The sequence below is a fragment of the Erithacus rubecula genome (assembly GCF_903797595.1).
Source record: "Erithacus rubecula genome assembly, chromosome: 22".
In the NCBI taxonomy this organism is placed as follows: domain Eukaryota; kingdom Metazoa; phylum Chordata; class Aves; order Passeriformes; family Muscicapidae; genus Erithacus; species Erithacus rubecula.
In genome coordinates this window covers 10,826,335-10,897,643 of record NC_136674.1, presented here as the reverse complement: position 1 = coordinate 10,897,643, position 71,309 = coordinate 10,826,335, and the positions used below count along the sequence as shown (strand labels likewise).

General features: G+C 47.0%; 2 protein-coding genes across 3 annotated transcripts; one reads left to right on the top strand and one right to left on the bottom strand.

Annotated features, from left to right (window-relative positions):
• Positions 1-34,455: 34,455 nt before the first annotated feature.
• On the top strand, positions 34,456-46,203 carry LOC306811263 (uncharacterized protein). 2 transcript variants are annotated; one of them, XM_079324786.1, is made up of 3 exons: positions 34,456-34,628; positions 44,504-44,582; positions 44,771-46,203. In XM_079324786.1, exons 2-3 carry the CDS (start codon positions 44,531-44,533, stop codon positions 45,601-45,603), a joined length of 885 nt encoding a protein of 294 aa, XP_079180912.1. In that variant the 5' UTR covers positions 34,456-34,628; positions 44,504-44,530; the 3' UTR covers positions 45,604-46,203. The 2 variants fall into 2 exon arrangements, with proteins under 2 accessions (XP_079180912.1, XP_079180911.1); XM_079324785.1 differs by lacking the exon at positions 34,456-34,628 and adding an exon at positions 43,586-43,824.
• Positions 46,204-49,641: 3,438 nt separating this feature from the next.
• On the bottom strand, positions 49,642-53,296 carry LOC306811262 (class II histocompatibility antigen, B-L beta chain-like). The gene is made up of 6 exons (XM_079324784.1): positions 52,578-53,296; positions 52,063-52,208; positions 51,409-51,678; positions 50,516-50,797; positions 49,877-49,983; positions 49,642-49,779 (listed from the first exon to the last, which is right to left on the bottom strand). Exons 1-6 carry the CDS (start codon positions 52,724-52,726, stop codon positions 49,771-49,773), a joined length of 963 nt encoding a protein of 320 aa, XP_079180910.1. The 5' UTR covers positions 52,727-53,296; the 3' UTR covers positions 49,642-49,770.
• Between the last annotated feature and the right edge of the window lie 18,013 nt (positions 53,297-71,309).

The following is a 71,309-nucleotide window of genomic DNA, read 5'->3' as shown; positions in this document are numbered from 1 at the left end:
CCTCCCTTTTCTTCTGCTTTTTCCTTCCTCTCCTCGTTCCTTCTTCATCCTTCTCCTTTTCTTCTCTTTCCTGTCTTTCCTTCCTCCATTTTTTCATGTTCCTTCCTCTTACTTCCTTTTCCTCATTCCTTCCTCTCCTTTCTTCTTCTTTCCCTTCTTCTTTCTTTGTTCCTTCTTCTCCTTCCTCCTCCTTTTTCATTCCTCCTCTTATTCCTTCTTCTGCCTTCCTCACTTCCTTTCTCTTCCTGTTCCTTCTTCTTCCTCTCTCTCCTCGATCCCTCCTCTCCTTGTTCCTTTGATTTGCTCATTCCTTCTTCTTCTGTCTCTTCCTTCCTCTCCTTGTTCCCTCCTCCCCCAGGGAACAAGCTGCACACAGAGACCAGAGAAGACAAATGCCCACATCAGAACCTTGTGGAAGAGGCCATTTTAAGCAGCTCCACAGCAGAGGAAGTCAACAAGGAGGAAAAGCCTCAGAGATCCCTTGTGAGGCATGGCTGCAAACCCAGCCCAGGCATCTATGAGGGGGAAAGACCCTCCCTGTGCTGGGAAGGCAGCCAGGGCTTCAGTCAGAGCTGGTGGTCCATGACCAGCTTCATGGCAGGGAGAAGCCCCACAAGTGCTTAGAGTGTGGGAAAAGCTTCAGCTGGAGCTCCCACCTGATCCGCCACCAGAAGATCCACACTGGGGAGCGTCCCTACACGTGTGAGGAATGTGGGAAGAGCTTCAGCCAGAGCTCTGACCTGGTGGTCCACCAGCGCCTTCACACAGGGGAATGCCCCTACAAGTGCTTGGAATGTGGGAAGAGCTTCAGCAAGAGGTCCAGCCTCACATACCACCAGCGCTTCCACACTGGGGAAAGGCTGCACATTTGCTTGGAGTGTGGGAAGGGCTTTATCCAGAGCTCCCACCTCATCAGCCACCGCCGGCTGCACACAGGGGAACGGCCATACAGCTGTTTGGAATGTGGGAAGAGCTTCAACCGCAGCTTCAGCCTTGTCATCCACCAGCGTGTCCACACTGGGGAACGGCCTTACGAGTGTCCCCAGTGTGGGAAGATGTTCCTGACCTGCTCCGATCTCCTCGTGCATCAGCGGATGCACACAGAGGAGAGGCCCTTCTACTGCACTGATTGTGGCAAGGGCTTCATCTGTAGCTCTGACTTAGTCAAGCACTGGCGCGTCCACACTGGGGAGAGGCCCTACAGGTGCTTGAAATGTGGGAAGAGCTTCACCCAGAGTTCTGCCTTGACCTCACACCAAAGGACCCACTGGTAAGAGAAGCCATACAAGTGCCCCAACTGCAGGAAGCGCATTGGAGGATCCATGCTGGGCAGAGGCCTGGTGAATGTGTTCCTGATGATCCACATTGGAAGACTCCTGGTTTGTAGTCTCCACATTCTCCTGGTTTCCCATAAGCACCTGGATGAACACAGGGGCAGAAACATCCAATGGGACACAGACTGATGTTGGAAATTCATTGGGAAGAAAGAATTTGTTGACTTTAGACCCCAAAAAAATTTCACCTGCTTCATCCAATTGTTTCTTCCTCTGGCATCAAGCAACATTGGGTAATCTTTAGGGTTTTTTCCAACCTAAATAATTCCACTATTCTACTTCTCTCTGGCCCACGGGTGTCTTGCACAGCCAAATGGTGATGGACTGGGGAAAAGAAATAAAATTTGGAACACAGTGGAATGGAGACCGCTCTAAAAAAGTCTCTTCCACCCACATAAGCCAACCCCATGGACACTCACATGATGCTGACATATAAATCTTTTTATTTTGGCCTTGATTTTCTTTTGATTCCTGTTTATCCCTTAAAAACACCCAAGGTTGGGGTAAAGAAATTGAATAAAAGCTCTAAATCCCCAGCATTTTACTGTGATCTTGGGGTTCAGGGGGATATTTGGAGAAACGTGGGAGAATTTTCTCCATTGCTTTACAGTCCAAATCCAAGACAGATCAATCTGTTATATCAAAATGGCTCAATCCCAACCTAAAATATCTCAGTCCCACCATATAAAGGCATGATTCCACCTCAAAATGTCTCAATTCCATGCCAGACTCCATGATCCCATAGTACCCTCAAAACCCCCAGGAGGAGTGGGATGGGGTGTGAAGGGGAATAGGAGAGGTGGGATGTGAATTGGAAGGGTTGGGATGGGGTTTGGGTTGGGGTGTGATGTGGATTGGGAGGAGTGGGATGCAGCTAGGAAGAGAGGAATGGGGTTTGGGAGGGGAGGGGTGGGATGGGATGGAGGAAACAGGACTTGGAAAGGGGATCTTCATATCCAGGAGGGGTGAGATTGGGATTGGGAGTGGTGGAATGTGGACTGGAATGAATTTTGGGAGGGGTGGGAAGGGATCTGGAATAAGATAGCAAAAGATAGGAGGTGTTAAGGATGGGGGGGACCATGTCCTTGAGGCTGTTTCATGGTATCCCCCAAATCTGTGGAAGTTTTGGGGTATCTGTCATTCCTGAAGAGATTTTGGGATATTTCCCATTCCTGAGGGGATTTTTGGACAACCTTATCCTGAGGGAACTTTTGGGGTATCCAAAATCCTGAGTGGGGGTTAGTGGGAGCGGGGGGAGACATGTGGCTCTGGCACTTGGAAGAGGGACTCATAGGGAGCAATACAGGGAGCCCATTTTGAGGAAGAGCCTGCTGCTTTTTGCTAGTTTTGGGGTGTTATAAACGGCTTTTGGGAATATACTGCTCATTTTTGGGGACTGAGCTGACTCCCCTCTATTTTCTCCGGTTGTGGTGGTGCCCTCTCATTATGGGGGGGATGATGTGACCCCATTTTGGAAGGATGCTGCTTTTTTTCCACTGATTTTCAGGGTTATAGATAGCTTGTGGCAGCCCCCTGCCCTCATTTTGGGGGTTGGGGTGACCCCGTGGTTCCTCTGACGGCTGAGGGGTTATAACCAGCTTTGGGGCTGTGGCACCGCCTGGCACTGGGGATGGCACAGCTGGGGCCCTACTGGTGGCACTGGTGCTGCTGGGAGCTCACCTGGCTGCAGATGCCATACTGGTATCTTCCTACCATGGATTCCTAGGAACTGGGAACACCAGGTCTGCTGTCAAAGTGGGTTACCAAAAATGTTAGGCAATAGCTTTTTACCCTGGATATAAAAATTGGATTTGTTACCAACCAAATCAGAGCAGGATAATAAGATAAAATAAATCTTGAAATAAGAACCATTGAAACATAGTTATACTGGAAGTGATTTGCAGAGATTGGAAGCTGTCTAGTATTTTATAAAGTCACCCAGTTACCATTCTCCACTGGGCAGCTTTGAGCTCCTCGTTCCTCAGGCTGTAGATGAGGGGTTTCAGTGCTGGAGGCACCACTGACTACAGAGCAGCCACCACCAGATCCAAAGATGGGGAGATGATGCAGTAGGGCTTCAGGTAAGAAAACATTGCATATTAAAGGGGAGAACATGGTCAGTGAGGGAGCTCATGAAAAATGCGTTGTGCCATCCCTGCTGAGAGGATCCTCAGCACAGCCCTGAAGATCTGCACAGAGGAGAAAATAATGAAAACAACAAAAAGAGCCCTTGAATGCAAGAAACCTGGCTTCTCTTAAGAAAGGATAAGAACAGGAGAGCTTGAGAATGTCAGTAATTTCAAAGAAGAACTGGCCCACTTCGCTGTGGGACACCAGGGCCAGCTCCTACCCAGGATGTGCGCTGCACAGGTCTTTGTCTTCTTCATTTCGGCAGAGGTTTGTCTCCTCACTGTCATGTCCTATGACAGCTCTGCATCCATGTGCAAACCCCTGCACTAGACTCTCCTGGGCAGCAGACCTTGTGCCCACATGGCAGCAGCTGCCTGGGCCAGTGACTTTCTCAATGCTCTGCTGCACATGGCCAATACATTTTCCCTGCCCCTGTGCCAGGGAAATGCTCTGACCAAGTTCTGTGAAATCCCACACATCCTCAACTTCTACTGCTCACACTCCATGTACCTCGGGGAACTTGTGCTTGTGATACTAGATTCTTTGTTAGATTTTTGCTGTATTGTTTTCATTATCACCTCTTTCATTCTCATGTGCAGATCTTCTGGGCTATGCTGAGGATCTCCTCTGACAGGGATGGCACAAAGCCTTTTCCATGTGGCTCCCTCTCCCAGTTCAGTTAATCAAGGCTAATGAGCATCTCTCAGATCAAAGTGCAGTGGGGACAGGGCTCACAACCACAATCCACCATATGATTAAAGTCAACTTCTCTTGCTCCCTAGAGCAGTCATGTGGTCACCTTTTGCCTCTGTGCCCATAAACAGATTTATTACATTTCATTTATAAACTGAAGGAAATATTTGATCAGTTACTTTTTGTTTTAAGACTTCGTTAAACATGATGGAACAATACAATAGGAAGTCTGTGTGGTGGTGTTTCCCTTCTGGATGGTATCCACAGCCTATGATATGGAACAATATTTAACAATAATCATAACGCCACAGAAATCAGCAAAATTACAATGCGGTACAACATTAGATCTAGAATTCCATCCCCTGGAGTTCTGTAGTTAGGGACAAAAGGAATCCAAGGCTTGTTATACCCCAACTGAAAAAGAGATCCTGGCAGTTTATGAAGGTAATTCAAGCTACCTTAAAAGTGACTGGCAGAGAAGCACAGCTGCTTCTGGCACCTCAACTGCCAGTGCTGGGCTAGATGTTTAAAGGTCAAGTGCCTACCACAAATCATACCACCAATGCTATCTGCAGTAAGTGGACCACTCTGATCACACAGCAAGCTTCAACAGAAAATCCAAATCACCCTGGGATCTTGGAAGTCATCACAAAGCGACCCAAAAGTGAAGGTTCTTTGGTTTATCATTGGATGAGATAGAAGAGCAAATCATATGTGCTGAGGAGGCCCCATCATATAAGCAGCTACTGGAGAGTGAGAGGCAACATGGTTCCTTTCCAGACAGATCCTGCTGGTTTGTTGGGAGCAGCAGGAAATGGGAAGCAGCCGTATGGAGCCCTATATGGTGAGTCATGGAAGCTGTGAAGGGACATATGCTGCAAGAAATATGTCTGTAACCACACTGGGGGTGGCTGGGACCGCACTGGGCATGGCAGGGACCATGGTGGGGTAACTGGGAGCATAGTGTAGGCAACTGAGAGCAATTAGGGGTGACCAGGTCAACACTAGGAGAGACTGGGACCATGCTATACCATGGGACAGGGGTGGTCCACAATACATGGAACTTGCTGCAAGCTCCAAGGGCAATGATGCTGAGAGACAGGGCATCACCTGAGGCAACTCGTCTCTGTCTTGTATGTTCACGAGCATTCTACATTCCTGAATTGTGGGTACTGAAGTGGATTGAAGTGACCTCTGGAGAAGCAGAAGTCAGCAGACAACCTCCGGGTGTCTGAGGGTATTGGTGGTCCCTGCGAGAGGCCACGGAGAGGATAAACAGATAAGGCTGCTGTACACTGGGGCTGGTGAAACAGGAAGTCAGAGGCCACTGATTACAGGTTGAAAATCAGACATGGAGGTTCCTGTGAGAACACAGGTTACGTTTCAAGAAGCAGGATGTTCACACTCTGAAGCCCATCCTCAGGGAATGGGGACCCTTTTCCCCATGGGATGCTCAAAGTTCTTTCTGGGAGCAGGGAGGTGTAAGGGCAGAGTGTGCTGACGGCAGGATAGCAGTAAGACTCCTGCCAAACACTGAACTGCACATCCTCCTCCTTCTGCTGCACTAAAATCAAAACTCAGCCTATTTTGCATCAGCCAGGAGGTATTCCCATCCTCCAGGCTCACAAATGCTTCCCGAGGTGTAGGCAAGCACAGGGAGGGAGGGAGGGTGGGAGACCAGCCACAGCTGATGGGGCATGACTGAGTGCAGCCACCCCAGAAGCAACATCCCCCATCTCCTAAGCCGAGTCACGGGTGCCAAAATCTGTATTATCCTGGATTTGCACAGGAGGGGCCTTCCTTCCTGCCATCTTTCTGGGACTAACCTTCTCCTTGTATCCTCTGCCAGAAGTCATGTTGGGGGTTGAGTGTTTTTCTGTTACTGTATCAATTGAAAGAATTTTTCCTATTATCATGCCAATGGAGCTGGCTGGGCTACACCCAGGATATCTGATGAGTCCAGACAAAGGGGTGGGTGGGGACAGCCCCCGAGGGGCCTCTGAGGCTTCCGGGAGGGCACTCGCGTTTCCGGCGAGCTCGGAGGAGGACGCCTGGGATCGTTCAGCCACGCGGCCGAGCACAAGAGAGCCAGACCCTCTGTGATCACCTGCCCTGCATCTGCCCCGTTCCAGCCTCCTGCCTTTGCGGACACAGCTGATCCCCCGGACACACACGGTGAGCGAGGAGCCGCCGCTGCAGCCCGTTCCCGCCCGGGACCGGCGTGGCCGCTGCCGCCCCTCCCCCCTCCCTCCTTCCTGCCTTCGTTCCCGCCTGCCCTTCAGCAAATCCGGGCTCTGGACTAAGCACAGAGACAGCGTGCTTGCATCTAAAGGGACTGACACCAAGTTACCTATTTCGTTCTGTTAGCAATTTTAACTGTTATTGTTTTCTGTTTGTATAGTTAGATATATTAGTAAAAGAGCTGCTATTCCCACCCCCCTTATCTCTGCCTCAGAGTCCTTGATTCAAACAAATCATAATACTTGGGGGATGTGGTAAAAAGTCTTAGCTGAAAACCATAAAACAACATTGCTAGAAGAGTTAAAAAGATTGTTGCTTACCTTATCGTTCTATCCACTCATTCGTTTGTTGGTTCTTTGATCAAGTTGTTATGTTCTTTTCCCCAGTTAAATGTAGTCCCTATGTAATTCAAACCCTGGTTTATTGTATTTCCCCTATCCCAGTTACTTCCTCCTTCCGCCCTTCCCCTTACCTCATTTCCGGCCTTACCATTTCCGCCTTTCCCTTACCTCATTTCCGGCCTGCTGCTGCCTGCCTATCAAGTTAGCCACACCCTATATGTAAATCTCCAGAAGTTTCCCAGTACCACCATTACTGGAAGTTGTTGTTGAAGAAAAGATTCACAAAAATAGTCAACCAACACCGAACCCAAGTTCACAGATCATCTCAACTAACAAGCCAAGTCACCTGCAATATGTCCTTTGTAACTGTTTAATCACCACAACCTTAAGGGCAGTTAAGAAGAATGACACCCCCAGACCAATGAGCCACTATTGAGATCTCGGACGTGTCCGTGAGGCTGAGACTCCCATCCCTACGTTCGTCGGGATCGGCAGGACCTCCTCCCGGCGTTGCCTGGCAGCAGCAGCAGCAGGCGTAGGGCCTACTCCCTGTGACCCCCCATTAATAAAGAGCTGTTTAATAAAGGCCTTGGCCCTGCTACATTCATTACAACTTGGGGGCTCGTCCGGGATAGGCCACGCCCAGAAGAGGACGTCGGAGGGGGAGGCACCACCCCGAAGAGGCCCTCTGGGACAGCTGGCCACCCCGGACCCGGAGCTGCGCGGAACCAGGACAACGCCTGGAGCACCGGTAAGTAGACCGGTGGCGGGCACGGGAGGCGAGCGAGTGTGGTGTGGATGAGACGGGGGCTGGCAGCTCAGACCCCCGAAGCGAGTGTGGACCCCTGAGTACCGCGGTTCCGGACTCCCGCGAGGGGGCCGGCCGGGAAAAGGGGGAAGCGAGTGAGGCCTACCAAGGCCTACAGTGTGAAAGAGGCGCCTCCTTGGGGCCTAGGCCCAAGCTTGGGGAAGAAGGAGAACCTTCGCTAGGACCCAGCTTTCTGTCGGTTGGGGAAGGAGGGGAACCTTCGCTAGGACCCAGCTTTCTCTTGCTTGGGGAAGAAGGAGAACCTTCGCTAGGACCCAGCTTTCTCTTGCTTGGGGAAGAAGGAGAACCTTCGCTAGGACCCAGGTTTCTGTCGGTTGGGAAAGAGGAGAGAACCTCACTAGGACCCACCACTGTGTTTATTTTCAAAGAAGGGGGGGGTGCAGGAAGGGGCAGCCGGCGCCCCGCTGGGACCGAGCCCCCCAGGGACGAGGGTTTAGGAAGGGGTATCCGGGCCCCGCTGGGACCTTGCCTGACTCCCACTGGTGGAACTGAGAAGAGTAGAGGGAGGGGGCGACCGGGGCCCCGTTAGAGACCGGCTCTATCTCAGTTTAACTGTGGGCCAGGAAGGAGCATAGGGAGGGGGATATAGGTAAACCCCAGTAGTGACCAGCTCTTTCCTTTGCCCTGTTTTAGTTGCCCGTCATTAAATTTGCTTTGAAGTAGGGGCACCGTATATTTTTTTTTTAAAGAAAGAAATTATACGTTAAGTTAGAAAGGGCCAAATTTTTTGTTGAGTGTGTCTTTAGTTGCCTGTCAGTTGTTTCCTTTCGAGTAGAGGCACAGTAAGTTTCTGTTAGGCCCGTTTGAAAAATCACTATGGGGTCTTGTATGAGTCAAAAGAGTAGAGCGAAAGAGAACAAAAATGTAAAGAACATCCCTCCTGATAGCCCTTTGGCGATAATGTTAAATAAGTGGGATACTTGTGAAGCTACTAAAAAGTTAGATAAAATAAAAATGATCCATTATTGTGTTGAAGTATGGCCAAAGTTAGATTTACCAGGAGCATGGCCATGGTTCGGTACCCAAGATCCATGGATGTGTACAATGCTGAATCAATATTTAAAGACTTGGGGAGGATCAAATGTGGAACAACTTGAATACGCAGCTTGTTGGAGAGGGAGTAGAGCAAAAGAAGAACCAATAAAGATATGTAAAGTAGTAGAGAAAAAGGGACAAAGGAACGAGGAAGAGAAAAATAAAAGTAAATGGGACCCCCTTGATTATCTTCCCCCTCTTCCCCCGCCTGTCAATAACCCCGATTACCCACTTCCTCCTCCTCCGACCGTCACTCCCCTTCAACCTCCTCTTCCTCCTCTTCCGTCCATTACTTCCTTCGAACCCCCTGCTGTTTCTCTACCCACCAATGCTTCCAATAACCTTCCTTCTGCTCCATCTGTCAATTCTCCTCCTACCTCCTCTCCACCCACCAACACCCCCACTTACTTTCCTTCTTCTGTTCCACTTACCCCTATTCCAAATCAGCTTTTTTTACCTATGTGCCCACTTCCCAACCTGCCTTCACCCCTAGTATCTCCACAAACCCCAATTCCTCCTGCCTTGGTTCAGGCCCCTCCACCAATAGGTGTCCCTTCACCTCCTTCCAATTGGGAACTGAGTCTATCTCCATCCAACAGTAGCTCTTCCTCCAGTAATCAACAGAACCCTGTACCGGCACAAGCAGAGGGACCATATTATAATACGAGGTCAAGGGCAGCAAAAGCAGAAAGGATGTTTCCACTCAGGGAAGTCCCTATGGGAGGAATAGAGGGCAGACTTGGGTTTGTAGACGCACCGTTGACGGCCTCAGAAGTGAGAGGATTTAAAAAAGAAATTGGGAATTTAGTGGAAGATCCCGTAGGCATTGCCGAACAGGTAGATCAGTTCTTAGGACCTAGCATTTATACTTGGAGAGAAATGAAGTCAGTTATAAATACACTATTCAACCCAGAGGAAGTTAGGATGATTAGAGAAGCCGGCCTACGCATATGGGAGAGGGAAAACCGGCAAGGACCACCGGGTGACTATAAACTACCTCTCACAGACCCGGGATGGAACCCAAACCAAGAAGAGGGGAGGCGGAATATGATTGACTATCGAGCTTTAATAGTTAGGGGAATAAGAGAGTCTGTTCCTCGCCAAAGTAACACCAAATTGGCCTTTGGAGCAGTACAAGAAAAAGATGAAACCCCATCCGCGTGGTTAAATCGGTTAAGGAAGAACTTTCAGCTGTACTCTAGTATAGATCCTGATAGTCCGGATGGCCAAGCAGTATTAAGAGTACATTTTGTCACCAAATCTTGGCCTGACATCCGAAGGAAATTAGAAAAGATGGAAGACTGGCAGGAAAAAGGGATAAATGAACTACTTAAAGAGGCTCTAAGGGTGTATCTGAGAAGGGAAGAGGAGAAAGCGAAATCGAACGCCCGAGTGGTGGTAGCGATAGCTAGAGAATGTATAAATGCAACTGGAAATAAGCTAGAGAAGCCATGTGGATCTAGAGAAGGAGAACCTAAGATTGCGCCAGGCGCAGGAGGTTCTAATGCCAACCCTTGGCAGAAGGTCGGAAAATTTCAGGGCAGATGTTATTACTGTGGTGAAGTGGGTCATCTCAAAAGGTACTGTAAAAAGATTGCCATCGATGAAGCAATTGAAAAAGAACAGGAAAATTTAGAAAAGATTCTGAGAGGGGAAGATTAGGGGTGTCAGGGGCTCTTCCCTTTAGGGGACCCAATGAAACATCTAGATGAGCCCTTGATAAACCTCAATGTTGGTCCCCAGAATTTAAGTTTTGAGTTCTTAGTTGACACGGGAGCTGATCGGTCCAGTTTGAAAGATCTTCCAGTAGGAGTCCATATTAGTAATCGAACGTGCGAAGTAATAGGAGCTGAAGGGACACCCTTCAAAGCACCAATAATTGAAGGAGTAGAGTTAAAAGGAAACGTTAAACAGTGTGTGGCAGAGATGATTTATTTACCACATTTAGAAAAGAATTTGTTAGGGAGAGATTTACAAGTTAAGTTAGGAATAGCAGTTATTCCAGAAAATGGGAGGATGGTTGTGCGTATTATGAAATTGACCGAAAAAGATATAAGTGAAATCAATCCCCAAGTATGGGCAGAAGAAGGGAAAACTGGCTTTTTAGACATCACGCCAATAAAAGTGCAAATGCAAGAAGGAACTACCCCAGTCAAGGTAAAACAGTACCCAATATCAGAAAAGGGTAGAGAAGGACTAGCCCCAATTATAGACCACCTTCTGGCGGAAGGTGTGTTAGAACCATGCATGTCCCCCCATAACACCCCAATTTTAGCAGTCAAAAAGGCAGAGGGAAAATATAGATTAGTCCAGGATTTGAGAGAAATTAATAAAAAAATCATCGCTAGACATCCTGTGGTGTCTAACCCTTACACTCTGTTGAGTAAAATTCCCAGGGAACATGCATGGTTCACCACCATAGATTTGAAAGATGCCTTTTGGGCGTGTCCGCTAGCAGAAGAATGCCGTGACTGGTTTGCATTCGAGTGGGAGTACCCAGGAGGGAAGAGAAAACAACAATTAAGGTGGACCCGTCTACCTCAAGGATTCACTGAGTCCCCCAATCTTTTCGGACAGGCTCTAGAAGAACTATTAGACCAGTTCACCCCTGAAAATGAGACACGAATCCTCCAATATGTAGATGATTTGTTAATATCTGGAAAAGAACAACAGCTAGTTAGAACAACTAGTATAAAACTCCTTAACTTTCTGGGAGAAAAGGGTCTAAAAGTATCCCGGAACAAATTGCAGTTCGTTGAACCAGAAGTGACATACCTTGGTCATATAATTGGAAATGGATACAAAAAGTTAAGCCCCGAAAGAATTTCGGGCATACTAGCCATTTCGACCCCAAAAACTAAACATGACATTCGAAAACTTTTAGGCTTGTTTGGATACTGTAAATTATGGTTAGACAAATATACTCAAAGTGTAAAATTTCTTTATGAAAAATTAGTAAACCCTGAACCCATAAATTGGACTGCACAAGACGAAAAACAATTAGAAGAATTAAAAGAGAAATTATCTTCGGCCCCAGTCTTAAGTTTACCAGATCTCACAAAGGAGTTTGAACTATTCACGAACACTGAAGGGGGAGTAGCTTACGGTGTACTAACTCAGGAATGGGGGGGTTGTCGAAAGCCAATAGCTTACCTCTCTAAATTATTAGATCCAGTAGCAAAAGGATGGCCACTATGTCTCCAAGCAATTGCGGCTGCAGTAATTTTGATAGAGGACGCACAAAAACTGACATTGCAGGGAAAACTTAAAGTATATACTCCACATGATATTAAGACTATCCTCAGTCAAGGGGCCCAGCAATGGCTAACAGAAGCCAGAATACTAAAATATGAAATTATATTAATGAATGCAAGTAATTTAGAATTGGCCACCTCTAAAAGTATTAATCCGGCTCAATTTCTCTCAGGGGAACCCTTGCCAGAGCTAGAGCACAATTGCCTGGAGCTTATAAATTTCCAAACCAAAGTAAGGGAAGATCTACAAAGTACACCGTTGCCATATGGAGAAGTATTGTTTACCGATGGTTCATCTAGAGTAGTAGATGGAAAAAGGGTATCTGGGTATGCAGTAGTAAAAAGAGCAGAAGGAAAAGAGCTAGAAGTGATAGAAAAGGGGAAGCTACCATCCAATTGGTCTGCACAATGTTGTGAGATCTATGCGTTAAAAAGAGGTCTAGACTCATTAGAAGGAAAACCAGGAACCATTTACACTGATTCAAAATATGCATTTGGAATAGTCCACACATTTGGAAAAATCTGGGCAGAACGCGGGTATTTAAACTCAAAGGGGAAAGATTTGGTACATAAAACCTTAATAAAATCCGTATTAGAATCCTTGCTCAAACCAACAGAAATTGCAGTTGTGCACATAAGAGGGCACCAAAAGGGAAATACCTTAGAAGAAAGAGGAAATCGGTATGCTGACAAAATAGCCAAAGAAGTCTCATTAAGTTCCGAAGGGCCTATAGAAGTCTTTAAATTAAATGAGATACCAGAGAAATCAGAAATTACAAAGCCCATTTTTAGTGAAGAAGAGTTAAAGATAATAAAAAAGTTAGAAATACATCAAGGAAATCAAGGAGAGTGGGTAATGAAAGATGGGCGCAAATTTTTAAACAAAAGTCTAGCCAGAAAGGTATTGGCAGAAATCCATGAACTGACCCACTGGGGTGTTCAAGGATTATGTGACCACTTCCTCAGAGAAAATTTTTGTATTGGGATATATAATCTGGCTAAATCAATAACTAAAGGGTGTTTAATCTGCCAAAAAGCTAATCAAAAAGTTATGCGAAAAATTGAATATGGGGGAAGGGAATTAGCATTAAGACCATTTCAAAGTGTTCAAATTGACTTCACCGAAATGCCCCCAGTTCAAAAATATAAACATTTATTAGTTATTGTGGACCATCTTACCCATTGGGTGGAGGCCTTCCCCACTATTAAAGAAACCTCAGAAGTGGTCATAAAAATAATCCTTGAACAAATTATTCCTAGATATGGATTAATTAATCACATCGATTCTGATAGAGGCCCACATTTTACGTCACATATATTACATCGAGTCATTGAAGCACTGGGAATGAAATGGAGGTTGCATACTCCATGGCATCCCCAAAGTTCCGGCCGAGTAGAAAGAATGAACAAAACCTTGAAAAAATGTATTAACAAAATTAATTGAAGAGACCCAAATGAATTGGCTCAAATGCCTACCTCTTGCCCTATTACGCATTAGGACCAGACCGCGTGCAGACATAGGAGTTTCACCCTATGAAATGATGTTTGGGCTTCCCTTTTTAATTACCCCTTTTAGCTCTGCAAACTATCTAGAAGGAGAAGCTGCCACCCAAGAGTATTTAAGAATCATTGGAAGAACAATAGAGCAACTAAAGAAAAAAGGATACCTGCCCCAAACCTCTCCCTTAGATTCAAATGCTCATCAGATCAACCCTGGGGACTGGGTTCTTGTTAAATCCTTAAGTCACACATCTCTATCTCCTAGGTATGAAGGCCCCTTCCTAGTCCTCCTAACTACACACACTGCTGTAAGAACAAAAGAAAAAGGTTGGACTCACATATCACAAATTAAAGGACCAATTCCACCTCCCCCTGGTGAATCGGACTCCACAGTATTTCAGCCAAAGGCACCTGAATGGACCATTACAAAAGGAACTACAGACCTCCAACTTAAGTTTAAGCGAAAAGAAAAAGACAGCTGAAAAGACTTAGACAGTTCCAATTTGAAAGCAAAGTGTTACTGTACGCAGTTTATGTTAACTCTAGTTGTTGTGATAACGTTGTTGTTGCACACCTGCAGTAGTCTTTCAAGTTCCCAGTAGTTCACTAAAGTTCTTGTTGTTACAAAATTGTTGTATCATACATCCTTCTCCGATTGTAAGTATCATTCAATCCTCCGTCGAAATCCTCAAATTAGAAGTTTGCCAAACCATAAAGACCAATTCCCCTACAGAACACTTTATAAAAACACCTAAATTAGTATAAAAAGGGGATGAGAGAACTCTGGGAAAGTAAAATCTTACCTAAGGGGACCCCCACCTCCAAGAGGCAAGCCCGGGTGAGACTGAAAGCAGTTCATACCGGACTCTTGAGAGGAGTGTTGCTGGCCTTGCTAACAAATAACCTGATAAGCAGCGAAGAGGTTAAATGCAGCAAGTGTTACCATCTGATATATGATGGGGAGACCCAAGAGTCCCTAATAAGAATTCACACCAACGTGAATCCCAGCTGTTTCAATCATTCCCAGATCTCCACTTGTCAAGAAAGTGGAAAAACGTATTGGATTGCTAAGAATACTGCCACTTTTCGGCAGCGGTTGCTCGGAGAATGTCCTATAGGGGAAGCCTGGTTTTGCTTTGAACATGAGAATAATCAAGGAGAATTAATAGATTTGATCAAAGAAAAACAATTAGTAATAAATACCAAAAAGGAAAACGAATTGGAAATACCTTTAGGGAAAAATTTATTCATAGATTTAGTTGAAAGAATTAGTAAAGAATTAAATATAACCAATTGCTGGGTATGCGGTAATACACAAATGTCTGAGATTTGGCCATGGGAAGGGATCAGTTTAAGCCCATTGGAAATTCTAAAATGGAAGCAAACTAACCAAACATCTCAATTACCTAAGCAAAAACGAAAGAAAGAACAATGGAATTTAAAATATAAACCTATTGGAGAAGAATGTATTAAAAGAGTTGGAAACCCATATAGAACATTTGTAGGAACTATGCCCTGCAAAAGGTACCTAACTATAAAAAAGTCAATTATAAGGTGGATACCTAAGGAGCCAAACAAATATTGGACAATACACCAAAAGGAAAAAGGATGTGTTTATCACGAAGGATATGATTTACATGAATGTGCTGGAAAGAAAATAAATCCCTTTTGGGGATTAGAGGAATTATCCAAGTATTGGTCATGTCCCACCGAAACCAACCAAACCTTTTGGACAGCACCCGAGTATCTATTCTGGATATGCGGAGACACTGCATATACCAATCTTCCAGGAGATTGGGCCGGGAGCTGTACAATTGGGATTATAAAACCTTCATTCTTCCTACTTCCCAAAAATTCGGGGTCTAAATTAGGAATTCCCTTGTACGATGATTTGAAAAGGGCTAACCGAAAGAAAAGGAGTATGATTAATTTAGGAAGTACTCAAAAATGGAAGGGACAAGTGTGGACACCTGAACGCATCATGGAAGTATATGGGCCAGCTACGTGGGCACAGGATGGGTCGTGGGGATACCGTACTCCCATTTATATGCTGAACCGAATCATCAGACTCCAAGCAGTATTAGAAATAATATCTAATCGAACAGCCCTCGCATTAGACCACATTACCGAACAGTTAACTCAGACCCGAGCAGTGGTCTATCAAATTCGGCTTGCAGTAGATTATTTATTGGCTGATGAAGGAGGTATTTGTGGAAAATTTAATACATCCGAATGCTGCCTGGAAATTGATGATAAAAGCGAAGTAATACGAAACATATCTAAAGAAATCCGAAAAATAGCATATGTAGGAAACCAACAATGGATCCCTCTAATGGACACTAGCTGGTGGGATGACTTCTGGTCCCTAAAAAATAAATGGTGGAAAAAAATAGTCTTTTTAGTTGCAAGTGCAGTCATAAGCTTTTTATTTTTACCATGCCTACTCCCATGCCTAATTAGGCTTATAAATACCACTATACAAACCAGTATAAGGAATATGACTGATCAAACGAGAGCTAAAATTTTGATGATCGGAACCCAAAACCCAGAACATGATTCAGCTAAAGAAATCTTAAACCAATTTCTAGAACTACAAAAATTATACCCCCAAGAAACCGAAAATTGTGATTTGATGCGGGTCAAAGACCCGATCAAAGAGAAAGAGGGGGGATTGTGGTAAAAAGTCTTAGCTGAAAACCATAAAACAACATTGCTAGAAGAGTTAAAAAGATTGTTGCTTACCTTATCGTTCTATCCACTCATTCGTTTGTTGGTTCTTTGATCAAGTTGTTATGTTCTTTTCCCCAGTTAAATGTAGTCCCTATGTAATTCAAACCCTGGTTTATTGTATTTCCCCTATCCCAGTTACTTCCTCCTTCCGCCCTTCCCCTTACCTCATTTCCGGCCTTACCATTTCCGCCTTTCCCTTACCTCATTTCCGGCCTGCTGCTGCCTGCCTATCAAGTTAGCCACACCCTATATGTAAATCTCCAGAAGTTTCCCAGTACCACCATTACTGGAAGTTGTTGTTGAAGAAAAGATTCACAAAAATAGTCAACCAACACCGAACCCAAGTTCACAGATCATCTCAACTAACAAGCCAAGTCACCTGCAATATGTCCTTTGTAACTGTTTAATCACCACAACCTTAAGGGCAGTTAAGAAGAATGACACCCCCAGACCAATGAGCCACTATTGAGATCTCGGACGTGTCCGTGAGGCTGAGACTCCCATCCCTACGTTCGTCGGGATCGGCAGGACCTCCTCCCGGCGTTGCCTGGCAGCAGCAGCAGCAGGCGTAGGGCCTACTCCCTGTGACCCCCCATTAATAAAGAGCTGTTTAATAAAGGCCTTGGCCCTGCTACATTCATTACAGGGGAGGGGAGTGGAACCAAAGTCTCTATTCCAAAGGGAAACTTCTGCCCTTACTGGCAGACACCTGTCCTTTCAAACCAGGACAAGTCATTAACTTCATTTACCATCTCTGGGTTCATTTGTTAAATCCCTTGCTGTCATGGTCCACCCAATTCAAGAGCGAGTCGCTACTGGTTCTTTTATGGATCTCAGAGCGCAAAAGACACAGCAGGGGACAAAACCAGTTTACTTCTACAGAAATGCACTTTATTTAGTGCCAACCAAAATGCGATAGTGGGACAGAGAGACAGAGAGAGAGTGAGAGAGAAAGGGGGGTCGGGATTATAGCTACCAAGACGGGCAGACGAATCCTCGTGGAGCCAGCCACTAGATGTGTGTTGCTGTCTGGGGAGATCTCAGGGGTCTCCTCTGAGAAAGTCACTTTTTGTTGTAATCCAATACCAGAGGTATAAGGAATGTCTTACCTGTCCCTCCTGAACCTATACTATTGGCAGACAGCCAGAAATCCCCTCCCTGACCCTTTCCTAGAAAAAGCCAAGACCTGAGATGCGCTTCCTCTTTTGCCCTGCTACCACCATGCAATAAAGAAAAGGCAAAGAGCCACTCTTTTGATCCTTGTGCTTGTCTCATATGCTAGACCTAGCTCCTTCTTATTGATACAATAGGAAGAAGTTACAGTTTGTAGCAGTTGGCGACTCAACTTTGGGGCTTGTATTAAGAACCCACAGATAGCTGGAATCCCAGTTTCAGGATTTTCCGCTTGTTCGTTCGATCAACTACCTCCGTGCTTGGTAGCTGTGTTTATACAGCCCCAGGCAGGAGGACAGAGCCGGTAGCTTGCTTTAGCGCCGAAGTAAGTCGGCTCGAAGACAGGCAGCTTTCACGAACCACACAACAGCCAGGTCTGCAGGACAGGTAAAGTCCCTCGTGGGAGGCATGAACCCCAGGGCCCCTAGGAGTGGGGAGGGGGGTTCCCCCATGCAGGCTGGTGGCGGGCGCGGTGCCAGGGCGGGCGAGCAGCCTGGAGCGCCTCCGCAGCAGCCGCGATTTCAGCGGGGCGGCTCCTCCCCAGTATCCGCGGAAACCGCAAGAAAAACCCGTTCGGAACGCAGCTGCTCACGGCTCAGGCATTGTGCAGTGACTGGGAAACCCCCCGAAAGCAGTGCAAGGCTGCAGGGTTCCCCCAGGCTCGGCACGGCCGGCGGGACAGAGTCGTGTGTATGGTGGGGTGTGCGTGGAAGTGAGGCGTTGTGCAGCTCTCTTTGGAACAACAATGGGCGCTGAGTTAACTGCATATCAAAAGAGTGTTTTTTCTCAAATTCAAGGAATTTTGCATGCTGAAGAAATTACAGTTTCTAAAAAGCGGTTAAAGTATTTTGTTTTCTGGCTGTTTTCTAAAATTCCAGACTGCAAATTACAAAATATAAATTCAGTTTCATTTTGGGATAATGTGGGAAAATTATTAACATCTAAAGTAGAAAAATTTGACTCTAAAGCTGCTGTATTTCTTCCGATATTTTTACAAGTACGCAAATGCTTATTGGAAACCGAAAATAAAAGACAGCCACAAACAAATTCTTTAAACCATCCCCCCTCCTCTCCTCCAAAATCCCCTGTCCCTGGAAATAGTGAAAAACCAGAAAAAACAGAAAATACTAAGCCCCTCCCCTCCAGCTACCCAAGTTCTAAAACTTTTGAACAGCCTGCTACAGGATTCTCTGTGTTCCCGTCTCTTTCCCTCAGTTTACCTCAGAATAGTTCGGCAAGAAACTTTCCTTTGTCTCACGGGGGGGACCGCGTGTCTAATGGTGGAAACCACGTTTCGATTTCTTCATCTCTTAACCCTTTCTCCTCCTCAATCCCCTTCCCTGTCCCCTTCCCCCCATACCCTCCTGACCCGTTCCTGCTACCGTGTAACTCTACACCAACAGGTTTGGCTAGTCGCTTCTTCCCGGCTCAGGTTACAGCTTCTAACCCTTCTGATTACAGCGAGTGCCAAACTGAGTGCCCGGAGGCTACAGTCAGTCAAGGAAAAAAAAAATTCGGTTAACAGCAGGGACTCCGTCCCTCGGGAGGAAGAAACTGCATTGCCTCCCAGGCTGATAGATAAAGATACACCTAGCCCTAAAGCTCAAAACTTGGAATATTATGTACCCTCCGTTACTCCTGTAGTTTATATGGGTAGAAGAAAAATGGTAATAAAGTTTCTCAACCTTTGTCTTACCATGATAAGAAAATAAAAAAAATTTAAATCATAGAAAAATTTTGGCCATGAAAGTGAAATTTTTAAGGGCATGATGAAAGCAATTTTACCTCAAATGAATTAGTTCCCCATAAATTGAAGGACCTTTTCAGGTGCTTGCTAACTCCCTCAGAATATGATTTGTGGTTTAATATTTGGAAATGTTCTTTAATGGTTCTTTTAACAGAAATTCACCAAAGCCCTGTAAATTCCAAAGATTATATTGATGTTAAACAATATGCTTCTGAGATTTTTTTGCAGTTCGTAGATAGACTTCGCTCACAGATTAAGAGGCAAGTCCATGATCCAGAAATCCCAGGCCAGCACCATCCAAGCCTGCAGCAGCTGAAGCACCACAAGCGAGGAAGCACCCAGTGTCACCTGAACAGCTGCAGAATGTCACCTGCTTGCAGTGTAAAAAGCAAGGACATTTTTCTAGGGACTGCCCTCTTAACCAGAAAAAAAAAAAAAAAAAAAAAAAAAAAGAGTAGAAAGCGCCAGCTCGCTTTTAACATTCAGCGCTATGACACAAATGCAGCGAGTACTACTGTGGAAAAAGCCTCTCTCTTAAAAACAAAGGGGGGGGGGGGGGGGATAAAAGGTGTGGGTATACAAAACGAATTAAATGTCAAATGTTCTATTAACCAGGTCCAGCAGCCTTGTGGCCGTGTCAGGCTGGAGACTACCAAGGGTTTTCATTTCAAGTCTACTGTCTGGACAATTGTAACAGTGGACTTGGCAAGCAGCGTATTAGACATGACGGTATTTCACATGGAAATGGAGAGTGAGTAATTTCGTTGTGGGAGACACAGCACACACACCCTTAGAAATTGAAATAGCTCTAACGATTATTAAAGAAAAAATATCCTGTCTCATAATATCTTGCAATATTTAGATGATGTATTAGTGTGTGCTGCCAACAACTTAATACTCCAAAACACACTTGACCTAGTGGTTAAAGTTTTAACCTCTGCTGGATTTCAATTGCAGGAAAACAAAATTCAAAAGATGCCATCTTGGAAGTATCTGGGCTTGGAAATTATTGCACGGACTATTGTCCCACAGAAACTGGAAATTATTTGTGCATTAGCAGAGAGGCAGGCTCACCGTTATCAGCCTGAGTTGCCTTTCAAATTCATTGTTTTGGGAAAACTTCCACGTCTGCATGGTCTAATGTTCCAGTGAAGTAAGGGGCAGAAAGATTCATTCTTAATCATAGAATGGATCTTCCTCTCCCACCAAAGATCCAAAACTATTACACAACCACAGGAGCTGATGGCTCAGCTGATTCAAAAGGCAAGAATGAGGCTGCATGAACTAGCTGGTTGTGACTTTGCATGCATCCACCTTCCGGTAAAACTTTCAGAGGAAGGGAGGAACTCTCCTGAAAGGTTGACAAAAGAGATGTTTGAACATTTGCTACAAAGCAATGCCAGCCTCCAGATATCTCTGGATAGCTACAGTGGACAGATATCAGTCCATGGCCCAGCTCATAAGTTGTTCAATGAGGAATTCCACCTCATCCCTTGTGAGAAGAGGAGCAGGAGACCGCTCAAGGCACTCACAGTGTTCACAGATGCATCAGGGGCCTCTCATAAGTTGGTGATGACTTGGAGAAACCCACAGACTCAGCATTGGGAAGCTGATGTTGAGTTTGTGGAGGGGTCACCCCAAATAGCCGAACTGGCTGCAGCGGTGAAAGCCTTTAAGAAGATCTCAGAGCCTCTTAATCTGGTAACAGATTCAGCTTATGTTGCTGGGGTAGTGTCTAGAGCAGAGCAGGCAGTGCTCAAAGACATCAATAATGAGCAGCTCTTTAGGCTGCTGTCAAAACTAATCTATTTGGTTTCACACAGAGAGCATTCCTTCTATGTGATGCATGTGAGATCACACACAGATTTGCCAGGTGAGATCACAGAAGGGAACCGTATGATAGACACCATTGCAGCTCCAGGAGAAAAGGCTGTGCATGCTAAACAACACCTAGTGCAAGCCTTTTCAGTGCTGGGGATCCCTAAGGAAATCAAAACAGATAATGGCCCAGCATACATATCCAAGGAGTTCCTAGAGTTTATCCAGCAGTGGGGAGTGGAAAATAAAACTGGCATCCTCTACTCCCCCACAGGTCAAGCTGTGATTGAGCGTGCCCACCAGACGCTCAAACAGCTCCTGGATAGACAGAGCAGTTCCACTGTGTGGATGTCTCCACAGCAAAAGCTCTGTAAAGCCCTGTTCAAACCAAAGGTCCCTATAAGCTAGTAACCTGGGGAAGGGGTTATGCATGCGTATCCACTCCCTCAGGCCCTCAGTAGATCCCCCAAAAGTGGGTAAAACCTTTTGTTCCAAAAAATCCAGCTCCAGCAGAAGAAGGTGAGAAGCAAGTTGCCATTGCTTCAAAAAGAAGATGCCGCCAGAAAGAAGAGGAAAATTCTTCATAAAGAAGGACCTTCCGGCAGACAGAGACTTTTAATGTGTTTTAAAATGGTTTTTTTTCCTTTTAGAGAAAACCTACCCTCCACTCAACCCCAGAAAGAACCCCTTCGAAGTTGTCTTCTTGTTAACAAAAATCAGAAAATTGATTCAATGAACTGTTTAAAGGCTGAGGGTTCTCAGGGTGGTGGACTTCTATTGTTAAAACAATTTTGTTATTCTTTGTTATTATTTTCCTTGTAATAATGGCATTCGGGATCCCACATCACTTAGTGTTCAAAGCTACTAGTATCATTCCTTCTACCTCTGAAGTCAATCGCATAGAAATGCAAAACATAGAACAATCTAATTCTCCCACCACTTACAAATGTTGGTCAAAATCATAATTCCAATCAAAATAAACTTACTATCTTGCCCTCACTTAATTAAACAAAAAACGGTGAGATGTTGTAATCCGATACCAGAGGTATAAGGAATTTCTTACCTGTCCCTCCTGTCCCTATCCTATTGGCAGACAGCCAGAAATCCCCTCCCTGACCCTTTCCTAGAAAAAGCCAAGACCTGAGATGCACTTCCTCTTTTGCCCTGCTACCACCATGCAATAAAGAAAAGGCAAAGAGCCACTCTTTTGATCCTCGTGCTTGTCTCATATGCTAGACCTAGCTCCTTCTTATTGATACAATAGGAAGAAGTTACAGTTTGTAGCAACTTTTATAGTCCTTTCCCAAAGCGAGTGGCTTCTGGCCAAAAGGTGGGAAGATTTATGGACTATTGTATGTGGAGCTCGTTATGCTGGGAAACAGGTGGAAACAGGACGCTTCAAGGCACATCAAACCATCTTTGTCGTCATGAACACATGCAGGGCAGCCCATATTGTTATTTTATTATATATTGTTCTTCCATATGTGGGAGCTTTGTTGAGTCAGCGCCCCGTGACTAGTTGTCATGAGGAACCAGTCCTGGTAGGCATCACCTGCGGAACAGTCCCTTGGCGTTCCTCCCATCCCTGGCCAGCACAGGCCTCAGGCGAGGGTCGTTGGGCAGAAACAGACGAGAGGCTCAGATGGACTCTCACATCACCCTGTGACCAACGAGCATCGCTGAGAAACTCCATCAGCCTGATGTTGTGATGTTGTAGCGTCTTCAGGAGCCATCATTGGTAGCACATCCCAGGAACAGGGAAAGGGAAAACAAAAACTCGGGGATAAGAAGGAAAAGGAAAAGGAAAAGGAAAAGGAAAAGGAAAAGGAAAAGGAAAAGGAAAAGGAAAAGGAAAAGGAAAAGGAAAAGGAAAAGGAAAAGGAAAAGGAAAAGGAAAAGGAAAAGGAAAAGGAAAAGGAAAAGGAAAAGGAAAAGGAAAAGGAAAGAAAATAAACAGGAAAATAATAAAGCAAAATAATCAAAACAAAATTTATTAAAATAATTTTTCAAACAAATCACAATGATATTAGCTAAAATAACTTTCAAACAATCAAAATGAATCAATAAAATGACATTCAAACAATTAAAATTCAAACAATTAAAATTCAAACAATTAGAATTAAAACAAATCAATGAAATAACATTCAAACAGTTAAAATTCAAACAATTAAAATTAAAACAAAATCAATGAAATAACATTCAAACAATTAAAATGCAAACAATTAAAATTCAAACAAATCAGTATCCATTATAATATGTTTTTATGATTAAAACAATTATTTTCCAAAACCATTTTCAATCAAAATCTTAACATTACTAAAACTGATCATACCAATCATAACAAGCAACAAACAATTCTAATCAGTTTGCTGTTAATGGCCTGACTTTTACTGCTTTTGCAATTTGTCTGGTGTCAATAACTTTAGGGGTATCTTTAGCAGATGGAGTAGTGATCAAATTATGTGCTTCCATTGTTGATGCCAATTGTGTCAGCCGTTTTACCATTTTCCAATTCAGGATGTATAAAATGACTGACCAAACAAAACTGATCAAAACCAAAATCAAAAGCACAACAATGGGATGACACAATTTGTTTAGGATGCCGGTAGCAGTAGGTGACCGCTCAAAAAGAGTATCCCAGTACCTGAGTTCAGCATCCCCTTTTACCCTTTCTAAAATCCTATGTATTTCTCTCACTTCGTGATGAACTGTCACCAGGGTCTTCTGCTCATTTTTCTTGATTTTTCCCAAGATCTCAATTAAGTCCTGGTGAAGCAACAATTGTTTAATCAAAATGAGTTTCATCCCGATGGGAGCAGGCACTAACTGATGAATCAGTGTAAAACTGGATTGCAAAAGGTGATAAGACATAACTGGAGCAGTATAGGAAAAGTCACAGCCCATGATCGTGGTAAAATTACAAACACAAAAATTTAAATTATTTTTTAGATCCACTGTTACATTTTCTGCAAACACTAAGCTGCAAGCAGTTCTTACACACCCACATCCATTTCCTATGTACACCAGCACTGTTGCAGGAGTCTCATCAAGGTGTATTTCAAAATTACAGATATTTTGCTCTGTGTCTAAACAGATGTCTTGGGCCACAATGATATTGCTTTCACAAATGAAACCCTGCTGCTCCCGAACAACACAAGATTCCAAATTAACAGTTTGCCATTTCTCACCAATTTGACGGGCCCATTCTCTATGCTCGAAAGGATAGAGAATAGTTCCATCGTGATTCAATCCTAATGCAATGATGGGGTATATCAAATGCACTGAAGCATTGCATATTGTCAACACAAAGGCTGTGGCTGTGTTTGTACTGGGGTTGAAGGTAAAGTTTACTAAATTCCACCAGGACTGAAACTTCCTTTCAAAATCATTAGCATTGTCCCAAATTATTGTCCGGATTTCAGTAGGGAAGATACCTTTTTCCCCTTCTCTTATAATTGAGGCAACAATTGTTTGCATCCAAAGCTGTGCCTGGATACAGCTGAGGGCTAAGGATATGTTGTTTTGAGCAGTACCAAGAGCATCAATTATCAATTTGTGATCATTTACATTTGCCTTTTCCCAATTTGGTAAAAAGTTTGATTAATAACCACTGTTGCATCCCCAGGGCTGTTAAAGAGGACTGCAGAGATTGTTTCAATTTGGTCAGGTCTCTGGTGGTGGCAACCAATTTGTTCATTAATACCTCTGAATCAATGCTATTTAAAATTCCCAATCCTGTTCCCACAACACCGGTTATGTCCCTTGCCATGCGTTTTTTGGAAGGAGTCCGCTTCCACAGCCAGGTGGTCCACCCCTGAAACGAAGTTTGTAAAAAAGGTGAACATTTTGGCTGAATTTCTGAAATATTGTTCTGCATTGGCAATTTGACTTGTTTAAGGGACCACGCTGGGTTAAACAATATTTGCTGTTGGCCAGTTTTCTGAATTACTCAAGGTCCAATCTCAAAAATTTTCAGGCTCAGTATAACCGGTGGTTGGGTAGTAGGTGTTACAACATTAACATTGAGTTCCCCTTCATAATTTTTTATTTTTTTTCCCACACATAATTTTTTGGGGGGAAAATTATACAAAGTTCAACTTTGATTTTGAATTTTCACAAAATAAAACACAGCTGTAAGGTCCTGTGCTGTAACTGTATACAGGTTCGATGAGGGATTCAGCAATTAATCTTTACGTTCCATGGCGTTATTCTGTGAAAAGTAAACACAACAGAATCTGCCACAAAGAGGGAGGAGGTTAAAATGATGGAACTATGCAGACAGAAATTCTGTTAACTTCCCAATCATTTTGCTGCCAAGAAGGAAGCCACTCTGTACCTCCTTTAAACACAGCATAAGAGTCAGTGTAGTTGCAAACAAAGGAGGCACTCCGCACTTCAAGCTGGAAAACATCCCAAATAACCATCAGCGCTCCAACCCAAGAGTCACCCCGTCCCCCAGCAATAATTTGCTCAGCAGAAGCATTAGTGAATGAAGAATTAGTGAACGAAGATTGTTTGGGGGAGAAAGCAGAAGCTACTTTAATTACTGAGGCAGGTTTGTCATCGCTGTTGCCCAAGTTCTCAATTTCTGTTACTGCCAGATTTTTTACAGTTCCTTCTGTTAGGATTTCAGGGCCACTCTGTCAGGGGATGCAGTCCCAGTCTTCCAAAACTTCACTTCCTGAGAAAGTTTTTGAATTTTCTCTGAGGCAATTTGCAACTTAGGGCTTTCTAGGTGGAAAATTATTTTCTGTTGCACATCCCTCACTTCTTCTTTTTCTTCTTCTCCTATCAAAACATCATGTATGTATTGGTACACAGCTACAGTGTCAGGTTTGGGGTTTAGATTGGCCATACAGGGGAGTTTTGCAAGTCCTGTATAACCGGTTTGACACCAGAGTGAAGAGGGTATTGTTTTACATTTACAGACAATTGCATAGGTGATTTATGACCAGCAGTGAATTGTATTTAATGTATAATTGGCAAGCAGGCAGCTTTGTGAATGTTTTTTAGGAGTTGGTCTGGGGTGCCAATTATGGCTACAGGATCACATCTCTCTAGGGGGCTAAGTCCCCCAGCCCAGTAGGCTGCACGCTGTGTTAGAGACCATGGAACACAAGGGTTTCCAGTTGTTAAGAAAACTCCAGGCCCCCAGTACCCACTGGCTTCTTGTTCACTTAATTTAATTTGATCTCCTCCAGTGAGTGAAACTCTAAAGACATACTCGGTCTCAGATTCTTGTGGGAGGCGTGAGCATTCTTTCTTTAATTTGGCCAATTCAGTAGCAGTGTATGGTATTTCTTTGGAGGTTATATGGGGGTCCAAAATCCTCGTCGTTCAGGTATCTATATTCTGTTTTAACGAGAGGTCTCATTTTAGAGCAGCAATTTTCCCCACTATTTTGTACATGTGCTAGTTCTCTCTGTGGGTATATCTGCTTTATGTGATATGTTTCCTTTTCTTCTGTGTCATTAGGTGTATCTGCATGTTGTGAGGCATGTGATAGTTGTAGCAAATAGTTGTGTTTTCTTTCCTGCTCTAGTTGGTTTTGCAGAGTTTGTACCTGATTTCTTTCCTGCTCTAGTTGATTTGTTTTCTCCTGTAATAGTTTTTGCAAAGCTTCCACCAAATTTTGCAAGGAGTCTATCACTGCACTTTCCTCACTCACTTGTTTAAAATGAGATTCTACAGCAGCTGAAAGACAAGCGCCTAGAACTGAGCAAAGTGTGGTTTTATTTTTCTTGCTCAGTTTGTATTTTGTTTCATGTTGCAAAGAATGTATCCTATCAATTATATTTTGTAAATTAAACCAATTACTGTGTGCCCAGTCTTCCCCCCCTTGGGAGGGTCTGGCATTATACTTAGCTAGTAAAGCCTAAAATGCAGCTTTATCATTTTCAGACATTTTTATGAAGGGACTAAAACCACTCTCAGGGAGACATACTTAAAGTTACACAAAAAGCACAGCTGAAACTGTGAATCCCTTCTCTTCCCTGGAGTGGGGGAAGAGACACACTACTCAGGAGGTACTAACTTAACTACAAAAACCACTTGTTTCTTCACGATCCCAAGTAGTCAAGTACAATAATTGTACAAGAACTGTAACCTCTGAGTTACGATTATGTGCGAGGGGGAAAAACCACTTCAGGGAGGTCAACACTCGTCACTCAGACTTCTGCTGGGGACAAGCCCCTGTCATCCCTGGGTGGCTGAGGAGACCAAACTGCTTGGGAGGTTCTCTTTAGTTGCACAATGGGTGTCTCCTCAACTACATCAAGCAGCAAACAACAAAAAACACAAGTCCCATCTTTTGCTCAGTTGAGATCCTTTCCAAAAATTCTCCGATAACGGAAATGGAGTTCATTATCCACCTGGGTCTGTGTGCAGATTGCGGGAAGAACCCAATACCACCTCCCTTGCTTTCTAATACTGTTCAGTCCTTATGGCACTGTCAGGCTAGGTGCGGCTGAAATGGCACAGGTCTTCCTCTGGTACAAAGTGCACAGAAACCCCAACTCCCCCAGTATCGGGAATTCAATTGCCGACTACGCCAAATAATGTCACGGTCCGCCCAATTCAAGAGCAAGTCACTACTGGTTCTTTTATGGATCTCAGAGCGCAAAAGACACAGCAGGGGACAAAACCAGTTTACTTCTACAGAAATGCACTTTATTTAGTGCCAACCAAAATGCGATAGTGGGACAGAGAGAGAGAGGGAGAGAGAGAGAGAGAGAGAGAGAGAAAGCGGGGTCGGGATTATAGCTACCAAGACGGGCAGACGAATCCTCATGGAGACAGCCAGTAGATGTGTGTTGCTGTCTGGGGAGATCTCAGGGGTCTCCTCTGAGAAAGTCACTTTTATAGTCCTTTCCCAAAGCAAGTGGCTTGTGGCCAAAAGGTGGGAAGATTTATGGACTATTGTATGTGGAGCTCGTTACGCTGGGAAACAGGTGGAAACAGGACGCTTCAAGGCACATCAAACCATCTTTGTCATCATGAACACACGCAGGGCAGCCCATACTGACCAGTCCATTGTTCTTTCATCTGTGGGAGCTTGTTGAGTAAATGCCCCGTGACTAGTTGTCATGAGGAACCAGTCCTGGTAGGCATCACCTGCGGAACAGTCACTTGGCGTTCCTCCCATCCCTGGCCAGCACAGGCCTCAGGCGAGGGTCGTTGGGCAGAAACAGACGAGAGGCTCAGACAGACTCTCACACTTGCTTCTCACTAACATCCCCTGATCCTCTCCCACACCCAGGGCCAATCACTGCTACAATGGCAAACAAACAAACAGAAGATCTTAATCAGAATTACTTACTACACAGGATAAAAGCTAAAATCAATAGTTGACCATAACATAAAATGGCAAAGTGCACTATATTAAAGCAATTATGTTAAAGCAATTATATAGCAAAACTAGCAAAAGAAACCCTAAGCAGAGGTTGTTCTATCTCACAATACCCTGTTTCATGGGGCACTTCTTTCTCTGTCTCTCAACCCCTTGGAAGTAACAGGTGAAGAGGAGTCCAAACCCATGGAAGAAACTCCATATACTTCAAGTATACGGAAGACTTGACCAGTATTGAAATGGGCTGAATTTTTATAATGTGAACAACTTGGCTGTCTGACATATGCCTCCAGCTCAATTCAGCAGCCTGTCTGTTAACTCTTACTTTAAAGGGACAGATATGTATTTGAAGATGGTGAACTAGAAGGGCTTTCCAGCATATCCAACACCAAAAAATAACACTAACATGTCTGGTAACTCATCACAGATAGTTTGTATTGTTTGTATCTTCTGACCAGATTCCCAGCCAAGCAGACAATCTTTATCAGGGCAAATCCTTCCATCAGCCAGCCTCCAGCACTCATGGTGAACCTTCTTGTCCATAACAGGGCTTTGATGACAACTAGATATGAATCAACTGGTTCTTTCTCTAGTCAGAGCAAAGCACCAAATGCATTCAGAGAAATGCCAAGTGTAACACTGGTAAGAGCCTGATGAATAACCCAGTGGGTGGTGTTTCCCTAACAAGAAGTCTGTCCTGAGAAGGGGAGTCAGCCCTCCCACTCTCTGGATTGGAAACCAGCAGTGCCCATGACAGCTGGGAACAGAAAAGGCCACCTCTGCAAGGCCACCCTTCATCTGAACTACTTTTGATATTCAGCAGCAGATTCATGCAGTTCATGTCTTGAACTGCAAATGCTGATGCAACTGGCATTGCCCAGACTGACTGGCACAGCAACTATATAAACTTCCCTGGTTCCTCGCTAACATGTGGAAAGCTCAGTGCAGATCACTATCTCTGCCATCAACAGGTTGTTGGCCTGTATATTTGATGGTATAGGGTTCAATTTTAGAAATTTCTTGGAGATAAGGTTTCAACAGCCTTATCAGGAGCTTGGGAGGTGATGGAGGGCATCAGGAGGGTCTAAATTAGTTTTTATTGTGCCAATAGGCATCAGCCCAGTTAGGGCTGTGGATACATTATACCTCCACATGCTACTACTTCCTTTTCCCTATTTTGTTTCCATGTAATGCTCACAGAGCTTCTACTGGCTTTGTAACAGCTATTCTGTTTTACAAAAGATGTCAATGGGAAACTGGTAAATAAACTTCCCCTTCATTGGTTGGAGGTTGTGTTTCATATCTTGTGGTTGTATTTCCTTCTGCCATTTCCTTCTGCCTTCATGTCATTAGGTGGAGCTCCTAGATTTGCACAAGTATATGTTGCTTCATCAGCAATTGTCATTGAAACGCATTCAGGCTCAAGTGGGGCTATAGTGACCACTAGAGATAGGAAAAGTGTATGTCTCCAATATAATTTTTTGTAAAAGTAAAATATAACAGGTCTCATTTGGGGTTACCTGGACAGGATTCCCCATTAAAAAGAAGGAAAAATCCACTGTGCATTAATTCTGTTTTGTATCATGTCTATTGGTAGCTTCCCATACTGCTGCTGGTGCTTACTCTACCTTTTCACAGGAATGTCTTCCACTTAGAATGTCATTTCAATATTGGTAGAATTTCACACCTGAAGGGACTGAGACCTCCTGTAAAAATTCAGCATGTGCAGCATGAGCAATCATGGGTGAATGTTTGTACCCTGAAGGAAACTGTTAAAGCTCTATTGCCCTCCCTAATAGTGAAGTGACAGCCGAGCCTTTTCCTGTTCTGTTTAAGCGAATTATTTAAGATGTATCTTGCCCACCTCAGGTTGCCATCCACGAGTGTGGGGCTGCTTGTAGTGTAGCTGCTATATTTGCACAACTGGCTACTGCAGCTGTTAGTGGGTCTGTGATGACATTTAAACACCAGTAATGAACTGTAAAACACCACTGCACTGTCAGCTTCTTTACTGAAAGCAGCACTTTTGCCAGAGGTCTCTGGAATCCTCCCTCTGCTCCCTGTGGCTCAGCTATTGCCAAAGGGAGGGGTGGTGGTGGTGCTGTCTTTTCCACCAGAGGAGTTGAAGGTGGTGGGGCAGCGGAAAAGGGAGAATTGATTTACAAAGGCCAGTAAACATGGAACTCCAGGAGTTTTGACCCTGCAAATATTGGGACAGCTCCACAAGGGGAGTCATTGGGGCTCTCCAACATTGGCAGAGACGTTCTTCAAGATGCACTGCCTTGGGTCTTTTTGTTTTTGCAAAATGAGCTATTGAGGGGTGCTTGGCTAAAGTTAATAGCCAGACTTCAGAGGCGATTGCAAAGCAGGGGAGTGACTTTGGCCTATTTGACCTTTCCAGAGATGTCAGGTGTACTTTGCTGAGACGCCCTGAGCAAGAGGATTTACATATTCTCTGGTAGTGGTATGCTGGCTGCCAGGGTGGCCAGAAGAGTTTCTAGTCACTTCAGCAAATATTTGATCAGTTGACAAATGATTTCTGAAGACGGGATTGTGAAGGCAGTGGAGTTGGATAAGGGAACTCATTTACAGGGGGATCCTTCAAGGGATTATGGCTGCTTTGAGAAATTCAGTGGGATCTCCATACCCCCTGGCACCCTGAGGATGCAGGTCAAGTAGAAAGGGCAAATGGAGTGTGATAAACAAATACTATAGTTTTGGCTTTTGCAAATATTAAAGTGGATGCTATGTCTGTGCATTATAATATAATGTTAACTTTTGCAGAAGTAGCTTTGTTATGAAGATATAGTTGTAAAATAATAACTAATGCTTTTCTTTTTGTGGCTAACTGGCAACAATTAAAATAACTCAGACATATTTGTGAAATAACTGATGTTGTTTCAGAGCACATGAACTTGCAATAACTGAAATAACTAGACCGTTTGCTTGGTTGGATAACATTTGAGGAACGGGTGTAATGGAGACACTTGCTACTGACACTTGACTATTAACAACTGCCACCTGCTGAAACCACAGAACCAGGGACTGGCGGGGGGATGACACACAACCCTCAAAACCGCAACCAAGCTTACTGTTCATGCTATGAAAAGGTGAATCAGAGCAGGGGCCATGCTAAAACATTCCTGGAACATGCAAACTGGTTCGGGGAAATGTTTGAATATGTACAACTGTTTATAAATATGCATTTGACTGATGCAAGAGAAAGAGTAGATAAGAAGAGTTGCTATGGCTGACTGAAGTGCCTCTGGCTACTGCTATGCATCCAGCGCTGTTACTTTTGCTTTATTGATATTGAAAACCCTCCAATGTTCCCCAACGGGCGTTTGAGTCCTTCAAGCTGCAAAATCTGCCCCCCTCCCCCCCCATTCCGATAGGAAAGATGTGTGCTAATGCCTTTACAAACAAGTCAATGGGGGAGGCTATGGGTGTTAGTGTCTTTGAAATGGACCTTAACGTGTGGCAACCTCAAGCCGCAGAACCCAGACGGTCTGACTCCTGACACAGACAAATGGGTCCCACACAAGGCTGAGTTTCTGAACTCTGGGCAGAAATGACAGGTTCAAGGGGTGGGAATATGTAGTAGGTGGTTCGGGAAGACTGCACCTTCCTGGTACCTCAGCCCTTGGGGAAAGGAAGAGGGCAACATGCGGCTGGAGTTTGGGTCAAAATGAGGCTGTGTTCTTCAAAACCTCGAAAGAGAAAACCCCACGGGCATACGCTCCAGTGGACTCTCTCCCTTTATCCGAATAAAGCTGCAGGACTCACCCATCTCTTTTGTGGACACTGGCTTTTCATAGTGTGATTTGCCCTACAACCCCACAGAAAAAAAAAGCACAAAAACCAGAGACCCTCTGCGATGTTTGGTCAAAATACCCTCTTCCTCCGAGAACGCCCCCCGGTGACCCAGCCGCCCTGGCCTTTGGTGTGGGGATCCCAGCTGCTTTTTCCCCCGCTCTTCCCTTGTTCCCCATCTATTCTCCGCCTCCGCCGCTCACCCTACAGCTCCCCGGCCGCAGCCTCAAGGAACGAGGGCGAGGAGGACGAGGAACAGCAGCAAGAGAAGGCATAGAGGAGGAGGAGGAGGAGCAGGAACAGGAGGAAGCTCCCAGTTCCACCGCTCCACCAAAGAGACCCCAGGCCAGAAGAGCGGGTGCAGAGAGGAGGGAAGATACGTTAATCATTTCAGGGAAATTATTAATATATGTGTGTTTCTTCTGGGAAAACTATGAATATGTCTGTATGATATAGTATCGAAACAGGAGGTTTTTGTGTACTCAGCATGCACAGTACTTCAGATGAGGCATCCCCTCGTGCATCCAGTTGAATAAAGAATGCCTGCTTCTTAATACTACATTGGTGTTAAGGAGTTTCTTTTCTTTTTAGCGATTTTTGCTAGCAGGGCTTCCTGAGCTCAGGCACCATCGGCTCCATTGTCAGCCCAGCACAGAAGATGGGGAGACCCCGGTTTTGGGGACCCCTCCAGGAGAACAGGGTATGCGGGAACCCTGGGAAGAGGAAGGACAGGGGAGGGGGGCAATATGAGACCTAGGGGACACCTAGCCATGATTTCATGATTTCTGGGGTTAGTGGCTGTGAGTCAGTGGTCACTATCTGCCCTGCCAAAATTCCTTTGACCCAGTCAGAGCTGATTTCACACAGTTGCTGGACTGGGCTTTCCTTGTGGCCCATGAATTCTGCATTCTTTGTGTCCATTCTCAGTGATAAATTCTCCTCCCCCATCTTTGTTAACCTCCCCCAGGCCTGACATAACACCTGGGCAATTGTCCCACCTTGATCTTAGCTACAGTCCAGGTGCCAAGAATTCACTTAGGAATAGCAGAATATCAGGGGAGAAGGAGGGGGAGGGCAGGAGAGGAGGGAGAAGGGAGGATTCAATGGTCATTGGTGGTGGCAGCTGGCAGTGTTGGGGTGAGCTTTGTTTGACCGGTGATATGCATATGGGCAGTTGCTTCTTAACACATTGCCACAAAGGGAATTTTTGTGGGCTTGTATTTCCCACCAAGTGCCACCTAGACCTCGCCTCATCCAGGCCTGGAGTCAGCACCTTCCTCTTACTCCCTTCTGTGCTTATCTCATGGCAAAGTCCTTCTGTGGCCTTGACAGTGTTTGAGATGGACAATGATGATCCTCAACTCCTTGCACTGCTGACCCCCATCTGGGTGATCTACATTTGGCAGAGACCTGGTGACCCATTGTGCTGCTTCTACCTGGGGGAGAGTTGACTTACTTTGCAGGGGCTGGTGTGGGTCTGTGTTTGGATTTGTGCTGAACACAGCATATAAAACACAAGTGTTTTTTATTGGGTTGGGTGTGATCTTGTTCCTGAGGGCTTTCAGAATAACTCTCAAATAGTAGGTTGTTTTGGGCTATCCCTCACTCCTGAGCGGATTCTTGGGTGTACTCAGTTCCAGAAGTGAACGTATGGTTCTGACACTTGGAGTGGGGCCCCTTGGAGAGCCCGTTTTGGGGAGGATTTTGCTGCTTTCCACCAATTTTTGAGATAATAAACAGGTCCTGGGGGCTTCCCCTAGGACGGGAGTTTGCGGAGGCGGAGGTGCACAGGCCAGTCCCCCCGCGCTGTCCCGGCTGTCCGGGCACGGCTGATGCTGCCCGCCCACGTTTCCAGCTGCTCCGGACTGCTGCCCCCAGCGCCGGGCGGGACGGGGCCGCTTTGGGAACCCGTCAGAGCACAGTGCGGCTGCTTTGGGGCTGCGGCACCGCCCGGCGCTGGGGATGGCACAGCTGGGGCCCTACTGGTGGCACTGGTGCTGCTGGGACTCCCCCTGGCTGCAGGCGAGGAGCGCGGAGGGAGGGAACGGGTAACGGTCGAAAAGCGAGAGAAGCGTTGGAATAGCGAGAGAAGCGTTGGAATAACGGGGGGTGAGATGGGTGAGACCCCCATTCTGACGTAATTTGGAGTCGACCACCCCTAAAACGGTGGTTGGGGGTAGCTGGAAATTGGAGGGACGATGGGAAAGGGTGGAAGAGGGGGAATAAGGGGAGATGGGACAGCAGAAGAGATTTATATGGGGATCCCCCCCTGTCCTCCATCACTTGAGCCTCGGAGCTGTTCCTTGGGGCACGGGGGGAGGGAGGCGGATCTACGCTGGGGCGTCGCCAAGCTCCCAGTCCATCCCTATGGAGTTAATGGGGGTGGGGGGCGGGGGTGCGGGGCGGGGAGGTCTAACCTATTCCGTAGCCAGTGCTGTCGTGGGGTTAAGGTTGGGTTAGTCCGTGGTGCAGAGGGGGAGAAAGGGTAGCCACGGAGAAGGAAGAGGAGGAGCAGGAGCAAGACCAGGAGGAGCAGGAAGTAAGAGGAGGGATGAAAAAGAGGTGCAGGAGTGAGCTCGGGAGTCCACCGCTCACTGTACCGCCGCCGGGAGCATCGTCTCCTTCCCCTCAGCGTTCCGCAGGTAAGAGCGCCCTCGATGTCTCGGGGCATCCCCTAGAGATGGGATTTTTTTGGAAGTGTCCCGGTGGCGGCTGCCGGCAGAGCCCCGGCGGTGGGTGGGGAAATGCGGGGTTCCGGAGCCGTACGGCGATCGCCCGGTCCCGGCAGCGTGAGCGACGCCTCGTTTTCAGAGAGCCGAGGGGGAAAACCCCGAGAATGAAATGGGGGCACCGAGGAGACAGAACCCCCGGCAGTCTGGAGCGGAGAGGGGAGAACAGGGGAGTAAGGGAGGAGTCGGAACCCCTGGCAGGCTTGAAAGGGGAAGTCTGGAAATGGGTGTGTGGGAATGTGGGAGTCCAGGGTTTTTCCCTGGCTCCTTTGGGGGTGCAAAAACCCCCCTGGCAGACCCCTCAGAGACCCCTGTGTGCTGCCCAGGAGCTGCAGGGGCTGGATTTGGCTCCTTGGGAGAATCTGCTCACATTGAGAGAAGAGACACAGAAAATAATGATGAGTAGAGTGTAAATTAGAATGTTAGAACGTAGATAAATAGGTTTTCTTGAATGTTTATGATAAGGGACACGTGGCCAAGATGGAGAATTTGGGGGGTGGACACCTTTTCCTCCTTCTTCTCCATGTCATCCATGTTGGGTGACACGTTGGCCTCTTGGATTGGTTGGGGTCAGGGCTGGACCATTTAGTAAAATTGTATTGTATTGGTAAAATTTTGTAAACATGTAATACGTAGTACTAACTATATAAGATAAGCCCTGCCTTGACCAGGCAGATTCCACCATGGATGCCAGGCTGAGCAGACCGCTGCTGGCCAGGCAAAATGTCCCAGAGATAAGAAACAATAAACTGTCCTTGGAAAAAGAGAAAACTGTCTCCGGCAGTCTCTCTTCGGCGGCTTCGGGGAAAACCAGGTTTTGAACCACCTTTGTGTCCCTCTGGGGTGATCTCGGGTCAAAGGAGGAACCCCAGACTGGGACACCTGGCGTCCCTGGCTGAGCATTGACATCTGGCATCCCCCTGGCTGGGCAGTGACATCTGATGTCTCTGGATGCACCACAGCCCACAAAGATGGGTGCGGACCCCCAGACGGGCAAGCTCAAGAAGACGCACAGAGATGGAGGAGACCCCCCCAGGCAGAGACATTTGGCACGGACCCTGGTGGATCCTTGTAGCCTGCAAAGGCAGGTACAGACCCCCAAAAGACAGAGCTTCAGAAGAGGCAAGCTGTTGAAAAGGACTGTGGAGGAGATTTACGGCCCTCTGCCAAGAAAAGCCGAGTTCCAGACGCGAGTTGGAGAGGAGGTGTCCCAGGAAGCCTCACTCCTGTGCACTGCTGGTCGGTATCAGGAACCTTCGAATCGATTTTGGACGAATTGCTTTTGGGTAAGATGGTTCAGAATCAGACACATCATAGGATTCCCACCTAGCCATGAGCAGGGGGTGGGAGGTTTATGGCTGCCTTGCTATCAGCAGGCGGAGAGAGCAATTAAAGTTCCTCAGAGACTGGGGAAGGATTCTCACCTAGCTATGAGCTGGGGGAGGGAAGTTTATGACTGCCTTGCCAGCAGCAGGTGGTTCAGCAAGGGCCTTGCCATCAGCAAGGCCAGGGAAAAAATTAAGTTAGAAATATTTCCAAGTGAGTTGCAGGACATACATTTTTGCTATTTCACCCCTTCAGAAACCCTGACCCCAGAAGGCGGGAGGGCGCTGCAGGTGACTCCCCGGGCCGTGGGGGACAGAGGGGAGGGGGACGGGACCACGAAAAAATGCGGGCTCGGTGCCGCAGGGATGTCCAGGGAGAGGCAACCTGCAGGGACCGGGACGCAGAAGGACAGGACCATGTGGGCGGCTCTCAGCCCAAAGGGGGAGGGAGCGGCAGCCTTCACACTGACCGGGACAAAAACAGGAAAAAAGCGCGAATTCGGTGCATTTAGCTGCAGGGATGTCCAGGGAGGGGCAACCTGCAGCAATGGCCGGGACGCAGAAAAGCGAGAATTGTGAAAAGACACAGACAGACCTGTCTCCAGCTGTCAGAAATGCTGGGGGAGGACATGAATGCCCTGTTTCAGGGAAACCTGAGTTGTCCACATTAGAACTGGCAGATTCTAATGGGGAGAGAAATTTATGCTTTTTAAGTCAAAGGTGAAAAAATTAACAACTTTTAAGCAATTGCAGGCAGCTGCCCGGACAGAGCCAGACAGAACAAACCCAGGCACAGCAGCGTGAGGTCACAGCCCAGGCTCACCGAGAGGGGGGGGGAGGCACAGCCACCCTGCTCCAGAGGCTCCAGCAGCACCCCCGCTGCTCCCCCTGTGCCTGCACAGACCCAGTGCTGCAGACGGGAGGGGAATGGGGGATGGAGAGAGGCCAAGAGCTGCTTTTTATCTATACTGTGGAGAACAAACAGAACAAGGGAACAGGACAAGAGAGTCAGTTTTATTTTCAGTTCTTGTATGTTAAACTAAAGGTGTTTGTTTTTGCATTTCTGTTAAAAAAATAGCTGAAACTTTAAGAATGGTAAAGGTATTTTAATAGTATTAGGTATTTTAATAATTGAAGGTATAATAAGGTATTTTGTATTTTATTTGAATATATATCACCTATATTTAGTGATTTGTTATTGGTCAGATATGAGTGGACATTTATTTAAATGTCAATATTGAGTTTTAATTTTCCTATAGTTAATTGTTTTAGAGAAGCCAGTTTATAAGTATTTGCAATATTGTCAATATAAATCAATAGATTTTGAGTTGGATTTTAAAATTTAAATTTAGTTTCTGTATTTAATTTTAAAAACACTGTAATAAGATTGTATGAATTCTATATTACAGAATGATTTTGTTTTCTGTTTCATTGTTTAATTTGAAATCTTTCAATACTTTAAGTAAGTTTTGGAAAGCCTCCAGATATGTCCTTGAATCAAATGTATGAAGATAATCAGCTAAGTTGTAAACTTAATGTTTCTTTATTTTCCTTTTATTAATTCTCTGTTTTATTTTGGCAGGTCTTTTGTGACCTGACACTTTGATATCTTATGGTTTTGAATATTTTGCAGAATTCCAGAAAATTATTTGAGCTTCATTCTCAGAAAAAAAATTTTAATGTTATGGTTTTCCTAAGTTGTTATCATAGAAGCACTGCAGTGTCTTGCCATGTTCAAAGTATCTTACTCTAAAGATGAATTTTAGAGAAAATGAGTTGCCAGAGGAGTTTGATTTCTTTTTGAAATGTTTAATTGCAACTTTGTTGTTAAGAGTTGTGGTTTATTTCTTTAATAAGAAGATGTCAGGGAGTTCTCTTCCAATTAGAGTTTAGGCGCTGGCCAAGCCTTGATTCTAACTGAAAGAGAAATTGTGTAAACCCAGGTGTTTTCTGCATCAAAATAATATTCCAATCATTTGGATTGACAATTTGACTTATCAATATAACAGCTGAAGCTGACTTTGAAATGAATTTGGTGTTCATTTTCCGGAGATGACCATCTAATTCCTCATTGAATCAAAGTTTGTCAGCTGTCTGCAGACCCTGAGGTGATGACACAGTTTTTTTTTTAAATTGATAATTATTTAATCTTGTAAATGTATGCCTGTTATTTAAAGTATTGTTAATTATTGTATTATGTTTACTTGCAGAAGATTGTAAACTTTGGGTTTGTTTTCTTTGTTAGATAATACTTGAAATAATAGTACAAGGGAAAATTTTCCAGTTTTGATCAAAAATATAGAGACAGAGAAAGTTGAAAAGCTTACAAAGTAAGCATTTGGGGGAAGGGTTCTGTTTGTGTCTCCACAGAGAGAGGACGGAGATGGTTGAAGCCTGCAGCAAGATTGGAACACCACAACATATAGCTTCAGTTGTCAAGGAGCAAATGACGGAAGTTCTTCAAGAACAACATGAAAAGATTTTTGCAAATTTTAAGAAGAAAAAGAATCCATCTAAAGGACAATGCTACGACTGTGGAATTTTTGGACATTTTGGGAAAAATTGTCCTCAATCCACAAAGACTTCCAAGCCACCAGAACTTTACCCTAGATGTCGCAGAGGAAGACATCTGGCAAATGAATGTTATTCTCTGACGGATGTGGACAGAAAACCATTGCCACTGCCAAAAAACATGAAGTGCAGGACCATCTTGTGCTACGACAGAAATGATGGCAGTGCAACAAGGAACAGCAACAACACCAGCACAGACAATACAGTTGTCGGGGAGCGTCAATCTGACTCCCTCAGCAGGGTGTTAGGGGACATCCCCTGTGACAGGGATTTGCTGCCCAGGAACGCAGTACATCCTGTCAGCTTCAAAAGTGGTTTGTTTTTTTGAATGAAGAATCTGCATCTATACGTACAGAACTGAAAGCACCATGCCGAAAGAGACAAGATTTTTTGATAATAGGCAGGGACCGGTGCAGCAATTTTGGACTGACAATGTATCCTACTGCTGTTTCAGCAGACTGCTTCGAAGAGATGACAATTTTAGCAAGGGCTCTTCGACCCCCATTGACAATTCCACAAAATACTCAACTGGCAAAAGCAATAGCTCTGCCATCGCATCCATTGGAGCATCAAGCAATGCTGGTGATGGGCGAAGGGCATCCACACTACAATGACCATGTCGAAGTACACACGTTATGGTTGAAGTACATAACCCGTGAACAGCCAACTATTACTTGGGACTTGATAGACCATAACAGGAAAACATCCATCACAGGGATGGTGAACACCGGACATGACACTGATTTCATATATTTTCTGACCTCGAGAATGGAACTTGATTGTACCTTTGGACCAAATCAAAGGCATTGGAGGAAGTTCTGTATGCCTCCAATTTCAGTGGGACGAATACAAAAAGACCCTCTTTTAATTATAGAATGGGTTTTCCTATCTTACAGATCTCCAAGGACAATTCTTACAGACTTAGAAATGACAGCACAAGTGATAATGAAGGGAAGAACAAGGTTGATGACAATGATGGGCAGGGACTTTTCAATGAACAATGCAGCAAGGACCACAGATTTCTACAATACCAATGAATCAAAAAATGGATGAGGCAGCAGCTTGGCCTCAATCTCAACAAGTAATACCTTTGAACAGACAAATTCCTACAGAGACACACAGACCTGCAACAGCAGCTCAAGATACTTTAGTTGATTGGACAAATATTCTAATGGACTTGACAAGAAGCAAAGAATGTCCTGCAATTGGGACTGGCGAAATAGCCATGCCAGTGAATTATGACCCACAAGGACAAAACCAAAGATGGAAAAAATTAAATCATGATTTAGTTAAAAATTTTATTAAGGCAATTAGAGATTATGGACTGGGATCTTCATATTTTAAACCGTTTTTAAAAGGTATTCTCAATGAATATGACTTGACTTCATGTGACATGAAATCTCTTGTGTCATTGATACTTACTGACACACAAGAACTTATATGGGAGCGCAGATGGAGAAGAGCTTTGAAGGAGCTGCGAAAGAAATACCAAGGTGGTGCTCATGCTAACCTCACCATGGCAGAATTAGCAGGAGACCCTCCTCACAATGATCCAGTACAACAAGCCGCCAAGATTCCAAGGGGAGTGTTGGCAGACATCAAGGAAAAAGGATGTGAACTTATCTTCAAATAAGATTTAAAAGACTTAAGGACTGACAGTGAAAAATGATTGTTTATATGCTGTTGTATCTTATTTTTTGTCAACTGTATTAGGTGAAAAAGAGGATTTACCAGTGATGCAGCCAAGGGAGAGTGTTTGGGAAAGTTTAGCATGGACAGTGGGGTTGGAAACAATTTGTTTGAGGCATTCCAGGCAAAAAAGCCATTTTCAACATGTCTGGTGGGATTGACAGTGAAAGAATGGTCCATTCCGGAGGGCATCCCTTCATGGGTGATGTGAGTTGTGACAACTCCTGTGAATGGATGGCATGTGCGGGTTCAATTTCTCCCTGTGGCTGTTTTCAAACCAAACAAATTAGAAATTTTTGGTTCAACAATGGATTTTGGAATTGTATATGATGTTTTAGGGGTGAAAAAGAACCAAACAATGGATGTTACTCCGAATTAGAATGTATATAGCAATTATATGGTAGTCTCAAACAAACCATCCTTCCGAGTTCTAGCACAGTTATTGTGCCTGGATGGTCTGTTTGACCTTTTTGATCTTTTACCTTTGTAAAAAGAAATTTTGAAAGTAGGTTTTTATATATTAGTGGAGCTTGTTACTATTCTCATTGCTTTGCCATGCATCATCCCATGCACTCGGCACGCCTTGAACAAAGCTGTGAAAAGGGCTCTGGACAAAACCGTGAAGGAGGTCTTTTTGGTGCAAACAGAGGGGGGAGATGTGGGAGTCCAGGGTTTTTCCCTGGCTCCTTTGGGGGTGCAAAAACCCCCCTGGCAGACCTCTCAGAGACCCCTGTGTGCTGCCCAGGAGCTGCAGGGCCTGGATTTGGCTCCTTGGGAGAATCTGCCCACATTGAGAGAAGAGACACAGAAAATAATGATGAGTAGAGTGTAAATTAGAATGTTAGAACATAGATAAATAGGTTTTCTTGAATGTTTATGATAAGGGACACGTGGCCAAGATGGAGAATTTGGGGGGTGGACACCTTTTCCTCCTTCTTCTCCATGTCATCCATGTTGGGTGACACGTTGGCCTCTTGGATTGGTTGGGGTCAGGGCTGGACCATTTAATAAAATTGTATTGTATTGGTAAAATTTTGTAAACATGTAATACGTAGTACTAACTATATAAGATAAGCCCTGCCTTGACCAGGCAGATTCCACCATGGATGCCAGGCTGAGCAGACCGCTGCTGGCCAGGCAAAGTGTCCCAGAGATAAGAAACAATAAACTGTCCTTGGAAAAAGAGAAAACTGTCTCCGGCAGTCTCTCTTCGGCGGCTTCGGGGAAAACCAGGTTTTGAACCACCTTCGTGTCCCTCTGGGGTGATCTCAGGTCAAAGGAGGAACCCCAGACTGGGACATGGGAAAATCACCCTGTGAAGAGCCAGTGTTCACAAAGGAGACAGAGGAGCCCTGGAGGCCGGGGTGGGTACTGGTCCTGGGGGGAAGAGGAGAAGGGATGGAAGAGGAGGAGAAGGAGAAGGAAGGATAGAGGAGGAGAAGATTACTCGTTTGTTAAAGCACACCAAGGAAAAGGAAACAAAAATCCGAAATCAATCAATCCAAACTAAAATAAATGCAAAACTATTTACGTGGTAGCTGAGGAGGCTCTGAGGGAGGGAGGGAGGGGTAAGGGAAAAAAACAGAAAAGGATAAGGAGAAAAAGGAATGTGGAAGACCCGACTAGTTGAGTCACAAGAGTCAGAGTGAGAGTCTGTGCAGAATGGAGCCTGGATTTTATCAACAGTTTATGCTTAAAGGCCCACAGCACTTAAATTCAACAGCACATAACTGAAACTTAATCTGTAACTTCACACAGAATTTATTACACCACAACACCAATATCCATATGCCTTACTGACTTACAAATCTAAAGTACTTCCGACTCCAGGAGAGCAGCATTCCCAGGACATTTGCTATGGCATATTCACCATCACAAACACATGGACAGGAGTCTGTACAAGGTCCCTGTGGGAAATTCCCCTGAAATCCAGTGGAATTCTCTCTTCGGATGCTTTTGCATCTTCCCACCAGGTGCAGCGCAGCGCCTCAAACAGTGGGGGGGGGGCGCTCAGCTCAGGACCCATCATCATTCAGGGATGCCCTGAGTGCAACAAATGGGAGAGTTCCCAGCACAGGGAACTTGCAGAGGCCCCAGCACAGGCATGTTGCTGTTGCAGCTGCTGTGGCCCAGGAGGGTTCCAAGGCTCTCACTCAGGGCTGCTGTTTATAGGGCCCAAGGGATGGGCTTTAGTCACAGGCAGCTTCCATCCTGGCCCCAGCTCAGGTTGGTGACTTTTTGGGAAAAGTTGAGAACAAAAATACAATCCCATCTGGGATGCTATTCAGGCAAAAAAAGAAAAAAAAAATTCCAAGTCTGTTGGAGCTGGTTGGACAGAACCAGTTCCTGGAAGAGACTGTTTGTGGTAAACTCAAGAGGAGTTGAACCCAGCACTAAACAAGTATTTCTCAGATCATGGTGTGACCTGACAGGAGTGGAGGCTGGGGAGAGATTTTCCCGAGTGTGTCCACTTATGTCTCATGTGAACCGAGATGTTCTGAAACCTCTTCTCACATTCCCCACACTTGTAAGGCTATTCCCCGTGTGCCGGTGGGTGATGAATGCAGATGGAAGAAGAGAATTGCCAGAGCCCGGAGCTGGGTGAGAGGCAGACCAGAATCACCATAGGATGATGCCGAGCGCCTTCCCAGCCGAGTGCCCGAGCTGCTCCCGTCCACCGACTTCACTCCGCAGTGCCATTCTGGGAGTGACACTCGGCCTTTCCCGTCCGCTGGAACACCCCTCTGTGGGCAGGGACACAGGTCAAGGCGCGCCCCCCGCCAGCCCCACACTACAGCGACTTCCAGCACCCCAGAGCCGCTTGGAAGCTCAGGCGGCCATGCCGGACCCGCCTTTCTCACTCCCCTCTGCTCCACGGCCAGCGCAGCACCGGCTGCTGCTTGGGGGGGACCCCCCATGAGCCTCCAGTGAGCCGCAGGGAACCCCTCCAGGGGGTAAAGGAGAAACGAAGGCACCGCCTTTGGGAAACACTTTTCCTCTATGCCACCTCCTTTCATCTTCCCTCTGTCACTCCTTTCGCATCGTCCCCCCAAATCCCTGCTCCCCCCATCTCGGTTTGGGGCTGACCCACCTCTTCCACAGCTCCGTTTGGGGGTTCCCCCCGTCTTCTCCCTTCTTGCCCCGTTCACATCGTGCCCGGTCCCGTCTCACGCCAGAGCCGCTCGCCCGCAGCCGAACGGACGGCGCGGAAGGCGGGGCAGCTGGCGGCACAGCAAGGACAGAGGAAGAGGAGGAGCAGGAGAGCAGGAGCCGGAAAAGGAGGAGAAGCTGGAAGAGGACGAGGAAGGGGAGTCTTCATTTTTGTTCATGCCTTATCTCTCCCACGGCTTCCACTGTACCAGGGCCGGGAGATCTGCGGCGCTACCCAGCCCATCTTCTGTAGCCGTCTGATCTTCCACAGGGGACAAGAAGAAAGAGGAAGAAGAGGAAATTCGAGGGTCCACCGCGCCCTGTGTCCGCAGCCGTCCCGGCCCGTGGAGCTTCTGTCCCCCAGGATCCCAGAGGTGAGAGGGAACTTGCCCCTAATATGTTGGGCGTCCCCGGGAGGTGTTTTTTTTCGGGGGGATCCCGACCGTGCCTGTCGACAGAGCCCAGGCTACGGCGGGGAGGATGTGGGATCCTGGGTTCCACGTGGAGATCGCCCGACGGGGTTAAGGAACACCGATTCTAGCTACCCCTGGCGTGGGAGATCGGAGAGGGGCGATAGTGGTTTGGAATAGCCCCAGCAGACTGGAAAGGAGGAAGCACAGAGTTAACGGGGAGGGCAGGATCCCCTCGACCCTGAAACGGGGAACTGGGAGGAGGCGACATCCCCGGGATCCTGGAGTGGGGCGAGCCTGAAGAGGGGGAACCCTGGGACCCCCAGCAGCCGAAACAGAGACTCAGCAGAGAAGGGTCCTAGGGTCCCTTAAGACCTCTAAAACTTCCAGTAACCCTAAGTTGACAGAGACAGAAGCAACCCAGGAGACAGAAGACCTCCAGAACCCCAAAACTGAGAGACCAGAGAAGGGGGAATCTTGGAGGGCTCCTTTGCTGAATCTTAATATTTTGGGGGCTTTTTCTGTATCGTGGAGTTTTGCAGGTTTTAATGGCTGCAAGATGCCTGGTGACTTCTAGAAATGGACTTGAGCAGGAGGAATGTCCAACCCAGCATGCTCACATGTTGTTTTCCCCCAAAACTAGGATTTCTCATTCCTAAGGCTTGGCTGAATGGAGGACGAGGCTGCAGTGAAGAGGGAGGTTCCCTGGGATGCTGAAGCAGGTGAGGAGGAAGTCTCTGCTCATTTCCCCCCTCTCTCCTTCTTCATCTGCCGGCCCAGCACGGTGTCCCGGCTGCAGCACAGCTCCGCTGCTGATGCCTCCTGCCTGGGATGGACTGGGGGGGATCTCCTTGCCTTTCTCTCTGGCACAGAGGCAAATCCTATCCTCTCCTTGTCCTTCCACCCCCAGGCAATGAGCCGCAGACAGAGATCAAGGAGGAGAAATCCCCCTGGCAGAACGTTGTGGCAGGGGCTGTTTTGAGCGGCTCCATGACACAGGAATTCAATGGGGAGGAAAAGCCCCAGAGATCCCTCACAAGGTGGGGCTGCAAACCCAGCCCAAGGTGCTCCAAAGAGGAAAGGTCTCCCCTGTCCTGGGAAGATGCCCAGAGCTTCAGCCAGAGCTCAGAGCAGATGGAGAAGCCTCACGTGGGGGAGAAGCCCTACAAGTGCTTGGAATGTGGGAAGAGCTTCAGCCGGAGCTTCCACCTCCTCCGCCACCAGATGATCCACACAGGGGAACGCCCATATGAGTGCTTGAAATGTGGGAGGAGCTTCAGCCAGAGCTCCTGTCTGATCCGTCATCAGGTAATTCACACGGGGGAACGGCCCTACATGTGCAAGGAATGTGGGAAAAGCTTCAGTGACCGCTCCAACCTCCTCACCCACCAACGTCTGCATGCCAGGGAACGGCCCTACCAGTGTGGGGAGTGTGGGAAGAGCTTCAGCATCAGTTCCGACCTAATCCAGCACCAGAAGATCCACAGTGGAGAACGGCCCTACAAGTGTCCCGAGTGTGCAAAGAGATTTCGAACCAGCTCCCATCTCCTCCTGCATCAGCGCATTCACACGGATGAGAGGCCCTTCCGGTGCCACCACTGTGGGAAGGGCTTCAAACGCAACTCCCACCTTGTCAGCCACAAGCGTGTCCACACCAGGGAGAGGCCCTACGAGTGTCCTGAGTGTGGGAAGAACTTCTCCCACAGCTCTGCCTTGACTTCACACCAACAGACACATGAGTAGGGGAAGTCCTACCAGCACCTTGACTTCAGGAAAAGTTTTGTCTCCTGCTCCAACTTCATCACCCACTAAAGGGACCCATGTTGCATTATCCACAGTGACCCATATTATGCAAAAACATGGTGATCCACATTCCTGGTGATCCATGTTGAGTGAAGACCTGGTGACCTATGTTCCACATCATCTGCACCTGGCTGGTGGTCTTCACCTGCTCCTGGTTCCCTGGAGGCACCTGGATGAACATAGGGGAAATAATGTCCATAAGGATGTGGACTGACATCGGAAATTGGAATACTGAGGCAGTGCACCAAAATTGATCTCTAGATGAACCTCCCAACCAAACATTATATGATACTTGTATCTGCTAATTAGTGAAATATCAATGATCATTAGTGAAATATATGATGTGATGCAAATGTATTTGTCCTTCCCTGTACATTGCCAATGCCAACTCCCTTGTTTCCTTCTTGACCCCTGACCAGGCTTTGGATGGAACCCAGATGTTGTGGGTTGCTGCTGGCCGGATGCCACGCATCCACGAAAGCCACTTACTCACTTGGACAGGGGAGTGAAAATGTGTCACAAAGAGTTCATGGGTTGAGATAAGGACCAGGAGAGACATCCCTCCCCAGACACCCTCACAGGCAAAACAGGCTCAGCTTTGAGATAACAAAATCAGAGTAGGATAATAAATAAATTAAGCCCTTAAAACCACCTTCCCCCAACCCTCCCTACTTCCCACCTTTATCCCAGCAGCACATCCTGCCAGGGATAGATTGGGGGGATATCCTTCCACTTCCCTCTGGCACAGAGGCAAATTCCATCCCATCCTCCTTCTTCTTCCTCTTTCTTTCCACTGACAGAGACCAGGGAGGACACATCACTGCATCAGAGCCTTGTGAAAGAGTTGATTCCACAGCACAGGAATCCAGTGTGGAGGAAAAGCCCCAGAGATATCCCACAAGGAAAGGCTCCAAATGCAGCCCCCCAAAGCTTCATCCAGAGCTCTGATCTGGTGGTTCTTGAATGGTTTCACATTGGGAAGATGTGCTACAGGTGTTCAGAATGTGAGCTTCAGATGTGGCTGCTACCTGATCTGTCACCAAAAGATTCACACAGAGGACCAGCCCTAGAAGTGCTCGGAATGTGGGAAGAGCTTCTGACAGAGCTCCTGTCTGATCCACCATCAGATAATTCACACAGGAGAATGGCCCTACAGGTGTAGGGAATGTGTGAAGAGCTTCAGTGACCACTCCGACCTCATCAGGCACAAGCACCTTCACTCCAGGAAATGGCCCTACCAGTGTGCGGAGGAAGAAACTTCAGCCAGAACTCCCACCTGATTCACCACCAGAATATCCATGCTGGGGGACAGCCCTAAGAGTGTCCTGACTGTGGGAAAAGCTTCACCCAAAGCTCTGCCTTGACCTTACACAAATGGGTTCACCGGGAACGGAGCCCCTGTGAGTTCCCTGAGTGTAGGAAGAGCTTCATCTGCTGCTCCAACTCCATTACCCATTGGAGGATGAGTATTGGATGATCCCCAGTGAACCCCATAGGGCAGAGACCTGGTAACCCATGTTTCTGATGATCCATGTTGGGTAGTGTATGGTTTTTGATCAGGTTTTGGAAGCGGGGGTGCTCCAGCGGTGTCTTCTGTGTGCAGCTTCCAGAAGCTTCTCCCATGTCCAGCTTCTGTTCTGCCCCGTCCCTGAAGATGAGGGTAAGCCAGGTTCTGGTTCATGGATCCCCTGGGACAGGGGAGTTTAGAGTGAAAAGACACTGATTGATCTGTGTTTATAAGTATATTTCTGTTGGGTTTATTTTAGAACCATTTGGTTGCTCTGTAAAGGGGATTTGGAGTCCTTTTTGGTTACCATCTCCAGTAATATTAAAAGCATTAAAGTAACACTAGAGAAATTGTGTTAGGGAAAAGAAAGTATGAGAGTAGAAAGATACACAGTTGCCAGCCCTGGATCCAGCAACAAAAGTTTTGGTTTTGATTGCTGCAATGTCCTTGTCCTTGGTCCAAGTGGTGGTCCCAGGCTGGATCCCTTGATGGCTGGGGAAGCCCTGGAAACACCAAGTTCTGGGGGTCAGTACAGGTTCAGGTTTGGGTGAACGCCCAGGTACCTCCCATGAGGAATTTTACACTGTCTGATGTCACACTGTGGTGCACTGGTGCACTCTGGGGAGCTCTGATGGCTTATGTCCCCTTCTAAGACGTGGCGCTGCATCTCCCAGCAGTGCAGTTGAGCCAGGTATGGTCCATGCAAGGGGATGAAAACCTCCAGCCTTCTGTGCGGGTGTGCCATGCCTTCCCCGGGGGAGTTTCCAGAGCTGAGCCAGTTGTGTAAGGGAGAGCATTGTCCAGGTCCAAAGCCCTGTCCCACCTGGCAGCATCTTCTTCTGATCGGCCTCTTCCCTTACCTGGCTCCCAGCTGGGCTCCCCCCTCTGGGACTGGGTGTTCACCCCCTCTGCCCCTGGCACTTCCTTTGCCCATGGCCAGCAAAGGCCCCCCCACTGCTTTTGCCAATGGCCAATGGTTTGATCCATTTCAGTTCCTCACAGCTCTGTTCCCCAAAAGCCGAGAGGGATCGATGGTACCTGAAAACTACTCCATCCACTGAAAATGGCTCAATTTGACCTCAAAACATCTCAATCCCTCTTCAAAATTTTTGGGTATCCCCTGTGCCTAAATTGCTCCCACTTGTGGATGTTCCTGTCTGTGGAAACTGGTGATGGGGTTCTTTCTGATCCCCACGTGCTCTTAGGCACCTGACTCCGTAGCTCTATTGGCTCCTGCTCATCAGGTAATATTAAATAAACAATGCAGCTAATAGTTTAAAAGGTTATTTATTTCAAGCACATCTTATTACAAAGCACATCCGTCTCAAAAGGCAATAGCAAAAGCAATGGCAAGCAATGGCAAAAGCAGCAGCAATAAGCAAATGGCTAGAAGCAAGTGGCTAAAAGCCAGAATGGCTAAAAGCAACAACTCTCCCTATACATACTGTTAATACAGGATTTCTCCAACAAGCTAAGATGCAAGCTCAGACCACTACTCTTTAGCATATTAGAATTCTAGTTTCTTAGTTCACCAGGTTACGTATAACACTACACATAGAATCTATTGTGTTCTATCTAAGAAATGTAAGCAATATTCTTATTATAACTATTATGTCTAAGTCCTATTTACAACTGTGGCCTTGGTGCCTCTACTGAAGATATCAGTATTTTTGCAACCTTCAGTAGAACATACTCTACTACTGTGGTGTCTGAGGCCTTTTACTTACTAAAACCATCAGAACTCACCTTAAGATTTATTCAATCCCTTCACTCTGATTTCTCTCTGAAGAATTAAGAGAGACCCCTAACTCACTGACTCCAACACTTGTCCATGAACTTCACCCAGTTGTTGCCATCTAGGAAGTGACAGTAGGCTTTTCCCCAAAAATGGGACACATCTGTGTGGTAAAGGAGACAGGTGAGGGAGTGCTCCCCCTCGCCCCCTAAGAGCCCCCATTACCCCAGCAGGTTGGGGGCTCAAGGACCATTCTAGATCCCCCATTCCCATCCCCCTCTGCCCTATGGCCACCACAGCAGTGGCTGCTGGTTGGGGCACCTCCACTGTGAGCTCCCCAAGGAGGGACAGGGCGGGTTGGGGGACCTCCCAGCAAGGTTCTGCCTAACCCCCCTTCCCCAGAGCCCCAGGGAACAGATCAAGAGATCGAACAATGGGGACATGAAGGGACTCCCAGAGGAGCCCCTTTGCCTCTGTCCCCCCTCCCTTTAACCACCTCACACCTTTCTCATCTTCCCTGTGCTGCTACCTCTCTCACCCAAGAGCTCCTTGCCCACAGCTGGGGGGGCTCCCAGCACACAGACCGGGGTGATATGGGGGGGCATCATGCAGGTCCCCATTCCTGATCCATCTCAGGGCCAGTTCTCATCACAGTATCCCTTCAGGGCCCCTCCAAATCTCTCCCCCAGTAAATGGGACTGGGGAGAACTGGGAAGCTTTACTGGGAACACTGGGAGCAGCCGGCAGGGGCACAGTGACAGTGGGGTTGGGGGGGACAACGACTCCCCCAAAATCAGCACGGAGACAGAGCAGGGGGTCCCGGCCGGGCCCAAGGCCACAGGGAGGGGCTGCAGCCGCTGCTGGCTCAGGAGCTCTGTGGGCAGAAAAAAGGGAGTGACACCGGGCTGGGGGTCCCAGGGGGAGTACACATGCTCTGGGGAAGGGGAGGGGGACCCAGGACCCCTCCTCACCTTCTTGTGCAGGTAGAAGCCAAGGCACAGAGCGAAGAAGACGAAGCCCAACACGGAGCCCCCAATCCCCATCAGCACCTTGCTGGGGGTGGCATTCAGTGGCATCTCTGGAGGTCCACAGGTGTTAGGAGCACCCAAAACCTCACAGACACTCCAAGACCCTTCAAGCACCCTGGCACCCCTGTAGCCCACCCAAGACATTTCCTATCCCCATCCAACCTCTCTAGTACCACCCAAATCTCTTCGTCGTCCCTCTAAGAGCCCAAACTCCCTCCCAGTTGACACCCATCCCCCAACCTTTTCCCAGTCCCTTCCCAGTCACACCAGGACTCACCAACACCACTGCCAGTAGATCGAAGCACACTTAATTTCCCTTCCACTCCCACTTTTACATCCCCAACCTACTTCCAGCCCCTCCAGCTGTATCTGACTTCCTTCCAGTTACACCCTGTATCCCCAGTTCCCTCACAGTAGCCACCAGGAAACCCCTAACTGCATCCCAGTCTTCCCAGCACCCTCCAAACCTCTTCTCTGTCTTCTCAGGCCATCCACACCTTTCTCCCAATCACTCCCTGGCTCCTCCAAACTCCCGCCCAATCAATCCCAGCTACTATGCCGAAGCTGTGATGCGGGGTGTACCCCATTGTTGCCTCAGGGGGTGCTCCAGGCTGACGTGCTCCACCTGGCAGGTGTAGCTGACTCTGGGAAGCAGGGAGGTTTCCAACAGCACCAGAACCTGGTAGGTCAAGTCCCCGTTGGGGACCACGTCAGTGGCCACCACGTGCTCCGAGAGCTCCTGCTGGCCCTGGAACCACTTCACCTGGATCTCGGCAGGGTAGAAATCCATCACAGAGCAGAGCAGGCGGCCAGAGCCAGACTGGGAGTTCGAGGGCACCAGCGAGATGGACACACTGGGGGGCACTGGGAGAGAGTGGGGAGACATTGGGGTGAGATGCGAGTAAAATGGGAGATATGGGGAGAGGGCTTGGGTAACATTGAGATGGACTGGGGGGAGACTGGGACGTCACTGAAAGAGATGGAAGGGCACTGGGAGAGAGGATGGAGGTCTAGGAGTGGACTGAGGACCGGGAATAGAATGGGAATGGTCCGGACTGAAAGGGAATAGGAGGGATTGAGAGGGTCTGCGAGGGATTATGAGGGCACTGGGTGGGCCTGGGGCGGCACTGGGAGGGACTGGGAATGAAGTGCGCGGCGCTAGGAGGTTAAGTCCAGCGCGGGGCACTCGGCGCTGGGGAGCTGCCTGGCAACTGGTGAGTCATCACAGAGACGCGCTCTGATTGGCTGAGGGACTTCAGCTCTATGCACGGCCGAGAGGGGCACACGCGCGTGGTAATGGGAAAAAATAGGATGGACTGGGAGAGCCACAGGAGTCACTGGGAGGGGACAGGAGGCCACGGGCATGGGCACAAGAAGTGCTGGGGCCTCTGGGGTGATTCGCAGGGAGGTTCTGAGGGGCTCCAGTGTCATTCCCAGGGCAGGGCCCGAGCGCACAGGCTCTGCCCCACGCTCACCTCTGCGCCCCACGAAGAACGGGCTGGACAACTCGTAGTTGTGCCGACAGTGCCTGTCCACCGCATCCCGTCTGTACTCCATCCATTCCGGGTCGCTGTTCCAGTACCTGGCAACCTTCTCCCCATATGGGCTATCCCCTACAAAGTGCCCCACATCGCTGTCGAAGTGCACGTACTGCTCCCTGTTGTAGATGAATCTCTTCACAAACTTCACCCGGTTGGTGCCATTAATGAAGTGACACTCGGATTTAACCATCTCCTGGAACACCCCTGTGTGTAAAGGACACAGATCAAGGGGTGTCCTCCCAGCAGCCGCCACCACCCACAGCAAGCCAAGAGCTTAGAGAACCACCCCGTGTGCCCACTGTGCACCCCCAGTGTCCCGCAGCCGCCATGGGACCCTTCTCGCGCTCCCCCTTCCTCTTTTCCATCCTTCTTCACACTTTCCTCCCTCTTTCCCATAACTCCTCAGTCACCAGCACCACCCTACATAGACTTGAGAGTTCAAATTTCCCCTTTTCCCTCTACGACCCTTCCCTTCCCTTCCCTTCCCTTCCCTTCCCTTCCCTTCCCTTCCCTTCCCTTCCCTTCCCTTTACCTGAGAGCTCCGCGCCCGCAGCCAAGGAGGCTCCCAGCACCACCAGTGGCACCAACATGGCCCCAGCTGCCGCCACACGCTCCATGGCCAGCGCCGGGCAGGTTCTGACACCTCTCCCCTCCAAAAATTCCCCTGGCGGAGGGGGCGGGGCACAGGTGGAGTCCAGGTGAAGAGTTCCGGGTGCTGTGGGACTGCCCGGACACTGAGGAGTCATCTACACCATAAGCTCTGATTGGCTCAATTATTGTAGTGCCTTCTCTGATTGGCTGAGGAGAGGCCCGGGAGTTGAAGGAAGGACCAGGAGAGATCCCGCCCCGAGCACGGGCAGGGGAACAACAGATCCAGCCTGGGCACAGGAAGGGAATTTATTAACAACCAAATCACAGCAGGATAAGGAGAAGGTAAAGAAATCTCTCCAACCCCTTTCCCCAACCCAACGGGGAACACCCAAAGCGGGGGTCACGTGGGCTCTGATCAACGGGGGTCACTGGGGTTCATCCAACACCGATCCTCCCACGGGGGATGGAGCTGGAGCAGAGAACGAAGCTCTTCCTGCACTCAGGGCACTCACAGGACTTCCCTTCCTGGTGGCTCTGTTGCGTCAAGTGGGAGCTCACAGAGAAGCTCTTCCCACATTCGGGACACTCGTAGGGCCTCTCCCCGGTGTGGATCTTGTGGTCCTTGATGAAGTAGGAGGTCTTGCTGAAGCTCTGCCCCCATTCCAAGAACTTGTAAGGCTGTTCCCCGGGGTGGATCCTGCGAGGAGTGACCAACACAGGCTTCCGTATGAAGCTCTTCCCACCAAGCACCAGCACAGATGTCCCTTAGTTTGGATCTCCTGGTGCTGGATCAGGTGGGAGCTCTGGCTGGAACTCATTCCACATTCCAAGCACTTGTAGGGTGTCTCAGTTGAGAGTTGGGAGACAATTTAGAAGAGGACACTCTGGAATGAGTGTTGTCTCCTCTACAGCGTCCCAATAGTCCCTTTCCACCAGTAAGAATATTAATAGATGAAAGTGAAAAAAACTCTAGCAGTTTATTAACAAACAGTAAGCCCACAAGGCAAGAAAAATAAAAGTAAATAACTGCTAGATATTAAATTGTCAGACCTTACCCCACACACACACCTGGGACAAAAGACCGAAAATGCCAGAGAAAAGAGAAATCCCCACTCAGGACACATGGTACAGGTGGCATCGGCTTCTCCTCCAGGGGCTATCCCGAAGAAGATGAAAGCCTGGGGCTTGCCCGGCCTTGAACTCCTCTCCAGCTGGGCTCTGCGGGCACGGTCCCAGCAGCAGCAGGGCTGAAGCCTCGGGCTGTTTTCTCTCCCGCTTACAGGACAGCCTGGCTCACAGCGGCTTTGGGCTGCAGCACCACCGCTCTGCTCCTGCCATCATGTAGCGCCCGGGCTCCAACAGAGCATCTGCTCAGTTCACATCCAAGCACGCCAAGGTTCAGCACTGCAGCCTCTCCGAGCCAATTAAAAGGGAAAAAACCCCTTTGTTTGCCTGGGCAAAAAAAGCTCTTCAGCAAAACAGAAAAACTCAGTGCACAGAGAGAGCCACGGAAAACTTGAGCAGCGAAGCCTCAAAATGCCTGCACAGTGATTAAGGAGCCTCTCTGCACCCTGCTTCCACACACATTCCCTCTTGGGCTGCTGGGGTTTTGTGCCCCTTCTTTGGGCACAAAGCAGAGGATCATGGAATGTACCATCACAATAACTCACTCCAAGAGAATCGTGTATACAACAATCACATGTATCTATCCATCTATCAAAGTAGGTACTGAAGTCCGGTTACAGCAAAGTGTACGTAGGACAGGAGTGGAGAGGCTGAATGGACACCAGGGGAGATGTGGAATGCAGAGAGAGAGCAAACCCTCCAAGGGCTTTAACCTGATTCCCAGCTTTTCCATGTTTCAAGGGCTTTGACTGCTGGATTTCAATGAATTGAGATCTCACCATGAAAAGCAGAGCAGTCTGGAACCAGACATAGCTGCTGGAGTCAAAGTCTGGACTTGTCACATCTCAGTTTTGAAAATATACTGAATAAAAAACTCCATTACCCACAACCATTCCCTCCTCACCCATAAAAAAAACACAACAGAATTCTTTCTAAAGGGTAAAAAGTAAAGTAAAAGGAACATTGAAAATGTTCCCACATTAAAAAGTCACGTTGTGAAAATACAAAATTGAAGTGTGTCTAGAAAAGCCGGCTGTAATTTCTCAGGTGTTTGGCTCAGTGTCGGCTCAGAACCGGGCTCTGTTTCCCAGGTGCCCAAGTCCCCGGGCCAGCTCTGCGCAGCCTCTCCCGGCTTTCCAGCCCGGCTTTCCCCGGCCCTGCCCCGGGCAGGCACTCGGTGTTTCCGTGGTGCCCCTGCCCCACTCGGCTCCCGTGCCCTGCAAAGGCGCCCAGGCTGCTCTCGCTGCCCCTGGGTGTCACTGAGCGAGGCAGTGACGAGCCCCGGGGCCCAGGCAGAGCCCTGAGGGACACCCCTCGTCCCCGGCCTCCCGCAGGACACGGAGCCGCTGCCCACAAAGCCCTGGCACGTCCGGCCGGCCAATTCCTGCTGCCCCGGCCAGCCCGGGCTGCAGCCCCAGGGCTCTGCAGGGCGGAGCAGAGGCCAAAGCCTGGCACCGTGACCAAAGCCTCCCGGGGCTCTGGGCACGGCGGCGGCTACAAGGCCACGAGTCCGGGGCTGCTCCGTGCGGTTCCAGGCTGTCCCTCTGCTGCTGGGTGCCGGTGTGGCCCTTTATGACACAGGCGTGTGTCAGGGCCCGCGGTGATGCAGGACATTGTGGTGCTGTCATGAATGAGAGTGTTTGAAATCGCTTAAAAATCAGTAGCAAGAGCATGAGAAAAAGTCAGATTTAATATTAAGCAACAAAGCACAACAGGTTCGTTGTTAAGATTCACTTTACTGCCTACATGACAGCTAAGACACAACAAGGGAAAACAAGCAACAATATAAACAATATAAGCAATATAAACAAAATCCAGGCAACCAAAACAGAAATGAACTGAGAACTCTAGGGGAGTGTGGGTGGGTGTGTGCTGTGTTTAGGTGCATGGGACAAAAGACAGTGTGGGGAAGGATTAAAAGGAATATGGCCTAAAAACTTAACAACACTGAGCAGCACTTTACTGTTGGGAAGGATGAATCAGGAAAACCTTATAAATATTGTAATAAGCGGAGCAGGGCCAAAGCCTTTATTAAATAGCAGCTCTTCTATTGAAGAACTGGGGGGGGGGGGGGGGGGGGGGGGGTTGCCAGGGGCCAACACCTGCTGTTGCTTGCTTAGGCGGAGTTCCAACCTCACAGGCACATCCAGACCGCAACTGGGGCTCGTTGGTCCAGGGGTGTCACTCTTCTCAACAGCTCCTTAGTTCATGGCTAGTTAGGACTTCCACTGAAGCGGTGTTTCTTGGGAACTCTGGAAACTTTGCATATGGGGCAGTGTCTTTTGATTGACAGGGGGCAGCAGCAGGCAGCCGAAAGCGAAGTGAGGGACAGGGCAGAAGTAGGAAGTGATTGAACTAGAACTGGGATTGTTTGGGAAAATACAAACAGATGGCCAACTTGGGGATACAGAACATGCACATCAAGAACAGTAAGTTGCTTAACATTTTAACAGAGGGGACAACTCTTTAAACTATTTGTAACCCTTAATTTTATGGCTGCTGAACCTATTTACCTCAAATATGACTGCTTAGCAAAAGATTTTGAAACCATAAGCGAGATAGAAATGATAGCAATTTTTGACTGTGTGACTGAGTGTGGATGATACAACGGTGCCTAAAAAAGGCCTTTGGGTTTTGTGCCCTGAGACAATGAAACCTTTCATGAGGGATGCCCCCCCTCCCTGCCAAAACCCCTCTTATCATTTAGGATTTCTATTGGTTTTTAACTTTACTAGATGATTAGTCTTTTCTTACTTAGAATCTTAAAGTAATTGGATAGTTTCTCACCTCATAATTTTACTGGTTAGAATTTCAATCCCTTTGAAACCTATAAAGACCCCTTGCTGTGCTATGTAACCAGATTTTGCTGGTAGAACCCTTTGAAGAATTAAAGCGACTTTTGGAACGTCACCAGCAAGTCTCGAAGTCTCTGTCCCTTGCTAGCTCGTAGCTGGCACTCTGTCTCGGGAGCCTTTGGAGCTGTCGGGTCTCCCATAGCAGCTGGGAGCTAGAACCACCCTAGCCCTGGCAGCTACAGCTGAGAACAAAAATTTGAAGGTTTGAAGGCCTCCTTCCTTTGTTTCGATAATGCCAAACACCACAAATACCAAAGAAGCAGCAGACATCCTCCCCAAGCATGACAGGAAAGGCCTGAGATAAGGTTTAGAGATAAAAAAGCAGTTAAACATGGTAATATAGCGATTCCTATAGGTAGCATGCAAATGTTAGAGTATTTATATCTTGTATTAGATTGGTTAGTGGAAATTAGAATATTCAACATAGAAGAAGATTTATTGTGTTGTAAATGGGAAAATCTGTCTCTTACCACTCTTACCACCCTTACATTGCCCTCTTACTTCTCTCTCTCTTACCTCTTAAATCATCCCCCTCTCTTATCTCTTTCCGCCTGCTCTGAGTTCTGGCTGGCAGCTCTCAGCTGTGTATACCCACGCTGTTTACAATAAACTGCAAACTTCAAGACCAGAATATAGAGAACACCTGAGTTTGTCCTGATGACCATCCCCACACAAAGACTCCCACACTTTACCTTAATTTTTAACTTACACCTTATGCCTAGCAATTCAACAGAGGAATAACACTGAACTTATGACTAACTTAACTTATAATTTAACCTCTACAATTCAACAGAGGAATAACACTTAACAGTATTTAACCTAACTTAGAGCTATAACTTCCAAGAGTTACTTAGCAAATTAAGAGAAAAACAACACTTAGCTTACATTTAACAACTTAGCAAAGGAACAACACTTAGCAGCATTTAAGTAAGCCCGTAACTATAACTGAACCTTGCTTACAGGCCTAACTTAGATATCCAAGGTACTTCCACATCTAGGAAAGCTGTATTTCTCCCAGATTTGCTATAACATATGTGCAGGGGCATGCACACAAACAGGAACAGTCAGTGCAAGCAAGGTACCTGTGAAAAATTCCATTCAGAGCTCAGTGAAATCCTCCCTTCAGATGTTTTGCATCTCCCACTGGCCAAAGGATCGGGCCTTGAGGAGCCAGGGGATCAGCCCAGGACACGTCGTGTTTCCATGATCCTCCAGGCACAGCAAAGCCAAGGGTTTGCTGGTTCTGAGAGGCCCCTCAGAGGGACACTGCTGCACACAGCCCACGGTGGCTTAGGAGAGCACAAAGGTCTCCTTTTGGATTTCTGTAATTTGGGTCACAAGAGAGTGGGCTCCAGTCATAACAATGTTTCATCCTAGCCACAGTTTGGGATGGCACTTCCTCTAGAAGTGGGGGAATGCATCACCACACTGGGATCTCAGGGGTACCCATGGCCTGGGTGACTCTGACCTGATGTCAGGCACCCACCACAACCACTCTGATTCTGCCTCTCCAGCAGCAACAGGGGAGACAAAATTTAACCAAGAACTCCTGGGTCAGGTTAAGATGGGGAAACATCCCTTACCAAGCTGCAAAACAGGCATCACAGACCCAGCCTGGGCACAGGCCCAAGGAGGGAATTCATTACCAACCAAATCAAAGCAGGACAAGGAGAAGGGAGAGAAATCTCTCAAACACCATCCTCCCACCCAATAGAGATCACCAAGACCATGGATCACCAGGGCTCTGCCCAACACGGATCACTGGGGATCATTCAACACCAATCCTCCCATGGGGGATGGAGCTGGAGCACAGCACGAAGCTCTTCCCACACTCGGGGCACTCACAGGGCTTCCCTTAGTGGTGCCTCCATTGGTGTCGGGTCAAGGCTGAGCTCCTGGAGAAGCTCTTCCCACACTCAGTACACTCGTAAGGCCTCTGTCCAGTGTGGATCACCTGGTGCCGCATCAGGTGGGAGATGTCACTGAAGCTCTTCCTGCACTTCCCACACTCAAAAGGCTTTTCCCCAGTATGGATTCTCTGATGCTTGATCATCCTGGAGCTGTAGCTGAAACCCTTCCCACGTTCCAAGCACTTGTGGGGCTTCTCCACCAGCTCTGCCTGGATACCTGTCTGCCTTCTCAAATCAGGGAGAGTCCTCCTCACAGCTCCCAGGGCTGGGTTTGCAGCCCCTCCTCATGAGGGATCTCTGGGGCTTTTCCTCCTCCTCCATCCACCCACGCCTTGGGAATGAAAAATCCTAGTTTGGGAGAAAAAGCAGGAGGAGAGGGCATTGGTCTGGGGTTTCTTCCTTGCCCAAGTTCATCTTAGGAAGTTACTGGGCATCTCGTATCTCTAAGAACCTCCAAAACACTAAGATTCAAATCAGAAGTTCCCCAAAATTCAAGACACAGATCAAAAACTACTCAAACAGCAAGACTGAGCCAAAATCCCTTCCAAAATATAAATATTCAGGCCCTGCAAAAAACCAAAGCACGAACATTTAGCCCAAGAAAGCTCAGAAACACCAAGATTAACCCCTGTGAAAATCGTGGATCCCCCCTCTCCAGTCACTTGCTGCATTTGGTGGGAGAAACGCTCCTGGGGTTGGGGGAGAGGCTGCAGATACAGGAAGAAGTGAAATCTTGTGCTGCTTTCTGTTTCTGCTCCTCCTCCTGTGTCCCCACTTTTCCTCAATCCTCTTCCTCCTACTATTCCTCCATCTCCTGCACAATCCCACCTTCTCCTCCTATGTGCATGGTTTGACCATTTTGTTCTTCAGCCCTGCTTCTCCTCCCCTTCTCCTGTTGCCCCCAGCCCCAGCACCCACTGCCGGCTCCCTCTTCCCCCCAGACCCGCAGCATCCCAGCGCAGGGGCAGGGACGGAGCTGGGGCAGCTCGGGTTGGGGCAGCGCTGGGCTCTCGGCCGCTCCCACCCGCACTAGGTCCCCACTGCAGCCGCTCCCGCCCCAACGGCGCGGGGGGGCCCGGCCTTGGCGCTGCCCCCTCCTACCTCCCCAAATTCCCCTCGCGAGGGGTGCTGAGGCCCAGGGGGGTGCAGGTGGGGTCCAGGTGGGGAACTCTGGGAGCTGCAGCTCCTAGCACAAGGGATGATGATCCCAAAATATCTCTGAAGGGTCCCTTGAGAGCACGTTGGGGTAGTTTGCACATTCTCCCAGAGGAAATTAAGGACATGGACAACCAGAGGGGCAATGAGGGAAGCCAAGAAGGGATTTAGACAACAGGAGATGGATGCTGTTGGTGTGCTGGGAAGGGACTGGGTGAAGGGGAGTGTGCAGGAATAAGTTCAGGCAAGAAGCAGCAGGAGCAATCCATGTGGTAAGAAAAAGGATAATTGAAAAGAGCAGGAGAAAATTACTGAGGATGGGGATGTTTTTCAGCAGGCTCTTCTCCTTAAAAGCTGCCAGCTGATCCAAATCCTTTGTATCCCCGGTGCCAGGACAGGCAGACAAGGAGGTGAGGATTTCAGGGGGTTTCTCTGTGCTGGGCGCGGCAGGAGCAGGCACAGAAGGGCGGCACCGGGAGCACGGGCTGGGGGCCTGTGGGGAGATGCAGGGCCGGGCCGGGACTGTGGGGCAGCCGGGGCTCAGCGCCGGGCGCTGCCTGAGCCCAACAACCCCGGGCAGGGTCGGCAGTGGCCCCCGGCCCCCAGGAGGCTGCGGGACCCACAGGAGGCTGCAGGACCCCCAGGAGGCTGAGGGACCCCCAGGAGGCTGCGGGACGCCCCGGCCGCTGCCCGGCCCCGTGGAGCTGCCGGCCCTGCCCGCCGGGGGAGCCGCGTTTGGACACTGCGGCAGAACAGGGACCGGCCCTGGGACACGGGCTGGGGAGGGCAGGGGAGCACAAGGACCGGGAGCAAGGAACAGCTGGGAAATGTAGATGGGACGTGGAAGGATCGAGATCAGCTTTTAAGCATTTTTTAAATTTTTTTAAGCAGAAACAAATGATTTAGCAAAAAGCTCAGCAACTGTCAGAGGATGAGCACCCCCAGGCAATGAGGGGGGCTGCAGGAGGGGCAGAAGAAGCCCCTGGAGCAATTGGTCACAGAGGCACAGCAGGTGAATGCAAGAAGGGAGGAGGAAAAGGCCAAGGTGAAGGCAAAGGCCATGGCAGAGTTTCCACGGCCCCTGAGGGATGGACTCCAGGACCTAAGGGAGGCCAGCACCCAAAGGATGGGTTTGAAATGCAGGAATTTTTCTTTGTTCCTAATTGTGATTGTAATTTACTGAGAAGGGATTTGATGGCTAATTTGGGAATGCAAATTTATATCACAAAATGTGATACAGAGGCTAGTGCTGTTGTATCTTTCTGTCAAATGTCTGCAAGGCCTATGCTAAAGTGAACCCAGAAGTGTGGACAGCTCCAGGAAAATAGGGAAAATTAGATATGGAGCCTTTGCAAGGTACTTTGAAGCAACCAGGGCAAGTGGTGTCTAAAAGCAATACCTGATGCCAAGGGAGGGAAGGAAGGGTTCACAGCGATTTATTGTGTCCCTTCTAAAGGCAGGGCTTTTGGTGTCAGGGATCTCTCCCTATAATGCTCCTATTCTGCCAGTCAAGAAATCAGATGGAATCCATAGAATGGTGCAGGATCTGAGAAGAATAAATGACATTATTAAACCCAGGCACCACACAGTCTCAGATCCTTACACCATCTTGAATCAGCTTCCCTCCTCACACTGACACCACTCAGTACTTGATGTCAAAGATGTTTTCTGGGGATGCCCACTCACACAGGATGGTAAACTGTATTTTGCCTTTGAGTGGGAACAAGAGGTAGAAGGGAAAATGGTAAAGACATGGACAGTCCTTCTGCAGGGATGCACAGAAGCACCAACCTTATTCGGGCAAGCCTTGGAGAAAATACCACAAGAATTTACCCCACCCCAGGGATTAGGTTAATGCAGGATGTGGATGACTTGCTCCAGTAAGAAGAAGCCTCTGTGAAATGGCTGAATGTTCAGGCTAAAAAGCATCTCAGAGTTTTGGGAAAAAAAAAAATCACAAATACTGAATAAAAAGGTTAAATATTTGGGACATATTTTGATGGAAGGTTTGTGGTGTATTGACCCAGAGAGGGTCTGGGGAATTTCAGAAGTAACATTCCCCAAGAATAAAATGGAGCTGGGAAAACTCTGAGAATTAATAGAGAATCACAGGACCTGGACTGAGGATTTTCTGTTCAAGCCAGAACACTTTATGAGTTTTTAACCCCAGACAGCCTCAATATTGTGGTGTGGACATGAAAAACAGCAAAACTTCAGAAAATTAAATAAAACCAAAATGATTGGTGCCCAGCCATGGCTGCTCCAGACTCAGAAAAGAAATTTGAATTCTATGTGTGTTATAGTATATATTATATTATTGGCTTTTGGGAAATATTAAAATGAATGATAGGTGTATAATGTTGGAAAACTTTGCTATATGAACATAGATTCTTTTAGTTTTGCTATTAACAAAACTTAAAAACAATAGTGTAATAAGTATGTTTTTCTTGGACTATAACACGGTGATGTAAAAAACTTTTGTTCATGTAACTAACCTGGAGAATGGTAGAAAAGATAATCAGGAAATCCTTCACATTCTTGGATTATGGGACACTAGACCCCCATGGAAGGAAAAAATGTTGATTTACAGACTGGAGGGTAATTATTTTGAATAATGAATGAAGATCTATGAATATGCAACTAGTTGATGCATTTAAGGAATGCAGCACCCTGCTGTTATCACCTTTTGCTTTATTGTTTGCTTTATCTCCATACACCACCTTCATTATAATAATTAAATACAACCAAGAGACAATGGGTTCTGTCACCAACAAGCTTAAGAAATATGAGATTATGATCAAGGCCCAATGGAGGCTTATGTCTCATCTGTAATTAAGACCCTCCAAGAGGAGATGAGGGAGATGAGGGAGGAGGTGAGGAAGAACAGTTCCTATATGGCATCTGTGCAAGTCACAGGCCCCAAAGTCAGAGCTTAACTTCCCCGAGCTGTAGAGAAGGTACACCCCACAAGCTGACCTGTGGTTCTTTCTGCATGACCATGGGGAATATGTAAGAAGGTAGGATGGGAAACCCACTTCTGTCCTGGCAGCACGGGTGCATCAACTCAGGGAGGGAAAAACTAACCAAGGGAGCTACACTAAAGTGAAGGTTGCCTCAACCTCCCAAGCTGCTGGCTATTACAGAAGAGAGGATGATCTTTTGGACCCCCTTGAAGAAAACTCTACTATGTATGCCCAGGAAAGGAATGATAACCACAGCTAGAGGGGCCCTGCCTCTAGCAAGGAAAAGGCACAGGAAAACTGGGTCTTTTGGAAGGCATGGATCTGATAGCCTGGCACATCAAAGCAAGAAAAATATGAGGCATTAGTTGATACAGGTGCACAGTGTACGCTAATGCCCTTGAGAGATGTGGGGGCAGAACCTGATTCCATGGCCGGGGTGATGGAGGGATTGCAGAAATTGACTCTGTTAGAGGATGAGGTGAGCCTGACTGTGAAGGAATGGCAGAAACATCCAATTGTAACTGGCCCAGGGGCACCACGTATTCTAGGCATAGACTTCCCCAGGAATGGCTACTACAAAGACCCAAAAGGACTCAGGTGGGCTTTTGGAGTAGCTGCTATAGAAGCAGAAGGCGTGAAACAACTGAAAACCTTGCAAGTGCTATCAGAAAACCCATCTGCAGTGGGATTCCTGAAGGTGACAGAGCAACAGGATCCAATTGCCACCTTGACAGTGCACCACCAGCAGTACTGAATGAATAGAGATGCCATGATCCCCATCCACAAGATGATCCGTGAGCTGGAGAGACCAGGGGTGGTCAGCAAAGCACACTCACCCTTCAACAGTCCCATCTGGCCTGTGCACAAGTCTGATGGAGAATGGAGATTGATTGTGAACTATCATGCCTTGAATGAAGTGACTCCACAACTGAGTGATGCCGTGCTGGACATGCTGGAACTCCAGTATGAGCTGGAGTCCAAGGCAGTAAGGTGGTATTGCCACCATTGACATAGCAAATGCATTATTCTCCATTCCTTTGGCAGCAGAGTGCAGGCCTCAGTTTGCTTTCACCTGCAAAGGCGTGCAGTACACCTGGAACCGACTGGCCCAGAGGTGGAAACACAGCCCCACCATCTGCCACGGGCTGATCCAGGCTGCACTGGAGAAGGTTGAGGCTCCAGAACATTTGCAGTACATCAGTGACATCATTGTATGGGGGAAAAGGCAATGGAAGTATTTGAGAAAGGAGAGAAGATAATTCCTGATTCTGCTGGAAGCCGGCTTTGCCATCAAAAAGAGCAAAGTCAAAAGACCTGCTCAAGAGCTCCAGTTCTTGGGGTAAAGTGGCAAGATGGACGGCACCAGATCCCCACTGAGGCCATCAAAAAGATCACTGCAATGTCTCCACCAATGAGCCAAAAGGAGACACAAGCTTTCCTAGGTGCCATAAGCTTTTGGAGAATGCACATCCCTGAGTACAGCCAGATTGTGAGCCCTCTCTACCTGGTCATGCACAAGAAGAACGATTTCCACTGGGGCCCTGAACAACAGGAAGCCTTTGCCCAGATCAAACAGGAGATCACTCATGCAGTAGCCCTTGGCCCAGTCAGGATGGGACCAGAGGTAAAGAATGTGCTCTACTCTGCAGCTGGGAACCATGGTCTGTTCTGGAGCCTTTGGCAGAAAGTGCCTGGTGAGACCCGAGGCCAACCCCTGGGATTCTGGAGCAGAAGTTACAAAAGGTCTGAAGCCAATTACACTCCCACAGAGAAGGAAATCTTCGCCACTTATGAAATAGGTCAAGACATGTCCGAGGTAATCGGCACAGAAACACAGCTCCTGGCACCCCGACTGCCAGTGCTGGGGTGGATGCTTAAAGAAAAGTTTCCCTCTACCAACCATGCCACCGATGCCGCATGGAGCAAAAGAATTGCCCTCATCACGTAGCGTGTCTATACTAGAAACCCAAATTGCCCTGGGATTCTGGAGATAATTACAAACTGGCCAGAAAATGAAAACTTTGGTCTCACTGATGAAGAAAAGCAGGAACAAGTGACCTGAAGAAGCTGAAGAAGCTCCACCGTACAACCAGCTGCCAGCAGATGAAACACACTACGCCCTTTTCACTGACGGTTCCTGCCGCATTGTGGGGATGAACCGTGAGTGGAAAGCTGCCATATGGAGCCCCACATGACAGGTTGCACAAGCTACCGAAGGAGAAGGTGGATCGAGTCAACATCAAGTCAAACCAAAAGCTGTTCAGCACACCTTGGACCTCGATGAAAGAGGGAAGTGGCCAAAGCTCTACCTTTACACTGATTCAGGGATGGTAGCCAATGTTCTCTGGGGTTGGCTGGAAAGGTGGAAAAAGGCTGAATGGCTGCAAAGAAGAAAACCAATCTGGGCTGCTGATGAGTGGAAAGACATTGCCACTCGGTTAGAAAAGCTTCCTGTGGAAGTCTTTGCTTGGTAACTCTGCTAAATCTATTTGCCAGTAATCTCCAGGAAAATCCCCTGCCTTTGTTCTTTCTAACACAATTCTTTTTCTCATATCAGGGTTGTTTTTACAGCAGATTTCACATTTTCTCACTACTGATTGCACAATATAAGTAATTCCTTTTCCTATTACTACCTTTTTTAGATGCTTCTACAGATTTTCAACCATAAAATGTGTGTTTTCATGTCCTCTCTGAGCTAGCTCCCATCTGTAAAAAGCTCCCAATCTGGATTTTCTAGGGGCATGTCCTTCACATCTGGTTAGTTGGAATAGACCTCTTCTGCAAACAGTCATGCTCAGGCACATTGTCAATTAAGGTGGATGACAGAACCATGGCAGGGTTAATAACAAGAATTGTTTTCAAGGTAAAATCATCCTGCTCTAATAAAAGTGATTGGTATTTAAGCATCCAGTTACCAGACAACCAATGTCTCCACTTTTGTTCAAGTACAACTGGTATGGGGTACATACACTGCAATGTGAGATTTTGGGTCTCTTGAATCAAGATGAGAGTGGCCATCACGACCTTCAGGCACCCTGGCCAGTCTTGGGCAACATTGTCTAGCTGTTTGAAAAAGTAGGCCACAGCCCTCTGTTGGTTCCCAAGGCGCTGTGCTAGTATCCCTAAAGCCAAGTTCAGCCTCTCATATGCAAAAAGTTCCGAAAGTCTACTTAGGTCTGGCAGTCCCAGTGCTGGTGCTGTCATTAGAGAATGTTTCAACTGTTTAAAAGCTGCTCTAGTTGCTCAGTCCAAATGATAATTCCTTTCTGGCTGCTTTTAATGCTCCACAGAGGGCTTTAACAAGCAGCCCATAATTCGCTATCCACAAACACCAAACTACCATTCCCAGGAAAGCTTACATCTCTCTCACAGTATGGGGCTCTGGGAGTCGACAGAAGGATTCTTTCTGTACTTTGCTGAGCTGCTTGTGTCCATGGAAGATCTCAAGCCCTAAGCAAAGTACGGCTTCCTTGACCATTGTACTTTGTCTTTTGAAACTCTGTACCCACTCAGCCCCAAGACATTTAACAAATTTAGTGTAAATCATGTGCAGTCATCTCTGGTTCTGGCTGCAATCAGGATGTCATCCATATATCGAATGACTCCTTCTGGCTCTTTTCCTTTCCAGCCTTCAAATTCCTTTGCTAGCTGGTTTCCAAATATTTTTTGGCTATTCTTGAAACCTCAGGGTAAAACTGTCCAAGTAAGTTGACTTTTCCTCTCTGTCTCACAATTTTCCCACTCCAAAGCAAAAAGTTCTTGGCTGTTTTTGTGCACAGGAATGCCAAAAAAGGAATCCTTCAGGTCAACAACAGCAAACCATCCTAATTTGTCAGTGTGGTCAAAAGGGTCTAGGGATTGTCTACCACTGGGTATAAGTCGCCTGTAATTTTGTTAATTGCTCTTAAATCTTGTACTAATTGAGAATTCGTATTATCTGGTTTTTTTAAACAGCTAATATAGTGGTGTTGTATTTGAACTCACATTGCACTAGTAACCCGTGATGGAGGAATTTTTCAATTACAGATGCCAATCCCATACGTATCTCTAATTTCAAAGGGTATTGTTTTTGCCTTTCTGGTGTGGCTCCTGGTTTGAGTGCAATACTCACTGGTTTCTGCCCATTTGGATCTTCCTGGGATATCACTGGCCCACACTGTTGGACTGACTGCATTTTCAACTTCAGTGGGGATTTCACCACTTCTTTCCTGTATAAAAAGTGCAGCATCTTGGACAAATTTAGATTCAGATATTACAACTTTTGCACCCTTCCTCTTCTTTAATTTAATTTCTGCTTCCAATTTTTCAAGCAAATCCCTCCCCAGCAATGGTTGTGGGGAGTTAGGCACATAGAGGAATTGATGGGTGTGCTGGTTTGAAAGGACAGGTGTCTGCCAGTAGGGGCAGAAGTTTCCCTTTGGAATAGAGGCTTTGGTTCCACTCCCCTCCCCCAAGTATTATGATTGTTGGAATCAAGGACTCTGAGGCAGAGATAAGGGGGGGTGGGAATAACAGCTCTTTTACTAATATATATCTAACTATACAAACAGAAAACAATAACAGTTAAAATTGCTAACAGAACAAAATAGATAACTTGGTGTCAGTCCCTTTAGATGCAAGCACGCTGTCTCTGTACTTAGTCCAGAGCCCAGATTTGCCAGAGGACAGACGGGAACGAAGGCAGGAGGGAGGGGGGAGGGACAGCAGCGGCCACGCCGGTCTCGGGCGGGAACGGGCTGGAGCGGCGGCTCCTCGCTCACCATGTGTGTCCGGGTGATCAGCTGTGTCCGCAGAGGCAGGAGGCTGGAACAGGGCAGATGTAGGGCAGGTGATCGCAGAGGGTCTGGCTCTGCTGTGCTCGGCCGCGTGGCTGAACGATCCCAGGCGTCCTCCTCCCGGCTCGCCGGAAACTCGAGTGCCCTCCTGGAAGCCTGAGAGGCCCCTCCGGGGGCCGTCCCCACCCACCCCCTTTTGTCTGGACCCATCAGAGACCCTGGGTGTAGCCCGGCCAGCTCCATTGGCATGATAATGGGAAAAATTCTTTCAATTGACACAGTAACAGAAAAGCACTCAACCCCCAACAATGGGTTACCCAATGCTTCCCCAGTCTGAATTTTGAAGGTTGGAAGAAAGATCGTATTTCGCTTAACCCAGTCGCCCCAACAAAATGCACAGTATCTTGACTCAGTTTCCCTTCTAAGGTATTTAACACAGAATGTACTGCTCCAATATCTACCAGAATTTGATGTCACTTTTTCCCAGCTTAGCTCTAACTGAGGGCTCTGCTGGGGGAGAAGCTTTTGGTACCCATCATTCTGAGTTTGAGCTTTGTACTACTGGGAGTTGGGGAACTGGGAATTTTTGTTTCTGTGCTGGACAGTTATTCTCCCAACATCCCAATTTTTTATAATAGGCACACTGATCTATGTCTGTAGGGGAAGCCTTGGGTGACTTTTCATGAGTTGCCTTCTTCCTAGGTTGGGGTCTAACTCTTTCATATGGGTCCCTGTCTTGAAATACCTTCCAGACCACTTCTAGCAATGTATCTATATTTCAAACTCCCTCTATCTTTTGCAGCTTCCTCATTGCATCATTTGTAGCTTGACCCATAAGCAAGAGAACTAGATGTGCTTTCCCTTCAGATGATTCAGGATCTAGATCTGTATATTTGATGGCAGTTTCTCTTCACCTATTTAAAATATCAGTGGGTGATTCATCATAATTTTGCTGTACTTTGTAAAGCTTGGACCAATTTAGAGCTTTACGGACACCATATTTTCCCCATATATTGTCACAGACAGCTAGTCTGAAGTTGCCCCCCAAAACTCAACCAGTCTAGAAGTAAACAAGTCCCTGCAAGGATTGGTTGGAATTAAGTGTACACAGAGACCCTCAGCCAATCTCATTGAGCCCCAAATGCAAATGTATCATTAGCCAGGGAGCTGGGCAGTGCTGAAATCCAGACCAATCAACTATCTAGACCCAGGAGTTTTGACCTTCCTATAAAAGGAGGATGGAAGAATAAACTGGGGTTGTTGTCACAAGGATGTCTGAGAGTTTGTGCAGTTTGTATGTCTCCAACAAATGACCCCCAATGTAACAATATGCCACAAGATTTTGGCATTGTTTAAACTTCGACATATATTCTGGTAAATTAGTGTCCCATCCTGGGCTTTTTAATGGGAATACCTCTATAACTTTGCCTTGGATCAACCACTTGCTATACTTGCCTCTACTGAGGATGTAATAGCTTTACTAACAATTTGTCTCTCATTGGGATCAAGTAATGTGTCTAACATAGTGTGCTGGTTTTGCATAGAGGGAGGTCGGCTGAGAGGGGTCTGAGAGGAAGAGCACGGGGCCTGGAAACAGGAGGGCTGTCCCCTCTCTGGGAGCTTCCTCTGTGGGCTGCAGGGACCAATCAGAGAGCTGATTTAGTAGTTGACAAACTGAGCAACCAATTAAAAGTTATTTCGCTTTCATAAATAACACTGGTAAAACTAATCCGTTCTCTTTTCACTTCCATTGGTGACGCAGGTAACAGCCAGTGGGGCCCTGGCCCTGGCTTGGGCTCAGCCCAGGCCCCGTCTCGGCCCAGCCAGGGATAGAAAAAGAGATGAAGAGAATTTTGTCTTTCAGCAGCTTGTCTTTAAAAGTAATACCCCAATTGTGTAGCATAACCCATAACAAAGCTCTAGAAAGACTGTGAAGATAAGAGGAAGTTCATGGTTTGCAGTTTTTCTCTGGGTGGACGCAGATTGTCAAAGTGAAGACACCCCCTAAGCCTAAACCAAAAAAATGAACTTTTCTCTCTAGAGTGAACTGAAATGATCATTTAAGTAGGTAGATAACTGATTAAAGTGTTCTCTGTATGTTTTTGTTGGGAAAATGTGGAAGGCAAGGGAGAGAGGAAGAAGGAATAATTTTGAAATCTTATTCTGAATTTTTGTGTGTGTGTGTTATTAATACATTTTTTCTTATACCCTTTTTAGTTTTAAGCCTGCCTTGTTTTTGCTCCTAAATCTTATTTCTAAAAGAAATTCCTAAAAGGAATTTAATATATTAAAATTGGCAAACCCAAGTCAAACTGTGACAGATAGAGTTCAAATCAGCCCAGTCAGGGTTCTGTGTGTTAATTGCCCTTTCTACTAATTTGGCAACTTTCTCTGGGTTTTCATTATATTTGCCCACAGTACTTTTCCACTGTTCTAATTCCAAAAGAAAGTATGGAACCTTTACATGTATTGGCCCCTGGCTGCTGACTGCTTACTGTATAGGGGCTTGCAGAACAGCTTCTTTTCCTTTTTTCTTTTTTGGCCTGGTACATTTGGCTGTAGGGTTGTGTTCTTTTATGGCCTCTCTAGCTATCTTTCCCTTCTTTTGCCTGCTCAGAGCAGTTGTGAACTCATCTTCCTCTTAAGAAAAGCTCTCTGAGCAAGAGCTGTCTGCCTCTGTTCTGTCTGTTGTGGTAGATCTGCTTTGACCAATCCCAATATTAGAAATTGCCCACATGATTTACAGCGCTGTGGGAGCCGGGCTGGTTGCCTCTCACTTTGATGCCATCATCTCCTGAGGCAGCTCTTCAGGCGTGGTGTTGCAATGGAAACTCACAGCTCTGAGAGTGGTAGAGGCACCACTGTCTCCATGGGAGGTTGCCTCTGCGCCCTTTGGGTAGAAGGCCCTGCCCTCCCATCTCCACCTCTAGGGGCAGTGCCATTGGATGCTCCCATCCTCCCAGATTGCTCTCCTCAATTTGCTGTTCTTTGGGCCTGAAGTTGCAACCATGCCCTTGGTTCTTAGGCTGGAAAAGGATTGTTTTGTCTAACTAAACTGTGAGAAAAACTTGCTGACACTTTCTATGAAGTTCAGAGTTATATACTAATGTTGTACAGAAACTGGAAAACATGAAAGCTAAAACTTAAGGCATCATTCTTTGGTCTAGATCACCACATGGCCATGGTTGTATTGTGGTCATGTCTTGGTCACAATCATCTCATGCTCATGGTCATCTCTTGGTCACAGTCATGTCATGGTTGCATTCATGTTTATCTCACTGTAATGGTCATCTTATGATCATGGTTGTGTCATGGTCATGATCATCTCATGATCACTTCCTGGTTCATCTCATGGTCTTGATCATCTCATGATCACTTCCTGGTTCATCTCATGGTCTTGATCATCTCATCTCATGGCCATCTCAGGGTCATGGTCATTTCCTAATGATCATCATCTTATGCTCATAGATATCTCACTGTAATGGTCATCTCACAGTCACCTCACGACCATGATCACACATGGCTGTAGTGTGTTGTGATCATTTCATGGTCATCTCTTGGTCACAGTAATCTCATTCTCGTGGTCTTCTCACAGTCATGTTAATTTCATTCTAATGGTAATCCCATGGTCATGATTGTGTCATGGTCATTTTATGATTATCTCATGTTCAACTCATTTGACAAAATCTTATGATGGTCATCTCTTGGCTGTGGTTGGGTCATGGTCATGGTTATCTCATGATCACAATCATCTCTTGGCCACAGCATGCTGATGGGTCATTTCCTGATAGTCATCATCTCATCCTCTCAGTCATCTCATTGTTATGGTCATCTCATGATCATAATCACATCATGGTCAGCTCATGGCCATCTCATGGTCACGATGATCTCATTAGCATGGTCATTTATTGTCATCTCTTCGTCACAGTCATCACACGCTCACAGTAATCTCACTTTTATGATCATCTCATTGTAACGGTCTTGTCATGACCATGACTGTGTGATGTCCACAGTCAGGGTCATTGCATGCTCATGGTCACCTTATGCTCATGGTCATCTCATGATCACTTACATGTCATGATCATGATCATCTCATGATCATCTTGTGGTCAACTCATGGCCACAATCGTATCATGGCCATCTTATGACTGTGGTTGTGTCATGGTCACAGTAATTTCCTAATCACCACCATCTCATTGTCATAATCATCTCATGGTCATCTCACAGTCACCTTATGATCATGATCACACATGGCCATGGTGTGTTGTGGTCATGTCATGGTCATCTCTTGGTCACAATCATCTCATGCTAATGGTCACTTCACAGTCATGCTTATATCATTGTAATTGTCATCCCATGGTCCTGGTCATCTCATGATCATGGTCATCTCATGGTCATTTCATGGTCATGGTCACAGTCACAGTCATACTTCTGTCAAGTTCATATTATGGTCATAGTCAT

Coding starts and splice junctions, on each gene's coding strand:
- LOC306811263 (XM_079324786.1), top strand. CDS start 44,531: ATGGAGGACGAGGCTGCAGTGAAGAGGGAGGTTCCCTGGGATGCTGAA. Junction 44,583..44,770: donor TCCCTGGGATGCTGAAGCAG/GTGAGGAGGAAG, acceptor TTCCACCCCCAG/GCAATGAGCCGCAGACAGAG.
- LOC306811262 (XM_079324784.1), bottom strand. CDS start 52,726: ATGGGGGCAGAGCTTCAGCAAGACCTCCTACTTCATCAAGGACCACAA. Junction 52,209..52,577: donor CCACCAGGAAGGGAAGTCCT/GTGAGTGCCCTG, acceptor ATGACTCCTCAG/TGTCCGGGCAGTCCCACAGC. Junction 50,798..51,408: donor GTTCTTCGTGGGGCGCAGAG/GTGAGCGTGGGG, acceptor ACTCTCTCCCAG/TGCCCCCCAGTGTGTCCATC.